The sequence below is a fragment of the Ambystoma mexicanum genome, chromosome 8 (genome assembly GCF_040938575.1).
Source record: "Ambystoma mexicanum isolate Mex_15411 chromosome 8, UKY_AmexF1_1, whole genome shotgun sequence".
In the NCBI taxonomy this organism is placed as follows: Eukaryota; Metazoa; Chordata; class Amphibia; order Caudata; family Ambystomatidae; genus Ambystoma; species Ambystoma mexicanum.
The window spans coordinates 947,339,158-947,411,246 of NC_090929.1; positions in this window are offsets into that span (position 1 = coordinate 947,339,158).

The following is a 72,089-nucleotide window of genomic DNA, read 5'->3' on the forward strand; positions in this document are numbered from 1 at the left end:
GGGTGTCTTCTATGTTATGGTATATTTTTATAACTAGGTAGCAAAAAGTGTTCGGGTTCCATGGGAGTTCAAGACGGGGGAGTTGGTCCTCTGATTTGCCTGCCCAGCCTGCTGAGGGAAATTAACAGGATTTGCTCTTGCTAATGGAAATTCCTGATAGGTGTGCAAAGTCGTCTAGTACTTCAAGGTATGTTCCCAGGTTGTCCTCTGGGTACTTTATATACAAGAGTATGTCGTCTGCATAGAGGGATATGATGTGTGTGGTCCCATCTATTTGGAGCCCCGTGTCTGTGAATGTTTCTCTCATGTAAATCGCTAGGGGTTCTAATGCTAAAATGTACAGGGGAGGCAACAGTGGACAGCCCTTTATAGTGACCCTCTGGATCGGAAATGGGTCTGAGGTGTGTTTTCCTGTGCAGACTCTTGCTGATGGTTTTGTGTAGAGCATGTGTATCGACCTCATGAATTTGTGTCCTATTCCATAATGTTCTACGGTGGCAAACAGCCATTCCCAGCGCACAGAGGCAAATGCCTTGATGGCATCTAGAGCTGCTACCACGCAGCCTTCTGGTTTACCATGTGTTCTGTCTATGACTGCCTGGAGTAGTCTCAGGTTTGCTGTTGTGGCCCTACCCGGGACGTATCCTGTCTAGTCTAGATGAACCAGTGTTGTGATTACTCTTTTGAGCTGTTCTGCTAATACCGCTGTGAGGATCTTGGTGTCTTGATTCATCAGTGCGATTGGCCGGTAGGATTCACACAGTCTTTTATCTTTGCCTGGTTTTAGGATTCGTAGCATCAGGGCTTGTTCCATCGAGTCTGGGAAGGTACCTGTTTTGTATGCCTCATGGAGGACTTGTAGCAGTTGTGAGGCTAATAAATCTGTGTACTCAATATAGAATTTGGGTGGGAGCCAGTCGCTGCCCGGTGTTTTCCCGGTGGGTAATGAGATGATGACTCCTTGTATCTCTTCCAAGGTAAGGGGCAGTCCAGCATTTCCTGTTGCTCTATTGTCAGTGTGGGTAGTCCCATGTCTTCCAGGGTTTCTATTATTTCTGCATTTTTTGGAGTGGGATTATCTTCGTATAACTTGCTGTAAAAGTCTCTGAAGGCTTGATTAATCTCTGTTTGCGATCTCCATATGGGTCCGCTTTCATCCGCTATTTCTACTACCTCCTCTCTTGTATCTGAGTCCCGCACTAACCAGGCTAGGAGTCTACCTGGTGTGTCACCCTGCGCATCTATCTTTTCTGTGTATTTTGCAAAGCTGAAGTTGCCTAGCTTTTCCCATTGTTCTTTTTTAAAAAAAAAAAAAACTTTTCTTTATTGGCAAGAAGCAGTAGCTGGCGCATGACACATTACATCAACTTCTCTTAATACATATTTAAGGCAGAGTAACAATGCGAAGACTCAACAAAAGATCACACACATTCATAGGAACAGGTTAACTACGACATGGCCATTCACAAGTCGGCTCGTTTAGCCGCCATCTCAGGAGACGGAGGAGAGGATAGAAGCTCCAAGTCCGCCCTGGCGTTGAGATAGCTACAAAATTCCGTCCATACGTTTTTGGGGCGAGCATTCACAGGCAGCGTGTTGATATAGTCCTCTTCACACATTTGTGTCCAAGTAAGGGCCTTTAACCACATCTCCAGTGAAGGGGGGGAGCGTCTTTTCCAACACTGCAAAATGCATTTCTTAGCCACTATCGCCCCAACATTCAGGAATTTAGCGACACGTCTAGCCTCAGCCCCCTCCCACAGCCCAAACAATAGAGCCAGGGGGTCAGGGTCAATCCTGAACCCCACTATCTCAGAGAGGGCCCCAAGCACCGCCTCCCAAAACGCAGCCAGTGCCCCACAGGACCAGAACATGTGGGCGTGGTCCGCATCACTGGATCTACATCTCTGGCAAGGGTGGGGATGATCACGTGCAAATTTCCCAACCACGTGAGGAGTATAGTACAGGCGATTAAGTAATTTGTATTGCATACATCTAAATCTAGAATTGAGGGAGACCTTGTGTGTGTGTATGCACATTTTAGCCCATATACCATCAGTGATGTCCAACCCCAGCTCCCGGCTCCAAGCATCCCGGAACGCATGGGGAGGGTCTACAGCTCGTGTTATCAACATTTTATACAGAGTGGACACTATGCCCCTTCCCCCAGCGGAATTAGCAATGTAGCAGATCTCGGGGGACTCAGGGGGTTCTTCCAGATACGAAGGCCACATGTCTTGGATTGCCGCTCTGAGTCTAAAATATTGCAGCAACTCCAGTGAGGACTTGGAGTGACCCGGGGTGATGAACTTCCCTTCAGGGAACAAGTCGGAGGATGAGTGATATCCCAGGTCAAGCCAGTGACGCATAAGGAGCTTATCTTTTTCCCATTGTTCTATACATTTTTCTCGTAATGTTGTGTGGGTACCTTCTTTGTTCTCTCCTGGTGAGTCTGTCTTTTCCAGTTCCTCAATTCGTGCTTCCACTTTTGATATTTGGTTTTCTAGGTCTTTTCGGACTCCTCCTGCGGTGGCTATCGCTGCTCCTCGTATGACCGCCTTATAAGCTTCCCATACTGTGCTTGTGTATTCGACACATCCAAATTGTGCTTAAATAACTGTTCTTTTTGGAGTATCAGGTCTTCTCTGAAGTGGTCATCTCGTAAAGAGTCTGCGCGTAGCTTCCATGTGGGAATGGGGGCTGGACAGTCTGCAAGGGCCCAATGTACTATCATGGGCGAGTGGTCAGATAGGGTTCTGCCCTCATAGGTGGCTTCCACTATGCTTCCTATATGTTCTTTTCCTGTGAAAATGTAATCAATTATTGTATAAATCTTATGCACATTTGAGTAGAACGAGAATTCTTGTTCACCTTCAAATAGCCATCGCCATATTTCCTGGAGCTCTAGGTCTATGTAGTGCTTTGGATGAGGGGGGGGGGAGAGAGGTCTTCGCGAGCATTGCGATCTGTCTAGGGCTGGGTCCAGGTTGGGTCCAGTACACAGTTGAAGTCTCCTCTTCAGATCCAGTGGCCACCTCTATACGGAGACAGGATGGAGTACAGCAAACGGTAGAATGTCGCTGCGTTTTGATTAGGTGCATACGTATTAATTATGCAAAACTCTTTTTGGTCTACGTATCCATGTAATAGTGCGATGAGTATTTGTGTAGTATACAGTGTGGCACTCCCGGGGCAATTCATAGGAGTACTCCTCTTGCGTAATTGGAATATGCTGAACCATTTCCTTTACCTCTCCATTTACTGAATATGCGCAGCTGATTGTCGGGTGTCAGGTGGATTTCTTGTAGTAGTGCGATTTGTATGTCTTTACTGCGTGGATAGGACATTATTCTCATTCTCGTGACATAACTGTTCATTCCACATGCCTATTTTCAAATTGTCTGCCATCTGATGTGTGTAGTCTGCATCATGTCTCTATTACTGAATATTGAATTCTTCTCTTTATAGTTCAGTGTTGTGGTATGTTTGCTTGCTCTCATGGTTCTTCTTAGTCCGTCAAGTGTCTCTGGCTGTGGTGCTGCGTTCCTTCTCTTGGATTTGTTCTTTGCTCAGTTGTCTTAGCTCTTTTTCCCAGCGTTTTCCGCACTTGTGACCTTTGGGTCTTTTGGAATTTGTTGGTGGTATGACCGCCATTGCTTGTGACTTTAGTAACCAAACAGTAACATAACGTGTAACTTGGTGCCCACTGGCGTAGTTCTGTTGAGGCGTCTCTACCATCTTCCCCTAGGGTCACGAAGAGTCAGTGGACGAGTACTCAGAAGTACTCTTGGTCCATTTTTGAGATGGGTGTGGTCCTTTGTGCCCTGGTCGTTCTGGAGAGGTAGTTTGGGTGTAGTTTTTGTTCACTACCATTGATTTGGTTGGGGTTGCTTGTCGGTGTTTGATAGTCTTGGGGTGTAGAGATCCTGCTTATAGTTTCCTATTTTCTGTTGTGCTAGTAGTGTCGGGTTCTTGGGGTTTTGCTACCAGTTGTTTCATTTTTTGCGGCTGTTTCTATCTGTTTGTTTCTCCGGGAGCTGGCCTAAATTTTGTTAACCCATCCAGGCGTTTATGTCTTCCGGCGTTTCAAAGAAGAGCGATTTACCTTTGTAGGGTATTTTCAGTTTTGCTGTGTAAAGGAGCATGCATTTGATTCCCTGGTGTCAGAGGCTTTCCTTAGTAGGTAGAAATTGTGCACGCCGTCTTTGAATTTATATTGTGTAATCTGGATGTATTGCCAGATTTGCTGAGTCTCTTTAGATTACTCTGCCTAATCTGGAGAAAGTTAGGATCTTTCTTTGTCGCAATAATTGAGAATTATCGCGATGATTGGCCTCGGAGGGGCTCCCGGGGAAGGATTCTTTGTGAGAGCGCGGTGGGCTCTTTCTAATGTGAACCCTTGTGATAGGTTTCCCGGTCCTATTTCTTGGAGGAGCAGATTTTCAACGTATTCCGTGGGGTCTCTATCTTCTGTGCCTTCAGGCAATCCCAGTATTCTAATGTTGCTTAAGCGCGCCCTTCCTGCTGCATCTTCTGCTCAGTTTTTGTAGTGTTCTGAGTTTGAACGTCAGCTCCTGAACTGTTTCTTTTAGCTCTTTGGATGTAGATGCGGTCTCTTCTAGCTTCCGTTCTGTTTCCCCCACTCTACTGGCTAAATTACGTACGTCATGGCGTAGAATGCCCACATCACATTTTATCTCTCCTATATGGTTTTCCATGGAGGTGCGCTTCGCTGCTATTGCTTCTATGATCTTCTTTTCATTCGTTTTCTGTCGCGTTTCTGAGTTGTTATGCTCCCGTTCTTGTTGAGCGGGTTCTGCTCTGGGTTTGTTCTTCATGTAGGTATCTATTGTTGCTTGTTTAGGCTGTGTTGCCATTGTTGTTTGTTTAAGTTGCGCTGTTGTTTTCCGCCTCCCCCATGGCATTTGGGATGTAGATTGTGTCCTCTGATTCTGGGGGTCGCCTCACATTATCTCTGAGCTTCAGGGAGGGAGTCTGCTCTTTGTCTTTGCTTTTCGGGAGTCGTATTCTCAGTTTTGTGTGGTTCTATGCTAGTAATACACTTCAGTCTCTGGATGGCGAGATTTCTAATCCACTGGTAGCTTAAGGGGTGTTAAGCTTTTAATTCATATATTTTCTTTTTTTTTATAATTCTTTTTAATCTTACTCGTGGTTCCGTTGGCTATAACTCAAGTTTGGGTGCCTTATTTGTTTGATACCTTTTCCATATGGTTGTGTTTTTATGGACTGTGTGTAATTTTGTGTCTATGTGGTGTCTTCACTCTCTCTGCTTTCTGATGTTTCTGTTGGCTTTGTGCGTTTCTTAGAGTCTATGGTGTATTGTGCTCCGCTGTGCTGTTAGTGTGTTCTTTGTTGTCCCTCCAAGGTCTGGGCTGTGTAGTGAGCTGGGGCTTCATGTAGTTGTTTTTGGCCTTGCCCTTGCTTGTCGGTGCCCTTGGGCTCACTGCTTCTTGGTCATCTTGTTAACGGTGTCAGGGCTCCTTGTAGCGTATCAATGTTCTCCTCTAGTGATTGGTGGTATCTGCGCTCACCATGTCTAGGGGCTTGTATACTTTGTGCCCCACATCATCTAATTTCTCCCTCTTTGCGCGCGTGTATGCACTGTCTGTTCGTTTGGTGGGGGCTGGGAGAACTTCCAGCTTGCGGGATTGTCAGCTCTTTGTGCCCTGCGGAGTGGGTCTTCCCAGAGGACGTCCGGTGCTCTGTTTGTCTTCAGGGCGTGTCGCAGCCAATTGCTCGCATAGATTGGACCGCGCCGCTGTAGTCACTGTTGCCGCTTTGATTTTAAGTATATAATGCCACGTGGGGAGCCGGGGTCTGTTGCGAGGGCATCCGCTCGTAGCGGCACCTCGCTGTGCGTAGTGTGTAATCAGCGCACTACGCGGGAGTATCTTATTTCTGCGGTCAGCACTGCTGTGCCCTTACCGTCCCTCTTGTCTCGTGGTGCTGCTCTGGGTCTTCAGTGGCCCTCCCGCTGTTCGGTGAACTGGTCCGCCGGGGGCCGCTGCTGGCATCTGGTGCTCATTCCGTTTTTACAATCCCACGGAGCTCGTCAGTGCCATTTTATGGGCTCCCCCACGCATCCTTCTCACTCGTCTCCACACACTTGTTCTTCCTTCTTCCTCGTCGGAATTGGCACTGTGTTCCCCTTATTTGTATTTTGTATTTTATTGAATTTATATAGCCCTTTAATCCAAAGTGCTGATGCAGCGGATCACCCGCGTATCACTTTTCTTTCTTTTTGTTCGCTCTGCTGCACTCTTTATCAGCGTTTCACGGATCAAGCAGGAGAGCTCTGTAGAGGCATGTCTGCTCTACATGCCGGCTAGCTACGCCCCCCCAATTATATACATTGTAATTTACTTTTTGGTAGGCAACCACCCAAATTGCTACCAACTCTTAGCAATTTTCATGTTTCGTGCATCAAGTGACCAAGTTCCTAAATAAAACAAAATAAGCATGCAATATTCAACACAAAGAAAATGAAAATAAACATTAAAGACAGCATCACAAATAATTCTTGGTGCCCCAACTCGACCAAGGGTCATACTTATCTGTGTTTGGTGTTTGATATAATAAGCAGCAAACTGGCATCAAAAGGTGAAACAAACCCCATAAAGTTATAAGCACGTGTCCCATCAGAACAGAATTGAGCTCACCCAACAACAAAATTGGTAGTGAATCGGTCTTGCAGGGCCTCCAAATCTAGAACACTATTTGGAACAACACTGCAACACCCAAAAGCCAGAGCCCAAAGAACATAACCACCCCCCTCACAAGACACCACAGAAAATTGCTAAAACATAATATTACTCACTCATTCAAGAGTATAGACAAATGCTTACCAGGTGCGTCACAAACAAAAAAATGTTCAACAAGCAGTTACAATAGACCTCAAGAAAACCAGTACTTCATGAAAAGTAAAACATTTGGACTAAAAAGGAAATTTTCCCAATTCCACTTCGAGCCACTACTAAACAAAATTCAGACAAAGTCACCACGTGTACGCTGCAAGCCACTTGCTTCAAACGCACTTAAAATGTAATGTTGATTGTCCTTAAGCTATGTAGGTCAACTCTGAGAAACCTAGGGGTATTCTCCCATTGAAACCCCAAAAGTCCTCTATTCACGTAGCCAGGGGAAGGGCCATCGCTGTTGGATCCCAGAACTCAGGGTGGACGAGAGAGGGAGGATCACTTGGGTAGAGGAACCCAGGTTTGTCTGAAGGGGGAAACCACAGGTGAGACAAGGTATGCTAACGGGGAAATAGGCGAGGAAAAGGAAACCCCGGACACCTTCATGGGCTATGTTGACTCCTACAACCTTTATTGAGGAGTCGTGGCCTGCGATTCCTATCCTGTCACTTGTGACCCAAAGGGGAGAAAAAGAGGAGTCAGTCGCCTAGAAAAGAGGAGGACGACGACCCAAGTGACACAAAGGCAGAGTTCCTGTATGGAGATCACTTCATCCTCTACCTGTCTGAGTCATGAACCTCCCTCCTCAAGGCTCCTGACCCTATAATCACTCCGCAGACAAGATTACAAGATTGTTTTATGAACTAAAACCACTTGCTGGAGGGGTGGCAGGAATGTCATCTCTGCTACTATCCCATTCTACCTCAAATCTCTTTCCCTCAGCTTTCAGGGGACATTTCTAAAACCATTCCAACTCCCCCTCCCTATTTCCAACAAATACTGGGACGAGGAAGTGGCAACTGGGAGTAGTGAAGATTTCCCATAGGAATAACATGGGGGGTATAAGGGAAACCGGCTGTAGAATGAACTTGAGTTGAGCCATTGATACAGTCAGACAGAGTCAGGCATTCACGAATTAACACTCACACCGACTCTGCTTTTCCAACTATTAAAGGTGTGGTCTGCACAACTAAATGAGCGAGCTGGGGACGCTGTTTGGACCAGAGAAGCCAAGAAGCAGAGAGCGCAGGATCGGTGGCCATGGGAAGAGCGGCATGCCGAGGCGCTGGCCTGGTGTTTCCGAGGGGCTGCAGCGTGGCTAGGGAGCTGTGTCTCCAGAGAGCCGGAGAAAAGCATCTTGCAGGCCGCTGTTGGAACATTGCTCGTTCCCTTGGGACCTGTGCCGGCCCCAAGGGTGTCTGAGGGGCAGGTGGTGAGACCCTGACCTCAGCCCCGCGTAACCAGGAGGGACCGCTTGTCACCACGCTGCTACCCGGGTTTGTCTTGTGAAGTAAGAGAGAGAGACTCAGGAGCATGCAACTGACAGGAGCGGAGCGGGCGAAAGGAAAGGCATAAAAGCTGCACTGAGAAAAGAGGAAAGAAAGGGAAACTAGTGAAGAAACAGATTGAAAGAAAAGGGACGATGTGCAGAGAAAGTCGGAAAGCAGAGTGCACAAGGGACACGAAGAAAAAGGACTATACTAAAGAGGGTGCCAGGGACCCGAAACGAGAGAGAAGGGTGCAAGCGGCACAGCAGAGTGGCAAAGGTGCCAGTAGGCAAGAAAAGGTAAAGAAAATGCGAGTGAGCACTGGAAAGCAAGAAGGAAGGTGCCAGTGGGCATGAAAAGGTCAAGTACAAGTATACAGGAGAAGGAAAGAAAGGTACCAGTGGGCACAAGAAAGAGGGCAAGAAAACAGAGTGGAACAAGAATGGGTGCAGAAAGCCCCTGAAGAAGAAAGTTATGAGCAGGAAACAAAAGAGGGGTTAATGCTGGGAGTGGTTGCATTTAGGAGGAGCAAATAACCTGCCCTTTGACAGCCTCTGATGCTAACCCTTTGAAAGAACTGTTCATGAAGAAGGTACATCATGACAAACTGAACTCATGTTTTCTTTTTAGCTTGAAAGAGGCCTGAGCTTGGGGAAGGGAACTCTGAGAGGCCCAAAAAGTGTACTTGAACTTAAGAGGCCTAAGCTTGGGGAAGGGAGCCCTAAGAGGCCTATCCGAGTGGAATCTTGATTATTTTGTCGTATTGAAGGTACTGAAGCTTGGTTAAGGCATTAAATACATTGGCATTGTTGTTTGAACTGTGGAGAGGGTCCTACGAACAGTGATTTTTGACTGGACTCATCCTTTTGTAGCTGATCAACCTACATTTGGTGAGAAGACCACCTGAAACCAATCCTGGTTTCCTGTTTTTGTTGAACCACCACTTTTTGCTTTTTTTTTTATAGATAGACGATAAAATCAGTCAGAACAAATAGTACAATACAGTAAAAATATACAGAACAGCAGAACATTATATATTCATAACTAGCAATACATTTAGTAGAAATTCAGGAAGTCATTCCAAATTTTCCCATATACACTCAATTTCTTTTGCCTCTTAAAAACCATTTTTTCCATGGATGCCAGGGTAGACATTCCCTCAATCCAATCATCAAGAGTTGGAGCATTCTGTGATTTCCAGCCCCTCAAAGCCAGCTTTTTGCCCATACTAGCACCACGGAGTAGAAGCTTCTTCCGTGACATAGAGAGATCCTCCAGCAAAGCCCCACCTCCCAAAATCATGGTCATAAAATCCAAATCCACATCCAGATTCAAAACACGCAGACAGGCAGAACAAACATCATGCCAGAATCCCTTTACACGTACACATTCCCACAGTAGATGTTCCCCTGTCCATTCCCACAACACCAGCAATCATCCGAGTCCATCAATCCCCTCTTAAACATCCGTTCCGGACTCCAAAACACCCTGATGAGGATCTTTATCTGTCTCGATCGTTCCACCAAATCAATAGCACAATGTTTAATATTCGTACACATATCCAACCACATCTCGGGCGAAACCTCACACCCCAATCTCCTCTCCCATTCCTCTCTCAACACAGAATTTTCCTTATAAGCAGACACCATACAATGGTATAACCTGCTAGCGATTGAACAACCACCTGGATCCCTTTCTCTAAGAAAGAGATTTACCATTAAACTTCCTTGCTCCGTCACATCACCGTTACACCTCTTCAATTTTCTGAAGTCATCAGATCTGAAATTATCAATGTGAAATTTCACTCGCAACTCACGCTCTCCAATCCACTCCCCATCCACCAAGACATCACCAATCCAGAGAACTCCACCTAGAAACCAATCCGGCCAAAATAAAGGCTTACTCCCGACGGAAATCAGCGGATTCAACCAAATGGATGCATGGATGGTCTTTGAAGCAACCGATCCCATCAGTTCATGTATCTGCCTCCACGTTTCCCTCAAAAAGACAGTCAAAGGTAATTTCTTACATAACTTGTTAGTTGCCGTGAGAATTGCCCTCGGAGGGAGCGGGCCCAACAAACTTGCCTCAGCAATTACCCATTCATCAGGCTGATCCATCAGAAAGGGCACAATAAAATGACTTGAAAAAGCCAAATGATATGCCTTAAAATTCGGCACCCCCAGCCCTCCTTTTTCCACTGGCAACTGAAGTTTCCATAGTTTTAGCCGTGGCGGCTTATTATCCCACAGAAACGACTGTAACAAGCCATCAATTTTTTTCCAATAATGTTGGCCAATTTTCATCGGAAGCATACCTAGAACGTAATTAACCTTCGGAGCTGCTGTCATTTTTATAGCATTCACCTTGCCCCACAGGGACAAATGAAGCAAAGACCACCTCAAAATGTTCGTTTTCAAATCATTACACACTTCACTCATATTCACCACAACCATCTCATCCACCATTGGGGTTAACCATATACCTAGGTATTTCAATTTCTTCTCACACCACTGAAACCCAATCTCAGTAATCAGATTCTTGTCACAATAACCTGAAATCGGCAACACCTCAGATTTAGACCAATTAACCTTAAATCCAGCCACCGCATAAAATCTATCCAAAACATCCAGTAATGCCGGGAGGGACACTGTTAAATTCCGCAATAACAATAACAAATCATCCGCATATAACCACAACTTCTGTTTCGCAACATGAAAATTCAGACCCTGTATCCCAACGTCACACCTCAAGGCAATCGCCAGCGGTTCCATGGCCAAAACAAATATCAGGGGGGATAAAGGACATCCCTGTCTTGTGCCCCTCTGTAGTACAAACAAGTCTAACAATAGCCCATTAGTTCTGACAGCGGCAGTCGGAGAAGCATATAACAAGGTGATCCATGAAATAAACTCCTCTCCCAAATTCATAGAACGCAATACAGAAAAAAGATAGTTCCAATCAACGCGATCAAACGCTTTTTCGGCATCCAATGAAAACACTGCAACATCATCCTCCATATCCTGAGCATGTGTCATCAATAACAATAAGTTCCTAATATTACTAGATGTCCTCCGGTCGTGAACAAAACCTGACTGATCAGCTTCACAAGAAGGGTCTGTAAACGCAGGGCCAATAATTTCACTAGAATCTTACTATCTGTATTAATCAAACTGATCGGACGATAGTTTGAAGTTAAGCAACCATCTTTACCCTTTTTAAGAAAAACAGATATAATGGCATGACTAGTAGAAGCAGGAAGCATACCCCCCACTCTGGACTCTAGGAACACATCTCGCAGAAGTTCCACCGCCGAATCAGGCAACAATTTATAAAATTCAGCAGGCAGGCCATCCGGACCAGGAGACTTGCCTGAGTTCAATTTCCCAATCGCAGACTTCATTTCATCCACAGTCATAGCTTCACCCAGCATGGCTTTCTCCAAATCATTCACTCTAGGTAGTTCCAATCCTTCCAAAAACGACTCATTTAATCCATTGACACCCAACTCATTCTGATACAGCTTCGTGTAATATTCCTTAAATGTCTCATTAATCAATTTCGGATCACAGGTCACCTGACCATTCTCTTTTTTAATAGAAGTGATAGACCTTTCTGACTGTTGCTGTCTTAATCTACAGGCAAGCCAGCGATCACATTTTTCGCCATATTCAAAATAAGAACATTTCAATCTGAACAAATCCTTTTCAGACCTTGTTTTCAAAATCTCATTCAGCTCCCTCCGCAGTTCCCTAAGTTTTCTTCTTTTCTCCAGATTAACTGCGTCATTTATCAAATCCTTTGAAAGCTCCTTAATATTTTGTTCCAAAACCAAACTTTTCTTCTCCATACATTTCCTCTTGCTACTAGACAAACCCAAGATCAAGCCCCGCTTCGTACATTTGAATGCCTCCCAGACTGTCCCAACACCAATTCCTTCTGTCCTATTTTCCACAACAAAATGATCAGCCTCAGATCTGATTTTTTCCACAATCATTTCATCCTGAAGGATCGAGGTGTTCATTCTCCAACAAAAAGATCTGGGAGCATCAAACTGCAAACCCATATTCATAAACACAGGTGCATGATCAGTGACAGCAATACAACCAATCTCACAACTTGTCAGATTCAAGGTTGCTGAACCAGCAGTGAGAAACATATCTATACGAGAATGCGAGCCATGAGAGTTAGAATAAAACGTATATTCACTCAAATCAGCATGAAGCAGTCTCCAACAATCTTCTAAGGCAAATTCAGAAACAAGTGAGTTAAAAGAACAAAATGTCGGGTCCCGTCTGTAAGCAGCACTGGATCCACTTCGGTCTTTGACATTATCAATAACCAAATTAAAATCCCCCCCCCCCAGAATAACATTCTGGCATGCAAAATCCTGTAATATTTGAGCCACTTTTCCAAAGAAAGAGCCATCATCCACTGAGGGAGCGTAAATATTGCAAAGGACATGTTGAACTCCCTGAACTTCCACCAAGAGTGCAACAACCCTACCCTCCTTATCAGAGCGAGATTTCAAGACCCTGATCGGGGAATCCTTCCGAATCAAGATAGCTACCCCCCTACTCCTGGATGAATAGCACGAGACAAAAAATTCCCCAATCCACCCTTTGCGCAACATGTTCACTTCATCCAACAATAAATGGGTCTCTTGAAGAAATGAAACATACCTGTGCATATCCTTCAAACAATTAAAAATCGTTTGCCTCTTGAGTGGATTGTTCAGACCATTTATATTCCTTGAGGAAACAGACAACTGGTCACTCCTCTCAGATGGCATTGCAGTGAAAAAAAGAAGACAACAAAAGACCAAATAAAAAAAACTGTACTTATAAAGATCAAAAACCCACCCCCGCCCCCACCTACAGAAGTACGGATCCAACGTCAACAAGAACTCACAAACCCCAAGCCACCCCCGATACCCCTCCCAATCATATATAGACATCACCAACCAGAAAACGCCAAAGTTAAAAAACCATGTAGTCCCTAAGGAGCCCAACATCAAAACTTACTCTGAATCATATTTAAAAGCAACACAAACATTAAAGTAATAGGTACAATAGATATACCTACCCCCTCTAAAAGAAAAGAAGAAAAATATACGAGAATAGCAACATAATAAAACAGTAAAATAAATAATAGTGCAGCAAAACATAAAACTCAAAATCATATTATAAATCTGCAGTCCTATCTAAGTCCAGCCTTTTAATGTAGCATTGTAGAAATCCATCCTGCCGCCACAGTTGGAATCATGAACTATCAGTTACAGTACCTGAATAAGTTCCTGGATGCAGTTAGTTAGAATGAAATGAATCTACTTTACGTGGCCATTAACCTTCCCTTTGCCGCCCAAAAAAAGGCTGCCACAATTCCGTAATGTTGCATGGCCCTCAAATCAGCACTCAAGACCATCCAAGCACCACATTGTATGGCAGAGAAAGGGCAAGTGAATTGGGTAGGCCAAACAGAGGCAGATGAAGTAGCCCAGGAGCGCTTGTGTGTGATGAGAACAACTGCAAGATGCCGGGATCAGAGACGGTGTAGTGTGTTGGGGAAGGGCAGGACCAAAACATTAGGCTGGGCGAGACGCAACAGACCTGTGCACCAGCCTCCCGACTGCCTGTAACCTACTCCTTACATCTAAGCAATCACCCCTTAAATGGCAAGGGCTCGATGGACAAACGATCTGGGGCCGGAAGGGTCGCTGGAAATCTGCTGTTGAATGGGGAGCATTTCCAAGTGGATGGGATAGGAAATGGTAGTAGGCTGTGTCAGCTCCCTATCTCTGTATATGATCTTTCAATCCGTCAGTAATCCACAGAACGAGCTGTACCTGTGAGCTACCGGACGCGGTAAAGGTGACAGTGGTGCTCCCAATGCCATGATGTTTGAGTCCCTTTTCCTGACCCACCAAATGGCGTGTTTACAGCATACTGAACCTAACCCCAGCGATGATGCAACACATGGCGTCTTCAGTATCGTGCTTGCATAAAGACAAGCCCCCCTGCAGTCACTGCTCATAGCCGACACGTTAGAATATTTGTTTGTACCGCCGTCACTTTAATAGCCATTTCTCCCATTAATACTGATCCAATACATCAGAGTACCTTAATGTCTTGAATCCGTCCACGCTAGTAGTCAGCCCATCCATCCATAATCAGCCGACTCCAATCCCTGAGTCCGGCGTGTCGAGCCGCCGCACAGCCACTCGCCAAAGGAGGGAGAGCCGGAACTTGAAACGCATCCGCTCCGATGCGTACGCCCTTCCCGACACGTGACATGACGCTCAATGAAGAAGAGTGAAACACGTCACACGGCAGCAACGTGCCAAAAATGCAGGTCCTTTTCTCCTTTTTACTACGGAGCATCGGCACGGGAAAACACAAACAAACAGCATCGAATGTAAGTGAATTTTAAACCCGCAACTGAAACCCTCATCCGGCGCCATCTTTTTACATTCAATCCAATGTTAAAAATATATCCAAAAACACAAAAAAAAAAAAAAAAAAAAGAAATGAGGAGGAAGGCACTAATGTGAATCATAGTGAAATCAATCAGCTACTGTGCCAGATTTATCCCGTAGAGCCTCAAGCCAAGACATGGCTTCTTTTGGGTCATAAGTCATTTTTTCACCCTCCGGCAGCATCAAAGTCAAAGCATTATATCTGTTCAAATAGGACTTCACCTTCATGGATTTAGCTAAGTCTTTCACACCCTTAAAGCTTCTCCTAGCCATCATAACTTCCTTAAGGTAATCTGGAAACACAAAAATAGGTTTTTCCTTGTAAAAGGCAGATCCCTTAGATCTAGCAGCGAGTAGTAGACTCTCCTTCTTCCTGGCCAAAACAAAAACCACCATTATGTGTCTAGGTTTAGACCCTGGTTGTTTAACAATCCTGTAAATATGATCAATATCCTCTTCCTTAATTAACAGCAGTCCAAAGCAATCTTTGAAAATCCCAGTAACTAGTGAAATCAGATCCTCAGCTCCAGGGTCTTCCTCTACTCCAACCAGTCTGACATTTCGCTCCCGCAGTTTGAAGTCCATTTCTAATCTCCGCTCTTTTTCAACATGGAGATCCTTCTTCAAATTGTTATAGGCCCTGTAGCTCCCTGCCATCTCCGAGGTCATTGAGTGTGATTTTCTTTCCAACTCCTCCACTCTGCCATCCAGATGACACACCTTAGAGTTCAGTTCTGCCAAGGTAGTCTTCACCTCAACCATATCCAGGGACACTTGCTTCAGAAGTTTATAGATGTCCTGACTGCTAGGATTTTCATCTTCCATCTCCATCAATTGTTTCTGTTTCTTTGAAGTAGGATTTTCTGGTTCATGAATTTTCTTTTTTGAATTCATTATCAAACATGAAATAGCTTCAGGGAGGGGATCAGGAGCTGCAGGTTCAAGCTGCTGTCACCTTGGCCAACATTCCAGAATCCCCCACTTTTTGCTTTTTAAAGAGTGAGGGCAAGCATAGATTTAGACACAGATGGATTTTGACTTCCACGGCCCTTAGAAACATCAGTTAAGGGAACCCCTTTGTGTTAGGACAAGTTAGGAATGTTATTAAATACATTTTTTGAAAATGTATCCTTGGGTTGTGTCTCTCTTGATACCAGGCTGCCTGTCTCACCACCCATGTATGGGCCGCAGTGACTCTTCAATGTTCCCCTCCCTCCCACCCTGGTCCGAATGTCCCTGAAACTCACTCGCCCCATTGCAAGAAGCTCAATGCTTCCCGTCAAATCTGACACCTTCTCTATTGTACGTTCTTTAGTGATCAAAAGAGCACTGTTCTTCCCTGTATGGAAATAAAATAATAACAAAAAATAATATTCAAAATAAAATGCTGACCTTTACTGACTCACTAAACAGACATTAATTCAACGTCATTTTAGGGTCGACAATGGGCCACTTTTAGGGCCCAGCAACCCCATCCCAGAAAGGGAAAAGGACAGTGGCCAAGGAAGGGTGTAGGCAGAAAGTTAGAAAGGAATGAGGAGGGTTTCTATAACACCTACAAACTGGGGCTTTGAACATATACTTCAATTGTTATCACAAAGGAGAATCTCTGTAAAATGTAACACATTATGACAAATTACCAATGAAAAACTAATATGATGTGCTATAATAGAGCGTTGCTCTCAGGTCTCCCAGATGGGTGCCAGACAAGTAGCTGCACTAGCCACTCAACTACATCTAAACCGCCAAAGATTCTAAGCTATAACAGACCAATTTGTCTGAACCAGAAAGAATACGAAAGAAGGGAAGCCATCATTCAAATGCACTATCACATCCTTACTAAAGAACGCTAGAGGTTCACTAAAAGGATGCTGCATGGTGCAAGTGCCACATAAGAAGCCCAAACGCATTCTAGCTTTTACTTAATATAACAGCATAATATAAGTATTAGGATTGAAATGCTGACTGAACAAGCATGAAAATAGAAGCACACCAAGCAATCGGAAACCACCCATCAATCTTCCACATCATCAGTGATGAATGAAAACCCCCCATTTCATGGTCTTTAGTCATAGCCAATGCATTTGTGGCGCAACCCCAACGGGCTATCTCTTCCCCCATTTAGCATACCATTAACAAAGAGAAATTATTAAAACAAAAAACATACCCAATGATTGCGTCCACTGCTGAAATGTGTGCTATACAGTCACCACATCCGACAGACCTGATCACTTGCAACAAAGATTCTACCATTGTTGTGTAATCCTGTATCATTCTAAATGTTGGATAAGATTGTTATTGAACCTCGTCCAACACATTTGTTTATTCATATATGACATTTCTACACGGTTGCTAGCAGGTTTTGAATATTGCAGTTCTTGATACATTGGGTTTCTAATTCCTGTATCTTTTTAAGAATTTCTGCACATGGGTGCTTTTAGAAACACCCTTGTTGATAGTAGGCATGCAGTGCAACAAGTGTGCATTTATGTACATCTTCAGCATGTCCAATAGTTTTGCCCATGATGATTTGTTGTTTCACTGTACCAGACACCCCACATTTCTGGAATACATGATCCCTCATTAAAAGAGCAAATAGCTCAGGGCCCTTATGTGTCCTCCTGGGTCCTGGCCTCCCACACTTTATCACCTTAAGCCTCTGCCCGCTCCCAGCACTTTCCTCTGTACCCACTGGCCTATGCCACCACATGCCTGCACTTATTTAATGGCAGCTGGCCATTTACCAGCTGCTAACTCACTAGCACTTCCCTCCTGCACACCTAGCACTTTCACCCACTCCCTCATCCCTTCTCTCCCTCTGCACTTGCACGTTCTGAATGCTCACAATGCCTAGTAGGTCTGCCTCCATCTTTCATTGTTTACTTGCTTTCATTCTTGTGTTCCCTCTCTGCTGCCCTGTCGGCGTTTTGAAACACAATTAACTTGATGTATAAGTGCCTTACAAACGCACCATAAATTAAATAAATGTGAGTTTAAGACAAATTGATCATGAAGACACCGTTCAGAAATTATTAGTTGCTGCACAGCATGGTAGAGATCCAAATCTAACATCACAAAAGATTTTGAACCGGTTTCACAGTTTTGTGTATTTTTTTCTTTAATGTCCAGATTTGTCAAGAAAGTCACCTGAATCGAACAATCTGTTGGGGGAAGCAGGTATGGTTGGCACAACATCTTCTGCACTCTCATTAATGTTTGCACTGAATAAAGTCACACCCATAGCACATGCCCAACCTGGGTCAGCTCCCTCTAGCACTTCTCCCTCTCCACCCTCCCCATCCCAACCTTTCGCCCTGATCTCACCCTCCCCCTGCACTTCTTGTTACTGCACTTGCATGATCCTAATGTTACAAGGCCTAGTAGGACCGTTATTGTTGATTTTCTCTCCGAAAAGCTTTGAGCCATTGTAGATGAAGTCTGTTGTGCAGCAAAGTAGTTTATGTAGCAAATGATTCAGCATGCTTGCATCATACAATGTTATGGACAGTGATTAATCTTTGTCATGACATTCATAATATTAAGTAATCACAGTTGCAAGAAGGTTTGCCTTTCGATCAGGTGTGTTCTTAAGGAAGTGCAGCACGGTACATACATGTTCTTTTCAAAAGGTTCAGTGGAACATACTCTTTCTTTTTTTAATTTTTTTTATTGGTTTTTACAACAAACAATCAACTTTTAACACAAAAAAAACAGCAGTACTTATGTAATACATTAACGTCATGTGCACATCAATATGTATCTACCGCTTACCCTTACCCTCACCCCAACTCGAGCCTACTCCATTTCGCATGCTGCTTATCTTCCCTCTGAGGGAACTTCTCCTCCTGTATTCTCAGAAGTTTCATGCTTGCTTGAGCAGTCCTGGGTGGACCCATACAATGTGGCCGCTAAGTGTTTCCAGGCCGTCAGGATTTCTGCTTCCTCCTCCCCTCCCCTTTTGACTGCTTCATGCCATGCTGCTGTTTCGGCTTCGGTCCATTTCTGGAGATCACTCCACCAAACTTCCACCTTCGGTCTGTTGCATGCTTTCCACCCCATGGCAATCCTGCGCTTGGCAGGTATGTATGCCAAGTCTTTGAGCTTGCTGACATGTTTTAGTTGGGCAGGTCTAGGGAACCCCCTACCACACATGCCCACACTGATTCAACATCCAGCATAATCACTTTTTCATTTAATCGGTGGGCTACTTCTCCCCAGAACTTCCCAATTTCCGGACACTCCCAAAACATGCGAGTCATCCCTGCATTTTCTTCCCCACATTTGGGGCACGTTTGTCGTCCAGCATTCTTAAAGCGTGCTATCCTCTGGGGTGTCATGTATGCCCTATGGGTTACATATAGCTGTATTTATTGTAGCCTTGCGTTCCTAGACACTTATTTATGGTACTCTTGAACCCGTTCCCATAGCCTATCATTGATAAATTCCCCGGGTTTCCTCTTCCCAGTCTTGTTTTAATAGGGCCACTTCCTTTCCCACCCTAGACATCAGCAACTCATAGATTCGGGAAACTTCATGACCTCCCTCAGCTATGTCATATATCGTTCTATAGCCGTATCAGGTTGATCTTCCAGTATTATTTCAGACCACGTCTTTCTGATTTTCCGGACCAATCTAGTAAAGGTGATATACTCCCCTACATGCAAACCCGTTTCCAGTGCTTACAAATGGTCCTCCTTAGTCTCTCGTCTCGTCCACTCTATGCCAATAGCGCCACCTGCGGAGAGCACGGGGTCGGATTCTCCATGACCTGGCAAGCTTTGCGCCACATCCTCCATCCCAGCTCCAACATCCCCGGGTGCCCTATTATCTCAGGTTGGGACAGCCATATCACTTCTTTCAGAAAAAACGGGGCACACTCTACTCTCAACAATCTGGACTCCGATGTCGAGTCTTCCGTTAGCCATTTGGCCACGTATTGCAGTTGGCTGGCCAAGTGATGGATCTCAAAGTTAGGCAGTTTTATACCCCCTTTTCATACGTGTTTTGTAATTTCCATAGGGCAAAATCTGTTCCTAATTCCATTCCAAAGGAAGCCTCTACGTATGCTCTGGAGTTTGACAAAAAAGCGCTTGGGTATCATATATGGTATGTTCCCAAAGAATGTAATAGTCTAGGCAATACGACCATCATCAACAACGCCCCCCTCCCCATCATGGCCAAGGGGAGCATAGTCCAGAAACTCATGCTGCTTTCTATAGTCACGCCTGCTTTCTCAGTATTGTATTTGTATTCTGCTTCTACGGTGTGATAAATGTCAATCCCCAGGTATCTGAACGTGCTGGTCACCCACGGTATTTGCAAGACTGGCAGTTGCTCCCGCGGAACCCCTATGTACCTCTCCAGGTGAAATATGCACAATTTCTTGGGATTAGCTGCAATGCCAGAGAGCACTACAAATCGCTCCATTGCTTCCAGAATATGTTCGAGATTCTCTTCAGGGTACCTCAAGTATAACAACCTGTCATCTGCGTATAATGAAATTGTGTCATCCCCCTTTTGTGTAAATCCCAACTTCCTCATATTGTTGCCTCAGGTATTTCGCCAGGGGTTCCAACGCTAGGATGTACAGCATCGGGGACCAAGGGCATCCCTGTCTGGTGCCCCTACTGAGTTGCCACGTCTCCGAGATGATCTCTCCCGTCTTAACTCTGGCTAGCGGTGAACTGTATAGTAATTTCACCCACTTAAGGTACCCGGGCCCCATCCCATATTCTCTGAGAGATGCCATCAGCCAAGGCCACCAGAGAGAGTCAAAGGCTTTCACTGCATCCAGTGATATAATTGCAATCTCACTCGAGTCTCCGGCTGTGTGTTCTATGACTCGGTGAAGTCGTCTGAGGTTATCTGATATGTTTCTGCACGGGACATATCTAGACTGATCTGAGTGTATTAATCTGCTTATAACCCGTCTCCTTCTATTTGCAAACACAGCTGTGAGTATCTTGCTGTCCTGGTTCAGCATCGTCAACGGTCTATATGATACGCAGTTCATGCTCGGCTTGTTATGTTTGGGGAGTGGGATAATGATCGCCTCTCTCAGGGATTCTGGTAATATCTCTGTTTCGAATGCTTCATTTAACATTGCAAGCAGCGGGGGGAGCACTTCTTTCTTATACATTTTGTAAAACTCACTGGGGAGTCCATCTGCCCCTGGAGTTTTGCTGGTGTGTAGCTGCTCCAGCACCACTTCCAATTCTTCTAATGTGATTGGGGCGTCTAGGTCCTCTTGCTCTTCAGCACTTATTTCTGGCAGCCCAATATCCTCTGTTTCCCTTATTTTGCAACTTTCGCACCCCAAAACATCCCGTACAATTGTTTATAAAATTCAAGGAACTCTCCGTTCAGGCCCTCTTGTGTATCCAATATTTGCCAACTCTTCCCCCATTACTGCTCTATTCGTTGGTCTGGGGGTCTCACTTTTATATAGCCATGCTAGCAATCTTCCCGGCTTGTCTCCCCCTGCGTGTTGCACCTCTCTATATTTCTTATAGTTTAAATTACACAATCTCCACCAGAGCCCAGTGCATTCCTGCTGCAATTGGTTTATGGTTTCAGCATCCTCCCGGGAGTCACTTCCTTTACCTAGCACTGACTCCAGTTCCGCCTCTGCTTTCTGTAATTCCCTTAGTATGCCTCCTTGCAGCCCTTTGGATTTGGCAATGGCTGTACCTCTCAACACCACCTTAAAAGCTTCCCATAAAGTGCCGGCCGATTCAACACTCCCAGTGTTCTTTTCAAAGTATTCTATAATTTCTTCTCTCAGGTCCTCCCTGAACACTATATCTTTCAGTGCTTGAGCTCTGAGTCGCCACGTTGGGATCCTAGCTCTTGGGGACAAATATTGCCATGTTAGGACCAGAGGCGAGTACTCCGATCTCACTATTTCAGCCGCAATCTCTTGTGTCTATTTGGGATGTGTTTACGTGGCAACCACAGAACGTCGCGTACTTTCAGAGGGTGGGCATCCATGTCCTCCAGATAAGACCAATAGGTGCCCATCCCCTCCTTCATATGCTCCAACAAGACCCTTAGCTGGGCGACCCGGTGGTAGAGAAGGAAGTCTGGCAGCCCGAAACCACCCTCCTCCATAGGTAACGTTAGAATGGCCTTCCCTATCCTCGGGTTCCGCCCTTGCCATACAAACTCTCGGACTGCCCTCTGTAGGTCTCGAAACATCTGGTCGGGGACCCCGTTGGGAGTGCCATGAAAAGATACAGCAGTCTCGGGAGGATGTTCATCTTCACCGCCATCATACGCCCATACCAGGATAGGATCATGCCTCCCCACCTCCTCAGATCTGATTTAATCTCCGCCATAATGGGCCCATAATTCGCCAAGGCCAATTTTGAGAGTTCTCTCGTGAGGAGCACACCCAAATACCTAATGGAGTCCCTCCCCACCACAATCCCCGCACACCTATCCCAGTGGTCCAGCCCCGGGTCCTGAACCTCATAGGGAGTAACACTGATTTGGATGCGTTTATTTTTAGCCCCGAGAATTGCTCGAAGATCGTCATCAGGGACAGGAGGGGGGGGGGAAGCGAGGAGCTGGGTTCCACCAGGTATGCTAGAATATCGTCAGCAAACAGGGAGAGCTTGAACTCCACCTCTCCTCTTTTAATCCCTTTAATGTTGGGGTGGGCTTGGACCGCTATGGCCAGGGGCTCCATCGTCAGGACATATATTAAAGGGGAGAGGGGGCATCCCTGCTGCGTCCCCCGCGTGAGAGGGAATGAGTCGGAAAGTTCTCCATTCACCTGTACTCTCGCCGTTGGGGCCCCGTATAGGGCGGAAACCCAGTTCCTGATGTGAGCCCCGAAGCCCATTCGACAGAGGAGGAGTTGCATGTACCTCCACTCTACCCTGTCAAAAGCTTTCTCGGAGACCAGGGAAAGCAGACTTGCTTCGAGGTCTGATTCTTGGGCATGGTGGATTAGGTCTATCGTCTTTCTGATGTTATCAGAGACTTGCCTGCCCCCCTATGAACCCCACTCGATCCCCGTGAACCAGCTTGGGCATTATCCCCCCCCCCATCCGTTTACCTATCACCTTGGCCAGGATCTCAACATCTATATTGAGAAGGGAAATCGGGCGATATGAGGAGCATTCAGTGGGGTCTTTGCCCTCTTTGGGCAGAACCACGATTATGGCCCTCATCATGGTATCCGGCAGAGAGCCCCCCTCTAACACCACGTTAAACACCCTCAACAGGTGTGGGGGTAGGATAGCCCGAAACCTCTTATAGAAGTATACGGAGAAGCTGTCTTCCCCCGGGGACATTCCCACCTTCATCCCACTGATCGCGTGCTCCACCTCCTCTTCCGTCACCCGGCCCTCTAGACCCTCCGCCATTTCGCCTGTCAAGGACGGGATCTGGATGGAGTCCAGGAAATCCTCAATCTGAGTGTCATCCCCGTCATATTCTGACGAGTATAACTTTTCATAATAATGGCGAAAGGCTGCTCCAATGTTTGGGGTGACGTGATCTAATGATCCCCGATCATTCTTCACTGCCTTCACCGTTCTGTTCCTCTGAATCTCTCTACATTTCCAGGCCAGGATTTTGTTAGCTCTGTCCCACTTCTCATAATACTTTTGTTTCACTAGTAGGAGGCTCCGCTCAGTCTTATGTAACAGGAGGTCTTTCAACTGGAGTTTATAGTTTTCTAGGGAGGCAATCTGATCCCTTTCCAGGGGTGCCTCCGGGAGGTCACCCGGCTGAAGTTGGCCTATCTTTTCCCTCAGGGACTTTTCCTGGGCCTCCCTCTCCCTCTTTTTCTGGGCTCCCATTCTAATGAGGACACCACGTAAGGTCACCTTGAAGGCATCCCACAGCAACTCGCCATTGTCGTTCAACTCGAAATACTCTGAGATGGCGTCCTGCACTTCCTGTGCCAGAACTTCGTCCTTCAACAGGGAGTCATTACATTTCCATCGCCCTCTACTGCCACTCCGCCATCCCCCTACTATGGTGGTACGGACCAAGTCGTGGTCGGACCAAGGGATCGGGTCAACCCTGTGGCCAGAGACATGTGGAAGAAGGGTTTTGTCTACCAGGATGTAGTCTATACGGGAGTATGATGTGTGGATTGCTGAGTAGTATGTGAAGAAGGGGAGCGCTGTCCTGGGAGTCGGAATGGTATCCACCAGGCCCAGCTTTGCGTTGACCCTCTGGAAGGTACGGGCAATGGTTTAATCTGAAGCCCTAGTGGGCTGGGGCTCCAAGCGTTTTCTATCCGCGGTTGGGTCTAGGACCATATTAAAATTCCCCCCCCCACCACCAACATCCCGTGAACAAACAATTTCAATCTGTCCTTCACTCCCTCCCAGAATTGCGCCTGGCCTTCATTGGGTCCGTACACAACTGCCAGAGTCAGAGGGGAGCCCCGCAAAGAGCCCCTTGCCAACAGATATCGGCCCTCTGGGTCCTTCACCGTGGCTTCCACTTCAAAGCCAACATCCCTTGCTAGCAGTATGGCTACCCCCCTTTTCTTGGTTCTGTGGGATGCGCTGAGGACCTCCCCGATCCTGCTTCCTCGAAGTTTCGGTTCCTTCCCCCGAGCCCAGTGTGTTTCCTGAAGAAAGAGCAGATCAAGCTTTGCCCTCCTGAATTCCCTGCAGACTAAGGATCTCTTGGTTGGGGTGTTCAACCCCCGCACATTAAGGGAACCCACGCCCAGGGCAGGCAGATCCTCAGCCATTGTCTAGGATCAACATCTTACTGGATAGCTGACTCATGGCACTTTTCCTTTCCAGCTCCTTTTGTGTTATGTCCTGATCTCCCTTGCCCCCTCCCCCTGCCCACTGCCCCCCAGGTGGGCCTTAAACCTGTCCCCAACTGACCCCTGGTTCCCCCTCCGAACTGAACAACCCCAACTATTCCTTCAACCCCCCCCCCCATCCCGGCATCCAGCCAAATAGTTCCACCATTGCTGGTAATTGGCCGGACCACCAGCCTACCGCCTCCGGCTGGGCTAATGTCGGAAATCACTCTTCCTTGAGCCCCCCCTTTCCTCCCCCATCCCCCCCCAAACCCCCCTCCCCCAGTTAGCCGACATACTTGCTGTTCTGGGAGGCCCCTTAACGTCCTTGGACCCCATGGTCCTGGAAGTCAACTCGTCTTTGAGCCAGGCCTGACGTTGTGATCGTGAACTGGGTTCTTTGCCCGGCTTTCCCGTACCCTTTTTCACTTCCAGATTGGTGTTTCAGCTACCAGACTACCCCAGGCCTGACCGGCCCGCTCCTCCGGGGTCGGCGTCCTCCCTGTCTGTCGTCAGGGACGGCGGATTCAGTTTCTTAAATTTCCGTGGACCTGTCTTCTTTCTCCTCTCTCCTTGTGGCCTGCGTTCCCTGGCTCCTTCCGCTGCGAATCCCGTGGGTTCTCTCTGCGGGGTCGGGTCCGACACATACTCTTGGATGGCTCCCCTTATGTCCTCCTCTGTAATCAGGGTCGACCGTTGACCCTCGTACTCGAACATGAGGGAGAAGGGCTACCCCCATCTATAGCGCACCCCCTTCTCTTTTAGCATTTGTGTAAGAGGGCAGCACATCCTGCGTTTGGCCAACGTGTATGAAGAGAGGTCCTGGAAAATGGACACGTGCATTATTATAGATTATCTCCTGTGTCTTCCTGGCCTCCTCCAGAACCTTCGCTTTCTCGGTGTAGTAATGAACACGGACCAGAATTGACCGGGGGCCCCCAGCTCTGCCCCCCGCTCTGTGGACCCGATCAAACGTTGGTTCGGTCGTCATCTCGTGCGAGAAAAGGAGGGTGATGATGTCCCTCACCACCCGGTTCAATTCTCTTTCCGTTTCTCCCTCCGACTCCCCAAAGATTCTGAGGTTGTTCCTCCGTTCCCCATTTTCGAAATCATCCTTTGCCTGGCCCTTTCCCCATCTCTCTTTTCTAGAGCAGCTATTCTCAGGGACATATCCATCTCTTGGGTCGCTGGTGAGGACTGGTTGGTCTCCAGCTGCAACAGTCTGTCCTCGACCTTGTCCACCCTACAGTCCATGTTCTCCATTTTCTGGGCAATGTCCGCACGCATGTCTCTGATCTCCTGCAGGACCGAGGCAAAGCCCTTTTCCATTGTAAGGGTGGGCGGGGGCGAGGTCTCGGGCTGGGACATTCTGGTCGTCCATTCCGGGCCGCTATTCTCCCTTCTGGCGTCCTGGTAACGGTACTCCTGGAGGGTGTGGCACCAACTCATCTGATCTCCATTCCTCTCCCTCCGGCCGGCGGTCCTCGGGGGCCAAGAGCGATGACCCTGCTGGGAGACTGCCCTCTCTCCTTCAGGCAAAACCGTTCCGTGGGGAGCTATCTTTGAGCGGGCACACGCCCCACCGGCCTCTGGTGGGGGCCTCACACTCTTTACACGCCCTTTTCCCACTGCTTGTGGTAGTCTGTCCCTGTGGTGGGGAGGTGGCGACGATGTGTGTCAAATTGTGATCGGATGAGGGTCCAGGCTAGGCCCCCGGGGAAGGGGAGCGCAGCGCCCACGGCGTGCTGATTAGGTTCTATCGGCCATGTTTTCTTCAGAGTTCGTCTCCAGGCGGGCACTCGCCCTGGGAAGGAGCCCAGGGGCCATCACCTGTGTAAGTCTCCTCCCGCCTGGGCCTCTCACCTTCCTCACCAGCCGTGTCCCGCTGTTGTCTGCTGTCCACTGCTCTGAAGGCCCTCACCAGGGTCCGTTGGACAGGGCCTCGGCGCCCCTGTTGCTCGACTCCCTATTCGGGAGCTCAGGTCAGGCGGGCTGCCTCTCCTTTGGAGGGTCCGGATCTGCGACTCGAGTCGCCGCCGCCTGGGGCTTCTGCTCCGCGCTGGTACCGTCCTCCTGTGCCGCGGGGCCCTGACGGTGGAGTCCCCGCCGGTGCGCCGCGTGCTCTGTGATTGGGGTGGGGTGGAGAGGTCAGGCGCGCTTGCAGGCCTCAACGGCTACCGCGCACCACGACTCCCCACGCAGCTCCGGAGGTGGGCGGGGCCTCTCGCGGATCCTCTCGTTGGGCTGCAAGGCCCCGTTCTTGGGCACCCGAGGGTCTTTCGGCGTCGCTCTTTCGCCCGGGGTGGTCCCTCAGGGTTCACCGCCACTGAGAACCGCAGATGTTCCGTGGAGGGGTTGCGGGGGGGGCTCAATCCCTCAACATGGCCCAGTTTCGGCGGGAGCAGCGTCTTCAGGCAGCCATCGCCTGTGCGCCCCCGGTGGCCTCCTTTTTGTAACATTTACCCTGTCTTTGGCTTTCAAAAAACATTGCCAATTAGGCCTTTTTTGAGTAAACTAGGTACAAACCCAATTGTATGGGTGTTCTGTTCACAGAACAAAGTTATCAAAACTGCGACCTTTTGCACAAGTACGAGTGGTGTGTTGTATGAATGGGGATGAAAGAGAATGTGAGAAATGATAAGTGAGATGTGAGGGGCGTGGCTAGGACGGGCATGTAAAGGGACGTGCTCCGGAGGAGCTCCTTTGATCCTGTATTGATCCTGGGGAAAAAGTGCACGCACGGATGCCTGCCAGCGCTGTGAATTAACATGCGTGACTATGAAGGTGGGGGCCGTACTCGTTCAACTTTTGGTGCACATGGGATGCACGAACACAAAGCTATACCTATTTGTATAACTGCGGGCCCCGACTCGAAAAATTGAAACAAAATGGCCGCGGAAACAAAGGGATCATCGAGGGTCATGGGCGCTCTGCAGCGATAGCTGATGGAAGGATCAGACGGTACCAGTAATGGATTTCAGGATCCTGTTTTAAGCAATGGACCCGAAGGGGCCGTGGTGTGGAGAAGCGGAGGAAAGAAGGCGGACTGCCCGGGCCGCGCTTATGCTTCGTGAGCCGAGAGACAAGATCGAGACAGCAAGACGCCCGAAGAGGCGTGCGCCCGGAGCCCGAATGCGCATAGATGGTAACTGACGAGACCTGGGCCCGCAGTGAAGCCAGACTGAACTTGGAAGGTGCCCCTGGAGAAAGGCAGAGACCGGGGTCACGACACCGAGAGTGCGCAAGTACGTGGGTGGACACAGCCCACTCTAAGGGTGAGGCTAGCAACCAAGACACACAAGGGCATAGCCGCTACGGCCCTATACTGCCAAGAGTGGCCTGGTCACGGGAAGGTGCAGCTGGCTTACGCCCGGACAACACGGCAGGATGTCTAATAACGTTGTCAGACCCAGGACCAAACAGCCCACGATAGAGGCCTACACTAAGACGCCCCCAGATGCGGAGGGAGGCAAAGGCAAGGAGACCCCCACGACAGAGGCGGAGGCCCCAGGCACGATCCAGGAGGTGCTAGCAGCAATTGCAGACTTGAAAGTGGCCTGGGAGACTAAACTGGGCCATGCAATGAACAAACTGAAGGTGGGCCTGGACCTCAAGATTGGTGCGGTCCAAGAGGAAGTGAACCTGCCGAGACTGGACGTGCGGACGATCGCGGAGCGCACCGGGAACTTGGAGAAGGAGATGGCCCCGAATACTGCGGCGTGCGCCGCACATGGATCGGAGCTACATGCCCTCGTGCAGCGGGTGGGCAACCTGGAGGACAGAGCGGAGGAGGCGGAAGGGCAGGCCAGACGTAACAACATACAAATTGTCGGTTTGCCGGAAGGAATGGAGGGGCCCAACCCAACAATATGTGGAAACCATGCTTCTGCAAGAGATAACTGGCGGGGCGCTGACCCAGGGGTTCGCGGTTGAAAGGGCGCACAGGGCCTTGACAAGAAGACCGCCCCCGGGTGCCCCCCTGTGACTGCTGATAGCGAAAATTCGGAACTATCGAGACCGGGAGAAGATACTCACATTTTTTCGGAAGGGAGGAACGATCGAAAGGGGGTCGGCAAAAATCATGGTATATCTGTAACGCTCACCTGATTCTCGCAGAGGCGCCGGTCTTGACTGGGCGACTACCGTATCTTCAAAGGTGATGTGTAGCACCCGGTTGGCTCTTTGGGCTGGACCTCTGTGCACTGTATGCCTGACGTGTAGAGTAAGATGTCTGCAGATAGAAAATATGGGGTTAATGAACTGGGGTTATTGGGGTGTCCCTATCTCTTTCCTCTTCTCCTCTCCTGTAGACCCCCAAAGGTTAACGCTGTCACCTTAGGTAAGTGAATGCCGAGCTCTCCATCTGCCTCGGGGCAGGGTGCTGTAACCAGTTTCTTCACTGGATAGGTAGCGCAGGCCTCTTGACTTCAGAGGACTGCTGTCCGTCGTTTACTGCACGAACGGTAAGTTTCGAGTCATTCAAATGTCTTTAAAGTCTTTAGTAATGATGTCTCTTGTTTTGCAGGGTTCCGGCGATGGCGGATGACGGGCTGAAGTGAGTTGAAGATGGAGCCCGTGTGATGAATAGAAGCGCCTGGAAGCACGTAAGTAAGCGCTTGTTGCCTGCTTCACTATGCCCTCTAACTGTCTATTTATTTTGCAGGTACGAGTTCGGAGCGGCTGCAGGGTGCCGGAATACCCACTGGATTAGATGTGGAAAGGAGTAATGGCACGTGAGTATTAAAGTTCCCCAATGTCTTTAAACGCACCTTGTTTTGTCTTTCAGATGCGGGATGCAGCGCCGAAGGCCTCCGGAGCGTGCAAAGAGTTGGTAAACTTTTGTCTTTCAGATGCCGGAATGCAGTGTGAAGACCTCCGGAGCGCACGAAGAGTAGGTAAGCCTTTGCCTTTCAGATGCCGGAATGCTAACCTGTTCTTTCTTGTCTTTATAGGTGTTGCTGAAGACTGGATTCAGGATGGTAAGCCTTTTTCCTTAGGCCCAGGACCGGATGCAGAAGACACGATGAGCGTTCTACTGCAGAGGTTGCAGAATAACGCAAAGCAAGATTCATCCACCGGGTGTGGTTTAAATAGCCTCCTGTAGTGCTTAGGTCCTCCTTCCACAGCCACGCCTAAGTAAGAAAAGAGTTCCTGGTAAGAAAAGAGTTCCTGCCTTCCAGAAGAGTTCCAGTGTTCTGAATCTAGGGAGTGGCTCCAGCCCCACCCAACAGGAAAAGTAGTTCCAAACAGAAGAGGATCAGAGGCTCAACTGGCAGGCAAGTAAGCAGCATGGTCTGCTGAAGGTAAGTCCACCCAAGCATTATGAGCCCGGCGCTTCCAGCGCTGGGACTGGGCATATTTATGAGCCTGGTGCCACTGGCGCCAGGACTGGGTCCAAAAGGTCCCAATTGGGACTGGTTGGCACTCGGAACCTGGGTTATGGATCTGCTTCCAAGGGAGTTGGGAAAACCCTGACCTTTTGGAAGCAGAGATCATGACAATATCCGGACTATACACTGCATGTACAGCGAAGCAGGATGAACTTTGGGTCGGTGAAAAGAAGATTAAAAGAAGCAGGCCATTGTTACATGTTGCTTTACCCAGCCAAGTTGAAAGTGTTTTACAAGAACAAATCCCTGTTCTTTGAGACGCCGAAGGATGTGATGGAATGGCTGGATATGCATGGCCGCCCTCAGGAACCGGATATCCAGATGGGGGCTGCAGGAGATAAGTAGCACGCAGCTGTGTCCTCCTCTGGGACATGGCTAGGACATTGGGACTTGAATATAGAGTTCAATTAAGCTTGTGGGGAGTGCGCGGCAAGATAAGCTGGCGGGATCCGCTGGGCGCAACAACCCTAAACAGATTAGTAGTATACCTAGTTAGGTCATTGTTAGATCGGTGACACCCTGCCGGGTCCTAGCCCTCGGATGCCAGATAGGACCAGACGCCAGTGGGCCTGAGATCCAGGGATGGAGCTGGGCATTTGTTGGGGTAGGGTAGGGTGGGGGGAGGGGTTGGGTTGTGTGCAGTGGGGTGGAGTTGGGGTACAGGGGAGGGGGGAATTGTTGAGGCTGGGAAGGGTAAGAGTCGGTAAACGGGCCATCATGGGAAGCATCGGAGGGAGGAGTGGACTGGGAGCACACAGATTAGATGGCATCGGGTAATCTTAGAGTGGTGACCTGGAATGAGCGGGGCCTAAACAGTTACTTAAAACGCAACAAAGTGATGCTGTATCTAAAAAGGATGCGTATTGATATAGCCTTGCTACAAGAGACCCACCTCACTAAGGAGAAGCTGGAGGTGGTCAGGAGAAAATGGAGGGGTAGTGTCATGGGGGCCACGTATTCGACATATGCAAGAGGGGTGGTCACATGGGTGGCACCGCACATGCAGTTCCAGGTGCTCAGTTCGACAATAGACCCAGAGGGCAGAATGGTGGTGGTAACGGGACTCCTGGAGAACAGAGAGGTGCACATCATCAATTTGTACGCCCCTAACCATGATACGGCGGCTTACTTTAGGTCCCTATACAGTAAGATTAGCCCCCTGGCGCGTGGCGCGATAGTGTGGGGAGGGGACTTTAATTGTGCCCTGAATCCTAGAATAGACAGGTCAGATGACAAATCAGGGAAGCCAACACCAGCGGCTGAAGCGCTGGGGACAATGTTGGAAGACCTAGGCCTAGTGGATGTCTGGAGGAAGCTGCATCCATTGGATAGACAATACTCGCACTACACAGCACCACATGACTTGCACACGAGGCTAGACTGTGTTTGCAGGGTCCGAGATATTGGGAGAAATAATGGGAGCGGAATATAAGGCTCGGGTATTATCCGATCACTCGCCTCTGGTCGTAGAGTGGCGATATCAACCCCCCAGGGCACGCATCCCGACATGGAGATTCAGAACTGAGGCGTTACAAGACGCGGGGTTTCAAGAGGACCTGAGGGAGGCCATCGAGGAATATTTTGAAACTAACACGGGCAGTGTACGCTCTGTGGGTACAGTATGGGAGGCGTTTAAGGTGGTGGTGCGGGGGGTTGCTATATCGAAATCTAAAGGGCTCCAAGGGGGCATTGAACGGGAACTTCAGGAATCAGAAAGAGAGCTGGAGGGTCTCATGCAAAATGAGGAGACAACCCGGGAGAACAGTGCCAAGATAAAAGACTTACAGTTAACCTGCAGTGGACTCTGGGATAGATTATGCAAATTAAATTACAAGAAATACACAGAGAGACTACATGCAGGGGGGGATAAGCCGGGTAGATTGCTGGCCTGGCTGTATAAGAGCAAGACCCCCCGCTCAGTGATTAGAGAGATCAGGGATGTGGAAGGCCGAACCCGTAACACCCAGGAGGGGGTAAATGAGGAGTTCCTCAAGTATTATAGACTACTATATGAGGACACAGGGGAGGATATGAACCAAGACATACTGGGAACAATAGAGGATATAAGGCTGCCCACCCTGGATGACCTAGAACGTGCAGATCTGGATGCCCCTGTTACCTCGGACGAGCTGGAAGTGGTGATCCAACATCTGCCCACATGTAGGGCGCCTGGGTCAGATGGGTTGCCTAGCGAGTTTTATAAGACATACAAGCAGGAGCTACTCCAGGCGATGCTTGACATGTTTAACGAAGCCTACGAGCAGGGGGAATTGCCACTGTCCCTCCGCGAGGCAGTGATCATCCCACTTCTGAAACCAGGCAAGCCGGCCATGGAGTGCGGGTTCTATAGACCCTTGTCCATGCTCAATCAGGACAGTATTAGCCAATAGGCTAAAGAGGTTGATTGGTAAGTTGATACACCCAGATCAGACGTGCTATGTCCCTGGTAGGAATATCACAGACAACCACAGGAGGCTGCACCATATCATTGATTACACCGGGGAAGACACGGGTGAGTTGGCTATCGTGTCGCTAGACGCGGTCAAAGCCTTTGACTCGGTGTGGTGGCCATGGTTGAAAGCGACCCTGAAAGGTTACAGAATGGGCCCTGGATACATCAGGTGGGTCCAGATGTTATATAGCACCCCGGTAGCGAGAGTTAAAACAGGATCCACAATTTCAGACAAATGGCAACTCAGCAGAGGGACCAGACAGGGATGCCCCTGGTCACCCATGTTACACATACTGGCACTAGAGCCGCTGGCAATATGCCTGCGACAACAATACGGGGAGGTGGGGATTCGTACGATAAGTGGCATGCACCTGATATCGCTGTATGCAGATGACATTCTCCTCTATTTGTGCTACCCGGAGGAAAACCTGCAATATGTACTGGAGTTGATGGATCGTTATGCCACCCTCTCGGGCATATCGGTGAACCCCGGGAAGTCTAGTTTGTTCCCCTTGGGATGGTATAAGAGTGTCCCATTGGAGAGGCTGCCTATCCTGCAAATACCCTGGCAACCTGAGACATTTAGGTATCTGGGAGTAAACATTTACCACAGGACGGAAACAGAGCACGAATATAATACAGAGGAAGCGATTGAGGGTGTTAAGAATAGTATGGTGTTCTGGTCTAGATTACCCTATGATGGGGAGAGCAGCTCTGCTCAAAATGGTGGTCTTGCCCAGACTCTTACATTTTTTTGTAAATGTCCCGTATCTGATTCCCAGAAGTTTTTTCAAGAGACTTCATGGTATGGTCAGGAGCTTCATATGGGGCAACTCCAGGAACAGAGTAGCCCTGTGGAAAATACAGAACTCGTGTGAAAGGGGAGGCATAAACTTACTGAACTTTGAGCTTTATTATCTGGCGGGGCAGCTGTTGTTTGTGGCCAGGTGGTTGTCGTCAGAGGACTCGGCAGAAGCTAGACTCTTGCAGGGCGACTCGGCTCCATACTTTCTGAGAGAGACGGTGTGGCTACAAAAGAGTAAACTGTTGGGAAGAGGGTGTCTATTGGAGCTGGGTTGGGAGGTCTGGCGCAGGACGCGGAGAACGGTGGGTGATTTGGATCCGCTCTCCCAGCAGGTTCCTCTGGTGCCGCTGTGTGGAAACGACTCCCAATTGCTTGAAGTAGTCCGTAGATACTTGGAACCGATGGGTTTGGCCACCCTCGGGGATATATGGCAGGAGGGGGTGGTATTGGAATTCCAGAGTTTGCAGGAGGAGACAGTGGTGCATAGAGGCCAATATATAACTTACACCAGACTCACTAAACGGGTGAGGGCGAGGTGGCCTGAGACGGTGTTGGCGGAAGAACCTGATGCCGCCCTGGAGGAAACGATGTACGATGTTTCAGAGGGCGGGCATGAAATCTCCAGGGTATACGAGCTCCTGAGAGCTAAGGCTGGGAAGGAACTGCTTCAACTGAGGCAGGACTGGGAGGAGGAGGTAGGAGGACCCATGACAGAGGGGCAATGGGAGAGAGCTCAAAGGTACCATAAAAAGGTGTCCCGAAATGCGAGACTCCAACAGATCCAGTTGTATGTCACCCATAGGGCTTATCTGACCCCCGGGAAAATAGCCAGGTTTGGAGGCTCGGCCACGCAGAAATGCCCCAGGTGTGGGGAGGTGGAGGCGGGGTTGCTACACATGTTCTGGGCCTGTCCTGAGGTGCACAGATTCTGGGACGAAATAAAGACTAAGATGGCCGGTGGGGGAGTGGTGCTGGATGTGGGGTCGGCTTGGGCATGCATGCTCTGGATTTTTCCCAGGACACGCAATCTAAAGCACATAAGCAAGATGAAGGACCTGGCTTACATCCTGGCCAAGCGCAGGATCGCAATGGGCTGGAAGGCGGCCCACAGACCCAGGGTGGGGACATGGTGGGCAGACCTCCTGAGATGGGCGGAAGCAGAATCAGTAGTATGGTTTGAAGCCGTTACCAGGGGGGTCAGGAGGAAGTGGGCCCCCTGATAGCCTGGCGACAATTAGTGACCTCTATGGTAAACCCCAACCAGGTTAACCATGGGATAGAAGACTCAGACGAGTCTACAAGCACTGTGATTCCCGAAAACGCTCCTGTAGGTGACACGGATGAGCCGGCTCAAGTTTGTGGGGTCAGGGGGAGAGGACGGAGAATAACACTTATAAAGTGACGGTTTGATATTGATTATGTACGTCCTGAAAAGCTGTATTGTTTGTTAGTTTTGTTTGTTTAAAATAATAAAAATAAATTTTTTTAAAAAAGTGAGATGTGAGTTCTTTTGTTGGTGTGACATGTGTTTTTGAATTATTGACTTGTTTATGATAACTTTTTTATAGATGTGATATTAATGTGTTTTATGCGATTTTTTGCAAATGTTTTTTATGACTATTTTTGACTAATGAATTAGATAAATGAATTCCTACACACACGCTTTTTCTGTCTAGAACTTATACCGTCTAAGTAGGGTTGTTTGTTGGAAGGGATTATGTTGCGCTCTCGCGTATGAACTTTCATTAATGATTGGAGGGTGTTGCATCTATCCATGGGTATTTGCAGCCTTTGTATGGCAATCTCTTGTGAGGCAAACACATAATCTAACCGTGTATACAGGTTTTGTGGGGCAGAGTAATGTGAATACTGTCTTTCGTGTGGGTGGTGCAACCTCCACATATCTTCTAGCTGGAGGTCTCCCAACAGGGTCTTTAAGGTTTTGGCAGCAGGGGTGGGTTTGTCTGTTTTCCTGTCTGACCTGTCTATGCTCGGGTCTAATGTGCAATTAAAGTCAACCCCCCCATATCACCGCAGCCCCCGGGTATGGGCTCATTTCATTATATAGGGTCTTAAAGTAAGCTACTGTGCCTTGATTCGGGGCATATGTATTAATAATGCATATTTCCCTGTTTTCTATCAGTCCCCTTATTGCCACCATCCTCCCATCTTCCTCTACTGTGGTCTGTATTAGTTGAAAGGGGACATGTGGTGCTACCCAAGTGATCACCCCTCTACCATAGGCCAAGTACATTGCACCTATAGTGGTCCCTTTCCATTTCCTCCGTATCACCTCTAGTTTCTTTTTCATGAGGTGTGTTTCCTGTATTAAGGCTATATCTATTTTCTGTCTCCTTAAGTACATCATAATCTTGTTTCTCTTCAGGTAACTGTTAAGCCCCGTGACATTCCAAGTAACTATCTTAAGGTCCCCCATGTTTCTGCCCTACCTGGTCCCCTTCATTTTCTCACCTGGTTAATCGCTCTAGGCTCAGACGTGCATGTATGTAAGCTCTTTCCCCTAACTAATAACACTACCAAACCCCCAACTCCCCTCCTTCCCGCCGTTAACGCCCCTTCAAATACCCCAACTCCCCTCTTTCACACCCTCCCTCCCATCCCTAACTGGTGCCCAGCTCCATACCTGGCTCTCAGGCTATCCCGCATCTAGTCCTACCAGTAGAACCAAGCAGGGGGTGGGTCCAACCTATTGGTGTCCTGACTCAACTAACTACTGGGGGTAGGAACGCACTGTCTCCGTTTCTCCCGCATTGATGGCAATTTACTACTCACATTTTCCTGACACCCACTTATGGACTACATTTATCAATTCTAGTATTAAGGCTACTCCATGGTCGCACCCACTGTCAATATCTACCACCTCATGTACATGCCCAGTAGGCTCCGCTAGGCGTCCACACACCATATGACCAAGTCATCATTTTGTCCGCTAGCCTAGCCCTCAGTCACATTTAGCCACCCATGGGCGGCTGATTCACTTATCTTGTCTGTTCTGGTCACGATCTCCTGCATCCGCCGGACAACCCTGTGCATCTAGCCAATTCGCTGCCTCTTCGGGTGATTCGAAGAAGAACGCCTTTCCTCTATGCAAGACGTTTAGGTTCGCCAGGTACAGCAGCATGTATTTAAATCCAAATTCCTGCAGTCGCTTCTTGACCGCCACATAGTGTAGTCGCTGCCTTTGTACCTGCATGGTGTAGTCTGGATACGCCGTGATGGTCGCTGATGCTCTGCTTATCGTTCCGCCCTTACAGAAATATTCCAGGATCTTTTCTCTGTCATAGTTCAGAATCTTGGCAATATTGCTTGAGCAGGGGCTCCTGGTTAGGGCCTTCTGAGCAGACCCCTGTGCGCTCTCTCTACCGTGAACCCTTGGGTGAGCGCTCCTGCTCCAATCTCCTCTATCAACATGTTTTCCACGTAGTTGGTAGGGTCCATGCCTTCCTCTCCCTCGGCAGGCCCACCACTCGTATGTTGTTGCGACACGCTCTCCCTTCTGCTTCCTCTGCTCGGCTTTCCAGGTTGCGCACCTGTTGCTGTAATATGTGCACCTCCTTGGCATTGGCTGTGCTGACATCCGCGTTGGTTTTCACTTTACTTTCCAGGCCACTTGTACGTTCCGCCAATGTCCTTGCATCTTGTCTTAGGAGGTTCACATCCACACTGACCGCATACATTTTGATTTCCAGTGCAGATTTCAGCTCTGCCATGGCCGTGTCGATCTTGCTTCCCAATGAGGTCTTCAATTCTGCTATGGCCTCTAGGATATGATGGTCATCATGTGGCAGGGCAATCTTATCTTGAGTGACTCCTTTTACGGGTGCGGTCGCCTCCGGTGACTGTGACTGTTTGGTAAAGATGTCCATTGTAGGTCGTTTCCCTTTGGCTTTGTTGTTTTTGGACGCCATGTTTTCTGCCCCCACACTGGCCTTCCCAGCGTTATGTTATGGTATCTCTTCTCCAGTTCTCAAAAACTGCCTGGTTGGGGCCTTTTAGCCAAACAATGTATCTGCCTGACAATCAGAAATGTATTTCTACTTCCCCACTACCACCCGAAGGGTGGAAGGTGGGCCTGGTGTTCTCCTCTCGCAGTGTCTCTATGCTTTGGCCACTTGCATTAGCCCATGCCGCTAAAGTAATGTGGGGAGCCACTGCAGTGGTTATTCACTCTAGTTGAGCACCAGTCATGTGCACAAGACTCTCCGATGGCTGTTGTAGTCATATCACCCAGTTCCTAGCTTCTGCACATCACTCATAAATAGCTCCGGGTACTTTCACTCCCTGGCGTAACTTGGTCAGCCGCACCCTGGGTACAAGATGTCAGGGTCAGATTCCCCCTTCTCACGGCTGCTTGTCCATGTACTGCATCAGTATATTGCAGTGTTCTTGTGGTTTTATTTATGCAACTTGCGTCCTGGCCCCCCGGGCCCGCACTGGGTTTTTATTCTTGCTTCAGCATGTGGGTTGGTAGGACTACTGCAGCTCAGCAGCTATGGGCCCGGTGTGGGGCTCTGTTAGTGTCTATAAACAATGGTGCAGGCCGTTTGCACTGTCTTCTGTGTGGGCTCTTCCCCACTTTGCACTTTATCACCTGGGGGTTGCCGTCTGCCTACCAGGCTCCAGGCAGTTCCTTGTCCTTGATGCTATGTGCCACGGAGCTCCCCGCGAGCATAAACTGCCCATTCCCCGGTCCGGGACACATCTGTCTAGATGTGCCCGGTCCACGGCTCTTTTCCGTACTAGTTCGGGGCCCCGGTTAATGTATCCCGCCGCCCGTGCCACTGTTCTTTGGGGTGCGCGTGACCTTTACAGCATTAGGTGCACGCAATACCCTGCTGCTCAGAGGGCCTGGTTGTGGTCTTTCACCTTCCAGTCCTGCAGTTGTAGATGAACATGGGCCGTGTAATGACTAGGGGCTTCATGCACGCTCCGCGGCTCTGCTGACACAATGTATCTGAAAACTTCCAGAGGTCTGTTATCTCTCTGCCTCAGCAGCTCACTGCAGTCTAGTGTCCCGTGCATTTGCAGGGGACACGCGTCAAGGAGAGGCACCGCGCTCCTGTTTCCTAAAGTGGTACCGTCTTACTTCAGTGCGAGCCGAGACGCCGGCCACGTCTTGGCATTGTCCTTTGTTTGGTCTCATCCGCCATCTTGGCAGCTGGTCTGCGGGCCAGGTCTCTCGCTGCAATCCTTGCTCCCGTAGTCGTACACATGCAATATACTGCTAGTCTTGCATATCTCGAGCTCCCCACCTTCCGACAGCCGCAACTCCGTTTATATTCCCATTTGGAGTAGTTTGCAGTTCGTTGGTGCCAGGATCAATTTCGGATCCGCGGCAGCACCCGAGAAGAGCAGCCTATTCCATGGCTGCCAAGCCACGCCCCCCAGAACATACTTTTTCATGCAGTACAGAGCATCATTAGCTAAAGTGGTCTCAAGCTTGAGAACTTTACTATAGCCAATCAAAGAACCCAAGCCATTCATAAGGTGCACCAAGAGTATGCTGCAAATTCTGGAATATAGTGTTAGGCTAAAAGCAACTTGAGGTGGAAGTTCAGATGTGTGTCTTAACTTTACTGAAGTTAAGGCACCATATGAGGCCCGTCTTTCTGTTAGGCAATCATACAATCTATTAGGCAATCACCTGTGCAGCACCAGAGGTAAAGGACAGCAGCTCCCAAAGAAGCATCTCCAAACAGTGTTGGCCGTGTTAACCTGTGGTACCTGCAGCCGTCAACCAGCAGCGACTGACAAGGTAGGAGACCAACACTTGATGCTCCTCTGTAATTGTCCAAATTCTTGAAAGCATTGTAACTCCACCTGTTGATTCATACCACAGTTAGATTCCACCCCGAGCCTAATAGTGCCATTACGTAGTTTGGCAGCAATAGCCACATTCTACATCTATTTTAGCCTGTACCTCTTAGCCATATATTGCTCTAAGAAAGACTATCCAAACCAGAGCAATATTGTTCTCAGATAGTCCTAAGCCAAACATTGGTTTCAGTGGATTGTACCCCAGCAACATGCGCCAGATAGCAGCCCCTCACATCTAGCCTGACTGTCCTAGACAACCTGACTGAGGCAGACGGCCGTCTATCAGAATTGGCCCGACTGTGCCAACTAGCACTATTCAGGAATCTAAAACGGAGTCTCTCTGATTACTACTTGCCTTTGCGTTACTCTTCCTACTGCTATTGCATTTACTGCTGTCCCTCTATAAAGGTGTCTCAAATCTAGGTGTTTTAATTACTGCCTGCCATTCGGTGAAACCTAGGCCTTTCTCCCGTTATCTATGTGTGTTATTCACTGCCTGCCACTCTGTGAAACCTAGGCCTTTATCTAGGTGTCTCAAATCTAGGTGCTTAATTACTGCCTGCCTTCTGTGAGGCTTGGGCCTTTCTCCCATTGTCTAAGTGTCCTGGGTCTAGGTGTTTGATTGCTGTCTGCCATTCTGTGAAACCTGGGCCTTTCTCCCGTTGTCTGGGTGTCTCGAGTCTAGGTCTTTTGATTACTGCCTGCCATTCTGTGGAACCTAGGCCTTTCTCACGTTGTCTAGGCATCCCAAATCTAGGTGTATAATTACTGCCTGCCTTCTGTGAGGCTTGGGCCTTTCTCCCATTGTCTAAGTGTCCTGGGTCTATGTGTTTGATTGCTGCCTGCCACTCTGTGGAGCCTTGGCCATCCTTTCACCTGGGAGTCAGGAATCGAAGTGTCCGATTATCACTTGGCATTTGCCGAAACCCAGATCTTTCTCTCACCCTCTGATATCCTAAATCCACGAGTACTATCTCTGAGTCCTAAGCCTCCTCCCCACCCCAACACCCAAGAACACCTAGCAGCCACTAAAGTTAGTAATTACAACCAAATCACTACCCTAGTTAACCTGCACCCCATAGTCTCCCCATAACCAACCCGCCACACGTCCAATGCCTAGTACTCCATCACTCCCCTGGACAGTCCTCCCATAGAAAGAGGAACACCCAAAACTAACCGACTGAGCAGACAGTCACCCTCGGAGAGCATCTAGGAATCGCAACATAAGAGGAGAAAACTCAACATTATCCTAGCACAAGGCACGACAGGTGGGCAACTGCCCCTGTAAACTCAATACCCAGACCAACTCCTACCACGAGGACCCAAAATGCCCCGACGCAGAATTGGACGCCGACAAAGAGCAGGAAAATGGAACAACTAATACGGATACAGAAACTCAACCGCGTCCAGTAGAAGCCTAGAAGCCGTCTTGAATACAGAACAAACCCTGCCAAATAAAAAAAATCAACAGAACAAACATCATAAGAGAGAAATTCTTATACATTACACTGTACCTCGCAACAACCGCAGAACCTCGATACTTCAACAACACTGACATTCCCAGACGGGCAAAGAATTCCCCCGAACAAAGGAAAAAAGACAGGAGAACCCAAGAAGAGAATGGGATGATACCAATCCCCTCACTTCATATATCACAAGAACAGAAGGGCACTACCGATATCCACATCAAACCACAGGAGATGATGAAGCAGTAGAAGTCAACGACCCCAACTATCAATCTAACAAACCGATTTAACGACGAAGCAGCCTCCACGGAACCTCAACCAACTGGCGTCAACACATAAGCACCCCAATTGAACACCACTACTCAGCGCAATGAAAAGGAAAAATCAAAAATTTGAACTAGAATGAATGATCAAATACGACTGAAAATTTCATACAAAAAGGAAATACAAAAAGGAAATACGACAAAAGAATCTTCAAAGCACCAAACAGCCAAAAAGAACTCTTGGCTGCAACAATACTCCAATACCATCGAAGAAACTATGCAATGATCTTGAAGACCATTTCCAAAACAAAATGATGACCATCCAAAGTAGCATACAAAGTTGACCATGCGACCACAATATGCAACCCACCCACCCCTATGAGGAACGCCCGAAAAAACTCTGAAGCTTCCCCCAAATATCAGTGGAGACATTCATCAAACTGGTAAACAATAGCAACAAAACAGGTTCCCCCACAGATCCCTGCCCCCCAAGACATATATAAATCAATCCTCTCACAAGGAACACCCATGGACTACTACAGAAACTCCTTCAACCAATTAATCTCAACAGGGAAAGTGCTGCAATCCTTCAAATCAGCATACATCAAGCCACTCAAGGACACAGCAGGAAACGTGGATGACCTCTCTAATTACAGACCTTTCTCCAACATCCCGTATCCAGCTAAACTGCTGGGAAACATACATATATAGAACAACCCAAGAATTCATAGAAGAGCACTGCTTATTGGACCAGGCACAAGTAGGCTTTAGACCAATGAGAGGAATGGAAACAGCACTTCTCTCACTCTGGGATGATCTAAAAGCAAACGCAGACTCAGACAATAGTGCCACCTTGATACTTCAAGACCCCTCAGCGGCATTCGACACAGTTAACCACGACATCCTCATCATGAGATTGGAAGAAATTTTGGACTCTACAACCGCACCTTACTATGGATCAAATCCTTCCTAACAAACAGAACAGAAACCATATGAATCAAACCTTTCAAATCCAACCCAAGAGAATCCTCATGCGGAGTACCACAAGGATCACCCTTCTCCCCGCTATTATTCAACATCTACCTGTCTCAACTAATCAAGATTATTAAAATACACAGCCTCAGCTGTTACAACTACGCTGACGACACACAGTCTACAAAATACAAGACACACAAGAAGAAAACACATTAGAGAGCTGCCTTTGTGAAATCTACAACTGGATGAGTTCAAACTACCTCAAACTCAACCCAGGCAAAACAGAAATAATCATCATCACAAAAAACTGAGGAGACAACCATTACAACCCTTGGCCAACAGAACTTGGCACAACACCAACCCCATCATCGATTGTAAAAGACTTGGGAGTCTTGATGGACAACGAACTTACTCTAGAGCCACAAGTAAATGCACTAATCAAGAAATGCTTCTTTCTCCTGCGAGCAGTAAAAAGGGTCCTACCATTCCTGTCATTCGCTAACAAAACTCTCACCGCCATCTCTCTCGTCATGTCCAGTGTAGACTATGCTAATAGCCTATATCTGGGCATGCCAGAACGACTTCTAAAAAAACCTCCAATGCATACAAAACGCAGCGGCCAGACTGCTCCTCAAACTACCTCGAAGAGAACACATCACCCCAGCGCTGAAAACGCTACTTTGGTTACCAATAAAACAGCGAATCAACTTCAAATCAATGTGCATAACGGACAGAGCAAACCACGGCCAAGGCGCAGAGTTCCTAAGAGAAAAAATAAACATACACAGCCCAACAAGGCCACTCAAATCCAGTAGCGACATCTGCATGGAACCAAAACCATACAACAAAAGAATATTCAGAGGATGCTCTTTCCCTCACTTCGCCCCAAATACCTGGAACAAACTACCAAAGAACATACACAACACAAGAGATCATCTCCTATTCATAAAACTCCTCAAATCCTGGCTCTTCACCCAGTAACTAGAAAGAATGCCTATGGGGGCGTGCACACAGCTGAAACAATGCTGTGAAAGGAAACCAATCCTCCCCATCTTCCTAAACTACTGCCCCATCCACTGAAGCAAGGGAAGAACAATCTATGGCATATCAACCCACCAATTGAAAGATAGAATCATACCAAAGAACGATCACGAAGAGATTGGGATGGAACGGTAAGGAGGATATGTCAATTATACCTTGGCCTACTAAGTCAACACAGGCAGCAATGGATCACTGACAGGAAAAAGATAGGAAGGGAGCGGGTGAATGTGAAAATACAACACCAATACAAGAGTGGGGACAATGCACACATCAACCTGGTACACCAAGTCGAAAATTACACAGCTGGGAACTTTCCACGCCATCTCTCCTAACATTTAGACGGACAGTAAAGGAAAAGAGAAAGAATATGCCTACTCCATGGAACAACTGGATACATAGAACAAGAATGATAAGGACTAAGAGACACATAACCCACTAACCCAAAAGCCCACATTTCTGCATACTTAACTCACAAAAATCCACAACACCACCTTCTTGCACAGCAAACCACACACACTTCACCACACCGCAACAACAAACAACCAACACATAGGTTGCACCAACAGCACACGAGGACTCGCATAAATCCAATATTCACACCCAAGCGCAGGGCACGGTGAAAACCGAATTGAAGCTGCCAACAGGTCATCACCTTGCTCTCTTTCCTATTCCCTCTTCACCCTACTAAACCCACCCCGCCTTCTTGTTTGCAGATCCGCCTGAGTGCCTCGGGACCAATTCCGTTGTTGACGGTGCGCGGTATAAATACCTTTAACATTTAACATGCATAAGAGTTTGACAATGCAACAGACTTCTGGTACAAATCTGTATTTTCAATCTCCAAGCTAACATTCTTCTCCCACTAATACACCATTTGAAAAGGGATATAATGTTCTGTGCCATTGCTTTGGTAATTTTGTGCTGCGAGATATAATCTGCACATTTCTGCCAGGATGGTTTTCTGTTGTAATTTAGCAGCCTGATATATAGCCTTTAAATTGAAGTTATGTTGGAACTGGCTTCTTACATTCCAAAAGGACCTCTAATATATAGTTTATTAATTTGACCTGATCTGCACATTCTGTGGTGTTTAAGGAGGTTTTGTACCTGTACTTTGCATGACATTGTATACATTTTCTCATAGAATTCTTTGTGATCTCCCAATTCATACGCATGAAAATCTGGTGGATTAATGCACCCATTCAGCATTAGTTTTCATTTACTATTTCCACTCAACTGAACAGCATTATACATCTTCTAACATGCATCTTCAGTGCAAATACAGTTTAATGGATACGTCCTAGCTTTAGGTCTTTCACAAAAGAACTGATTGCACGCAGGTACTTTGTAATCTTGTAACTGGAAGCTTCTTCCTGTTAACTAAGTGCTCACCAGCATATTTGTGTTGTTTTGTATCTCGTCTATAAGTCCACCTTTAAGTGTGTACTTAAGGTAAACAGACAAATGACATTATTTCTTCCATAGTTGTATTTACAAAGTGTTCCGCAGGTTGTTTAGAATCACTGTATCCGCACTCAAGTCATTTTTCAGTAGATGAGATTTAAACTAAAACCTTGTTATGTTGGCGTTTGCAAAATGAACACATACCAATGTCTATACAACTTGAGCACTTCAGAATGTGATGGTTGATTATACCTTCTATATCCTTAAGTCAAAGGGCTTCAGCTGAAACAGCAAATAAAAATAATTGAAAAATATGAACATATAATAAGTGCTATAATAAAGATTTTCCATTATAACTTACTAGAAATTCTTGATTCTATTAAAGACAAGGAGGCGAGCATCTGCTTCTCTTTCTTTTAATCATTTATACAAAGAAAGCTCAGCAGCAAGGTATTTTATGCACTTACATATAACAAAACTCGTTCTGAAGTGCGTTGATAAAATACATAACACAAAACTATTAAAAATACATTAAAAGTTCATAACTGTCATGATGCCTACCTCTAAGGAGCCAGGCCGGGCCCAGCAACCCCAGAGGCAGACATCATTTTCCCCAGGGAAGTCTCAGCGGGCCCAAGTCGGGGCCCTTTGGACTCAGTCCTGGCGCCTTAGGCGCCAGGCTCATAGCGGACCCCAGTCCTGGCGCCTTAGGCGCCAGGCTCATAGAAGAGGATATGTGTTTAAGTGCTTGGGTGCACACTTACCTGATGCAGACCTTGCTGCTTCATCCAGGCCCTCTTGAGGCCTGAATGGGACTACTTAACCTGTAGGACTACTTCACCACCCGGGTGTGGTCGGGGAAGGATACATACCTGATTGGTGGAAGGATACATACCAGGAACTTCTTCCAGGGCTATTTAAACCCCACCCGAACAGCCACACATGCTTCGCGTTGTTCTGCACCTAGCAGCTGGACGCTCACCGTGTCAGCTCCTGCATCCTGACTTCAGCCACGCCTGCCAGCACCCTGGAACACCTGCAAGGGGAGAAAGGAAGAGAATAGGAGAAGAAAAGCCCTTACCTGCTAAATCTGCATCCCGGAGTCATTTCTCCAACGGCCCTGAAAAGGAAGACATAATTTTAAAGGCATTTCGTTTCGATCGCTGCAGCGCTGCATTTTACTCACCTTTGCAAGGCGCTTCCATCTTCAGCAGCGATCTTCCAGATTCAGCTACGCCCCGGCGCCTAGAGGAAAAAAGACAAGAACAAAGGTGAGAGGGAGAAAAGGAATAAGGAAAGCTCAGTTTCCTTTTAAGTCTTACCTGTTGGATCATTCCCACTGCATTTCGGGTCCTGCCGCTTCCTGGCATCTCCAGACCCCGGCCCCTATGGGGAAAAAAGACAAAGACATTGAATGAGCGAATGCAAAGACATTACCTGAGCGCTCATCCAGAACTGTTTCACTTCGGGTCGGCGCCATATCTCCGGCACTCCGAACCCCGGCCCCTAAGGGGAAAAAGACATAAGCATTAGCGCTTGCTGCAATTAGACAACGAACATTATTATTAAGCTTGAACTTTAGAACAGAACTTTTACAGCGCCTTACCTGAACAGTCAAGCTTACCTGAACTCCCAGCAATCCTCAATCCAGTGAAGTAACTGGGTTTCAACGTGCCCCTGCATCAGAAGCAGGATGGAGAGCTCATCCTTCCAAACCCTAAGGTGAGGCTTCACGGGGAATCGTGGAGGAGGTATCGTGGAGGGTTGGAAGGGAGTGGGAGGCTTGAGCATTGTTCCACAGTTGGTAATACTCCCTTTTCACGCACAGGAGGGTATCCAACGAGCCAGGGAAGCCAGAATAGAGGGGCCCTTCCTGTCCATCTTCAGAGTTCTGCGCCTTCGACGCCGCGCCTCCGTGGGAACCAGGTGAGCGTTACAATAACATTGTTATTTATTTATTCAGATTTGTAGAGCGCGCACGTCAGCCCGTGGGCATCGTGGCGCTTGTTACAGACAATGTCTTAGTTACGTAGGATGCAATATTTATATACAATTACAATAGACATGCACATTAGCAGAGCAGTGTATTTACAAGGATTCCTGTAAGTTTCCTATTATTTTGCAAGGAATGAGGTTTTCAGTTTCCTGCGAAAAACAGAGAGTGAGTTTTCCACTCTAATGTCTGCAGGAAGAGCGTTCCAGGTCTTGGCTGCGATGTAGGGGAAGCTTAGACCTCCGGCTTTGGCTTTTTTGATGCGTGGGGTGCAGAGTAGGTTGGAGTATTGCGTCCTGGTGGGACGGGAGGAGGATGGTTTGAAGATGGTTTCTGATAGATAGGACGGGGCGGAGAGAGAGAGGCATTTGTGTGTAAGTGTGAGGATTTTGAGAGTGATCCGCTCTTTGACCGGGAGCCATTGGGCTGAGTGCCTGGCATGGGTGATATGTTCTCTTCTTGGGATACTGAAAGCGGCCCGGAGAGCATTGTTTTGCGTGACTTGTAATCTGTTTAGGTTTTTGGCTGATGTGCCTGCTAGGAGTGCATTACAGTAGTCCAGTTTGGCTCCAAGGGTTGCTCTCGCTATAGAGAGGCAGTTGGGTTTGGAGAGGTAGGGCTTGATGGCGTTTATGAGTTTGTTGGTGTGCGCAGATGAGGAAGTGATTGTGCTCATTTGTCTAGTCATAGATAGTGAGGAGTCAAGGTATACTCCGAGTCTTTACGGTAGTGGATACGGGGATGATGGAGTTGTCAATGGAGAAGTTAGCGTACAGTTTGTCAAGTTTGTCTAGGCTGTTCTGTTGACCTAATATCATGATTTCAGTCTTGTCTCCATTGAGGCAGAGGCCATTAACTGCCATCCATGCCTTGATAGTGGAGTAGATTGTGTGGAGAGCCGTAGCGTCTTCGTTGTATGATCCTGATAGAGGTAGAAGTACTTGTGTGTCGTCTGCGTAATTTGTGTATGTGATGCCGTAAGAGTCGAGTTTGTCAAAGAAGGGCTTGGTGAATAAGTTGTAGAGTGTGGGTGCAGTGCATGATCCTTGAGGGACCCCGCAGTGGATTGTCGTAGGGGTGGCGTTGGCGATATCCGAGAAGACTTTCATGGCTCTTCCCTCTAGGAAGGAGGTGATCCAGAGAGCTGACTCTTTAGAGAAGTTGGCTGAGTTTGTGAGGTGTGAAGTGAGAGTCTTGTGATCAACCAGATCGAAAGCGGCTGAGAGATCTAGAAGGAGCAGAAGAGCAGGCTTGCCTGTGTCCATAATTTGGGTGATCTGGCTCTTCAGATCCACCAGGGCTGTTTCTGTGCCATGTCCTTTTCGGAAGCCTGATTGCCTAGTCCCGAGGATGGAGTGGGTTTCCAGGAATTGTTGGATTTGGCAATGTGCGGCTTTGTCCAGTATTTTCAGGAGGAATGGCACTGTGGTTATAGGTCTGTAGTTGTTTGGTTGTAAGGGGTCGAGAGTAGGTTTTTCTAGGAGAGGCCGGACCCAGGCCTCTTTGAGGTTAGCTGGGATGATGCCGGTTTTAAAGGACGCATTGATGAATATCGTGAAGAGCGGCGCAAAGCAGTCTGCCTAGTCTTTGACGAGTTTAGGTGGACAAATATCGCCTTTACATGGGGAAGGTTTGAGATTTTTCAATAGGTTGACGACTTCCGATACAGTGACGTCTCTGAAGGAGAAGTCGGGTATGGTGGGCTTGGGCGAGGTTGGTGGGTTTGGTTTCTGTCTGTTGAGGAAGTGCTTTGCAGTGGTCTTTGATTTTTTTTTTTTTGGAGGAGGTCAATTTTATGTAGCATGGCAGCTTGAATGCTGGTACACCGGGCTTCATCTTTGATTATTTCGTCTGGTGTATTGGGGGGGGGGAGATAAGCTCATTAAAAATGGCGAAAATCTCTTTAGAGTGTGATTTGGCATTAGAGATTCGGGTGTTGAAAGCGTTGGCTTTGGCCTTGGCGATAGCTATCTTGTATTGGTGGGAGATTAGATTGAAATTGTTTTTGGTGCTAGTGCAGGGGTCAGATTGCCAGTTTTTTAGTGCTGTTCTTTTGTCGGATCGCATAGATTGCAGATCTTCAGTAAACCAAGAGTTGGCGTGTAGAGATTTATTTTCTTTTTTCCATTCGAGTGGTGCTATTTCGTTGATAGCTTTGGTGATGACATCTTTGTAGATGTCTGCTAGAACATTGGGATCATTAGCGAATGGGGGAGCTAGCTCGGGGGTATTGAGGTAAGGACGCAGGTTATCCTCTGAGTTTTTTTGAGCTTCTGACTTGTGCAGCGCTAGCAGGGGTCAGAGTTTTGTGGTTTTTGGTGTTGGGAATAGTGAACTCGATGCAGTTGTGGTCAGTCCAGGGCAATGAGAAGTTAGAGATGATAGTGGAGAGGATAACGGGGAAAAAACGTCAAATCCCATGATGCTCCAAAGGTCATCAGTGTCCATGGTCACGTGGTCCTGTCCCTCCAATGAGTGTACAGATGCTCCCATAAATAGTCCTGAATAAGAAATAGCTTCCTCTTTCGAGGCTGCAAACTTAGAATTCAAAACCTTGTTCAACCAGATGAAAGATCCGTTGACGCGCAAATCAGGTGGACTTGTCTGTAGAGGCTGCCAAGGAAGAAAAGAAATATATTAACTCTTACGTATAACAACCCTAGTTCCCTTAAATGGGTGGGAGAAAAAAGCATCTTATTATTGTTACACAATATATGAGGTTAGATCAGCAGATTGAAACAATGCTAGAGTCATTCTTAAGCAGTACACAACATGCTTTTCTTCGATGGGTGGGATAATGCTTGCCTCCGTGTCTTTAATAGAATCAAGAATTTCTAGAAAGTTATTATGGAAAATCTTTATTCTATGTCAAGACCGGAGGCTCACATTATGCTTGTTCAAAGCTTACTTACCACTATCGAAGCAGGTTGTTCTACTGGTGTTAAGTAGAATTCTTTAAAGATCGATTTGCCTTCCCAATCAGCCATCCTCATGATATCCTCCAGACGGACGCCAATCTGAAAGGCTTTTGAGGCCATGCCTCCTCTGACTGAATGAGCTCCGAACTGGAGTGTATCAATCCCCGCTTGGGTTAGCGTCCAGCGCACCCAGCGGGCTAAGGTAGGGGCTGAGACTGCCTTATGGGGCTTGCGAATAGCTGAGAAGTTGACCGTTCGGAGTAGATCTGAGCAGAGCTGCTACTTCTTCATAGGCTTTTAAACACTGACCACGCATAACTTGGGTTGTTCTCTAAAAGCCAGGTAAGAGATCACTCTTGAATCACATTTAGTTCTTCTTACGTGAAAGACGATACCATCCGGGGAAAAAGACCTACCCTCTAGATCTAGAGCTCTAATATCCGATACTCTCCTGCAAGAAACCAGACAAAGCAAGGTAGTAAGCTTGCCGGAGAGTGCCGTACGCGATAACTCTTCGTTAACTGGCCATGAAAGGAAAAGATTGAGCACTTTATTAACGTCCCAAAGTTTGATGTAACGGGACGGAGGTGGTACTGTAAGGTGGATACCTTTTAACAATCTGCAAACTAGGTGATGTTCTCCAGCTGGGGCCCCTTGTATGAAATTGTGGCCTGCAGAGATCGCCGATCGATATGAGTTTACTGTTCTGTAAGCAAGGCCTCTTTCTACTAAAGAGCCTAAAAAATTGAGAATTTCTTCTAAAAACTGGATGCAAGCTCCGGTCCTGGCACCATATCCTCCATGTATTCCAGGAATTGGAATACTGTTTGCGGGTAGCAGGGGCCCAGCTTTCTTCAATGAGATGAATTGCCTTGCTGGACATGGCTGGAGTTCTCCATCTTGCCCTGAAATCCTCCAAGCTGCTAGAGTCAGTGACCCGGAAATTAGCAGGGGGTGAGCCTGACCCCACGGATCTAATAGGGGATCCCGAGACCGGGGTAGAAGGATTGGAGAATCCGTGGAAAGTTCCAGAATAACTGGATACCAAGTCTGAGAAGGCCAAACTGGGGCTATGAGGAACAGCTCTGCTTTTCCTGACAGGCCTTCGCCAGGGTCCTCGCTATCATGGAGAAGGGGCGAAACGCGTAGAGAAGCCCCCGTGTCCAAGGCTGCAGGAATGAATCTGTCACTGAGGCCGCTGGGTCGGGTCTCCAGCTGTAAAACGCAGGGAGCTGAATGTTGAGCCGAGACGCAAAAAGGTCTGTGGACAGCGGACCCCGGTACTGCTGTAAGCGGAGGAATATGTTCTTGTCTAGACTCCAGTCACTGGAATCGGTGTAATGGCGGGAGTGCCAATCCGCTATTACATTCTTGAGAGCCGGCAGGTATTCTGCTGTGACTGAAATCTGATGATCCAAGCAGAAATGCCAAAAGTCTTTGGCGAGTTCTGCTAATGGACAAGACCTGGTACCACCCAGATGATTGATGTATCTTGCGGCAGATACGTTGTCCATCTTTAGTAGAATGCAACAGCTCACTTTGTCTCTGGCGAAGGAGCGTACTGCGAAAGATCCTGCGAGGAGCTCTAGACAATTGATGTGCATATCTAGCTCCTGCGGAGACCAAGTCCCTCCAGTGGCTGCTGTGCCCCATCTTGCTCCCCATCCGGAATGGCTGGCATCTGATTCTATGATGATATCTGGAGTGGAACCGAAGATGGCTCTGCCGTGCCAGGCCTCCATGTGTGAAAGCCACCAATTTAGCTCTGTCCTTGCTTCAGGTGATAGTGTCAATCTTTGAGAATAAGAGAGACTGCGTCTCAGGTGTTGGCCTTTCAGTCTTTGCAATTCGCGGTAATGTAGGGGACCCGGAAAAATGTCTTGAATGGACGAGGATAGAAGGCCTATCACTCTTGCTAGCGCCTGCAGTGAGATCAAGTCCCTCTGTAGGAGCCTGCGAATTTCCCTTTTGGTTAATTGTATTTGGGCAGCCGGAAGACAGAGCTGCGAATTCTGGGTGTCTACAATGAACCCAAGAAATTCTAGATTCCTGGCAGGACAAAGAACCAACTTCTCCCAGTTGATGAGGAAGCCAAGACTGTGGAGCAAGTTTATGGTTAGCTTGGTTTGTTCCTGCACTAGCTCTCGAGATTGAACCATGAGAATAATGTCATCCAGGTAAATTATCAGGCGGACACCTTGCTCTCTTAACCCTTTAAGTGCCATGGGTATTTCTCCCGAGTGCCAGAGCCTTTTTTGGTGATTTTGGTATGTGGCCATTCAATGGCTTGTAACTTTTTCGTTACATGAGATATCTCGGCCAAATTTGGCTCCTTTTTTCCCCACATGTAGGCGGTCGTAACGCCACCCAGGAATCCCAGGTTGCTGTAGGGGGGTGAGAGAAAATAAGGAAAATGTGCAAAAATGTTGGGTTTTTTCAAAAAATGCCAATAAAATGATGTACAAAGAAGCCTGTTTCCTTGTAAGAGCTAGGAACAAATGGTTTGCTGTGCTGAGTTCCCCAATGTGTTGGCTTTCAGGAACAGGTTGAGTGGAAATGGAAAAAAAATATTTTGATGGGGTTATCAACCGTTTGGTGAGAGGTAGGCGATTTTTGCCATTTTTGCCAATTGGACATGCATGGACGGAATGGAAGAAAAGGGCAGGAAAGCCAAATTGGAGGACAGAAAGGCATATATTTCTGAAAAGTAGACAAAATTCCAAGTTTAGGAAGGGGTGATTTGCATAGGTCAGCCAACAACTAGGTAGGGGAAACTGCCATCGAATGGGGGAAAAGCGGGAAAATGACTGAAAAAAAAGGTATGTGTTGGACATGGTTGGCTTGGTACGGCAATGGCTTCTATGAATTTTGAGAAAAGCAATGCTCCGCTACATTCCCCCGACTCTTGCAGTTAGGAGAGCATACCATTTTTGTAGTGTTTGTACAAAACAAGCAATACCACAAGCCAAACACTGAGCCATGGTACACAGGAGTTTTACGCTCACGGCCTGACCAGACGCACTTAGCATGTGTAAATTGGGAAAACCAATGTGGTGAGGAACGGCAGCCATACATTTTTTGAAAGAGCACAGGCAGACCTTTTCAAGGGTAGGTGACTTGTGCAGGTTACAAAAGTGTATGGTGGCTAAAGCAGCGACTAAATGTAGGTCACATTTGGGAAAAGAAAGGGTTGTGAGACAAAGGGCTCCAGCAAATGGGTCAAAACGTTATGAAAACCACACAAACACAACACATGGCCTACCGTCCTGCGTTCCCACAGGTGTCCCGATGAAAACGGTACCTCACATGTGTGGGTGCACCTACCTGGCCGCCAAGGGGAAAGCCTAAAACACAAGTAACCCCAAGTCTGTTTTCACACCGGAAATGTCACACTCTCACATCATACAGATATGGGCCTCGGGTGTCCAAGCCACCAAGGAAAACAGGGAACCCCATGCATTTCCGGAAAGAGGACACCCGTGGGAATCCGCAGAGGTATGATATGCCCAAATCGCCCCAGAATGTATTACCCAGACACCCCCGCAAAGTCCGAAATGTGGGAAAAAATACGCATTTTCCTCACATTTCGCTCGACTCACCCATCGAAACACGCCCCCAACAACACATGGCCTACCGTCCCGCGTTCCCACAGGTGTCCCGATGAAAACGGTACCTCACATGTGTGGGTGCACCTACCTGGCCGCCAAGGGGAAAGCCTAAAACACAAGTAACCCCAAGTCTGTTTTCAGAGGGAAATCTCAGACATTCTGCCGACCGGCACAATGTACAGATATGGGACTCGGGTGTCCAAGCCACCGAGGAAAACAGGAAACCCCATGCATTTCCAAAAAGAGGACACCCGTGGGAATCCTCAGAGGTATGATATTGTAATGCTTACCTGGACTCTGCGGGGACACTCACGATGGAACTACGTAACACAGCTTTTCTCAATTAGTGTGCCTCCAAATCTCCCTTCAACATACCATGAAAGGTTCCTAGAACAAACACAAGAGAATTCTAAGAATTTTGACTAGCGCTTCAATGAAGTTAAACTAATCCAAAACACTAATGACATTCTTCAGCTTTTCTCATTACCTTGGGAATTTGTGTTGTTAGCTCTCCATCCTGCATCGGTGCAGGGGCGCTAGTTCTGAAGAAGGGATATGGCGCTAATTATAGTGGCAAGGAAGGACGTTATTACTAAAGTTCAAATGAACTGGGAAGGTACTTCGAACAGATGTTCACACGGCTTGATAAAGAGTGTGAACCCTAGACGACTGTGCCTAAACTGAAGTAGCTGAAACTATTGGTCAATCCAAGGGACCCCCACAGGTGAATAGGGCTGGGAAAGATTGCTGAGTGGAGTACTTGGATGTGAGGAAAATTTCTACACACACGCTTTCGTGGAACCACCACAGGAAACGAATTTACCTCAGGAAAACGCTCACAACCACTGAACGTGCTTTTGAAAATAGTAAAATGCGTCATCAAAAGCTTGTTGCAAACAATGTGTGAAGAACACATACCAACTAAAACCAAAAGCTAAGAAAGCTCAATAACTAATGAAGCGTAAAACCGGCTCCATTACATTGCGCGCAACATGGGTTTAGATAAATATTACAACGTAACACAGAACTTTACAATGCCATGAAAAACCATGACACTTCAGGGAAAATAAAAGATACTTGCGAAATATCCTGACTGAAACCCTTGAACCATGGAAGCCGCTCTGTGTCTGGAAAGTGACGGGGCTAACTGAGTGACAGGGAAGAATTCCGTGACTAGAGTTCCAAGACCCTACTGTGGAAAATTCTGTGACTGGAATTGTAGGAATTACAGGGAACTCCGGGGAAACAAATAACGGGAGCAGAGGGAACCAAAATGACAGAAAAGGAAGGGTGACTAGTGGCGCTGAACGTGACAGGACCTAAAGCTGGACAGCGGTAAGCGTTGACTGGATTCTTTCCGAACGCGAAGCAGGGAATGCTCGAGGGGAGGGGCTTAAATAGGAGGAGAGAGAAAACAACAAGACCTACACTGCGCACGCTACCAGCATAACCCAGGCAGCCCTGTTGAGTGTCAAGATGTACTACCCATGCCTAACACTTCCCTGAGTTGTCTTTTCCTAACATCCACGAATGGTAGCTTGAACACCAATTCTTTTTGGAAGCAATTTTAGGAACCTTTGCCGTGATCATGACAGATATGCCCAAATTGCCCCAGAATGTATTACCCAGACACCCCTGCAAAGTCCGAAATGTGGGGAAAAAAAACGCTTTTTCCGCACATTTTGCTCGACGCACCCATCGAAACACGCCCCCAACAACACATGGCCTACCGTCACGCGTTCCCACAGGTGTCCCGATGAAAACGGTACCTCACATGTGTGGGTGCACCTACCTGGCCGCCAAGGGGAAAGCCTAAAACACAAGTAACCCCAAGTCTGTTTTCACACCGGAAATGTCACACTCTCACATCATACAGATATGGGCCTCGGGTGTCCAAGCCACCAAGGAAAACAGGGAACCCCATGCATTTCCGGAAAGAGGACACCCGTGGGAATCCGCAGAGGTATGATATGCCCAAATCGCCCCAGAATTTATTACCCAGACACCCCCGCAAAGTCCGAAATGTGGGAAAAAATACGCATTTTCCTCACATTTCGCTCGACTCACCCATCGAAACACGCCCCCAACAACACATGGCCTACTGTCCCGCATTCCCACAGGTATCCCGATGAAAACGGTACCTCACATGTGTGGGTGCACCTACCTGGCCGCCAAGGGGAAAGCCTAAAACACAAGTAACCCCAAGTCTGTTTTCAGAGGGAAATCTCAGACATTCTGCCGACCGGCACAATGTACAGATATGGGCCTCGGGTGTCCAAGCCACCGAGGAAAACAGGGAACCCCATGCATTTCCGGAAAGAGGACACCTGTGGGAATCCGCAGAGGTATGATATGCCCAAATTGCCCCAGAATTTATTACCCAGACACCCCCGCAAAGTCCAAAATGTGGGAAAAAATACGCATTTTCCTCACATTTCGCTCGACTCACCCATCGAAACACGCCCCCAACAACACATGGCCTACCGTCCCGTGTTCCCACAGGTGTCCCGATGAAAACGGTACCTCACATGTGTGGGTGCACCTACCTGGCCGCCAAGGGGAAAGCCTAAAACACAAGTAACCCCAAGTCTGTTTTCACACCGGAAATGTCACACTCTCACATCATACAGATATGGGCCTCGGGTGTCCAAGCCACCAAGGAAAACAGGGAGCCCCATGCATTTCCGAAAAGAGGACACCCGTGGGAATCCGCAGAGGTGTGATTTGCGCACATCGCCCCAGATTTATTTACCCAGACACCCCTGCAAAGTCCGAAATGTGGGGGAAAAAACGCTTTTTCCGCACATTTCGCTCGACGCACCCATCGAAACACGCCCCCAACAACACATGGCCTACCGTCCCGCGTTCCCACAGGTGTCCCGATGAAAACGGTACCTCACATGCGTGGGTGCACCTACCTGGCCGGCAAGGGGCAAGCCGAAAACGCAAGCAACCCCCAGTCTGTTTGCAGAGGGGAATCTCAGCCATTCTGCCGACCGGCACAACATACAGATATGGGCCTCGGGTGTCCAAGCCACCAAGGAAAACAGGGAGCCCCATGCATTTCCGAAAAGAGGACACCCGTGGGAATCCTCAGAGGTGTGATTTGCGCACATCGCCCCAGATTTTTTTACCCAGACACCCCTGCAAAGTCCGAAATGTGGGGGAAAAAACGCTTTTTCCGCACATTTCGCTCGACGTACCCATCGAAACACGCCCCCAACAACACATGGCCTACCGTCCCGCGTTCCCACAGGTGTCCCGATGAAAACGGTACCTCACATGCGTGGGTGCACCTACCTACCTGGCCGGCAAGGGGCAAGCCGAAAACGCAAGCAACCCCCAGTCTGTTTGCAGAGGGGAATCTCAGCCATTCTGCCGACCGGCACAACATACAGATATGGGCCTCGGGTGTCCAAGCCACCAAGGAAAACAGGGAGCCCCATGCATTTCCGAAAAGAGGACACCCGTGGGAATCCGCAGAGGTGTGATTTGCGCACATCGCCCCAGATTTTTTTACCCAGACACCCCTGCAAAGTCCGAAATGTGGGGGAAAAAACGCTTTTTCCGCACATTTCGCTCAACGCACCCATCGAAACACGCCCCCAACAACACATGGCCTACCGTCCCGCGTTCCCACAGGTGTCCCGATGAAAACGGTACCTCACATGCGTGGGTGCACCTACCTGGCCGGCAAGGGGCAAGCCGAAAACGCAAGCAACCCCCAGTCTGTTTGCAGAGGGGAATCTCAGCCATTCTGCCGACCGGCACAACATACAGATATGGGCCTCGGGTGTCCAAGCCACCAAGGAAAACAGGGAGCCCCATGCATTTCCGAAAAGAGGACACCCGTGGGAATCCGCAGAGGTGTGATTTGCGCACATCGCCCCAGATTTTTTTACCCAGACACCCCTGCAAAGTCCGAAATGTGGGGGAAAAAACGCTTTTTCCGCACATTTCGCTCGACGCACCCATCGAAACACGCCCCCAACAACACATGGCCTACCGTCCCGCGTTCCCACAGGTGTCCCGATGAAAACGGTACCTCACATGCGTGGGTGCACCTACCTGGCCGGCAAGGGGCAAGCCGAAAACGCAAGCAACCACCAGTCTGTTTGCAGAGGGGAATCTCAGCCATTCTGCCGACCGGCACAACATACAGATATGGGCCTCGGGTGTCCAAGCCACCAAGGAAAACAGGGAGCCCCATGCATTTCCGAAAAGAGGACACCCGTGGGAATCCGCAGAGGTGTGATTTGCGCACATCGCCCCAGATTTTTTTACCCAGACACCCCTGCAAAGTCCGAAATGTGCCCCGGACTTTGCGGGGGTGTCTGGGTAATAAATTCTGGGGCGATGTGTGCAAATCACACCTCTGCGGATTCCCACGGGTGTCCTCTTTTCGGAAATGCATGGGGCTCCCTGTTTTCCTTGGTGGCTTGGACACCCGAGGCCCATATCTGCATGTTGTGCCGGTCGGCAGAATGGCTGAGATTCCCCTCTGCAAACAGACTGGGGGTTGCTTGCGTTTTCGGCTTGCCCCTTGCCGGCCAGGTAGGTGCACCCATGCATGTGAGGTACCGTTTTCATCGGGACACCTGTGGGAACACGAGAAGGTATGACATCTGCTGTTGGCGATGTCTTTCGGTGAGTGGACACAGGGAAATGTCTCTGAAATTGGCCGGAAATGAAGACAATTCTCAGACATTTCGCTCTGGCCACCCACCGAAACACACCGCCAACAACACGTGGCCTACCTTTCCGTGTCCCCACACGTGTCCCGATGAAAACGGTACCTCACATGTGTGGGTGCACCTACCGGGGGCGCAAAAGGAAAAAGGTAACCGACTGGGAACCCCAAGCCATTCGCCACTGCCCATTTTGTTCATGTGGGCAACCTACAGATTTGGGCCTAAGGTGTCGCAGCCAGCAAGGGAAACAGGGAATCCCATGCCTTTCCCAAAAGAGGACACCCGTGGGAATCCACAGAGGTCTGCCTTGCGCAAATTGCCCCAGTTTTTATTAGCCACAATCCCCGACAAAGTGTGATATTTGGTGGGGAAAAAACACAATGTTCACTTTGTCTGGGGTTCTGGGTAATAAATTCTGGCCCGCTTCGCCCAAATCAGACCTCTGTGCTTTCCCACGGGTGTCCTCTTTTGGGAAATGCATGGGGTTCCCCGTTTTCCTTGCTGGCTTGGACACCCTAGGCCCAAATCTGTAGGTTGCCCACATGAACAAATTGTGCTGTGGCGAAAGGCTTGGGGTTACCAGCGGGTTACCCTTTTCCTTTTGCGCCCCCGGTAGGTGCACCCACACATCCGAGGTACCTTTTTCGTCGGGACACCTGTGGGAACACAAGAAGGTATGACATCTGCTGTTGGCGACGTGTTTCGGTGAGTGGACACAGGGAAATGTCTCTGAAATTGGCCGGAAATGAAGACAATTCTCAGACATTTCCCTCTGGCCACCCACCGAAACACACCGCCAACAACACGTGGCCTACCTTCCCGTGTCCGCACACGTGTCCCGATGAAAACGGTACCTCACATGTGTGGGTGCACCTACCGGGGGCGCAAAAGGAAAAGGGTAACCGACTGGGAACCCCAAGCCATTCGCCACTGCCCATTTTGTTCATGTGGGCAACCTACAGATTTGGGCCTAGGGTGTCGCAGCCAGCAAGGGAAACAGGGAACCCCATGCATTTCCCAAAAGAGGACACCCGTGGGAATCCACAGAGGTCTGACTTACGCAAATCGGCCCAGAATGTAATACCCAGAACCACCAGCAAAGACCCACATGGGAGAAGGGTGCCCAAGGCCAGGGATATAACCGCCGACTTTGCTGGAGCCCTGGCTGCCCTGCGTTACAGCTTCTCCCCACCAAGGAGTCTCGGCAGTGTGCCAATACCTCCCCGAAGGGAAAAGCTGTAATGCAGCCCAGCCGCAACTCCAGGACAGTTGGAGGTGATCTGCCCAGACGGGCCATTCCCACCCACACCACCAACAATCCAGCCCCAGTCTCACCCACCCCACTGACAGTGGGCCCTAACCATAGAATAATAAAAAACAGTACTCAGATAACGTTGCAGCTGCTCGGGTAGAAAAAGCTGTAAACAAAACAAAGAACATGTGTTACCTACGGTCACACCAGCAAAATGTAGCCCTCCCCGGGGGCAGATAGGGGGAGGGGGTTTGTCCTGCACTCCTCCCTGGGCTCAGGCGTCCGTTCCTAGGAGCAGATATCTGGTCCCAGGAAGGGCTGCATGACTTGGCACCCACTCCATTGCGGGTGGGGGGAGGGCGTCAACGCCCCATCCCATTAGAAAATTCCCTGACCCTTTGGGGTGCCCCACCGCCCCCCCTAAAAAGCGTTCCACCATTTTCATTTTTTTCCTTTGGTAACCCAACTCCCCTTGGTGCAGAGGGTCACATTGGTGTGCCAATCTGGCGCCGGGGTGCCCAAACCTTACTGCCCCACCCACTGGGGGGGCCTGTCCCACCATTTTTGGGGGCCCTCTCCCCCTCACCCCAAATGGCTGGGGGACACACCTCATGCAGGCCTCCCTGGGCCTCCTCCAAACGGCTGCGTGAGGTACATCCCACCTCCATTTGGGGTGAGGGGGGAGAGGGCCACCCCAAAAGGTGGGGCAGGACCCCCAATAGATGGGGCAGTAGGGTTTGGGCACCCTGGGGGCAGATAGCCACACTAATGTGGCCATCTGCACCAAGCAAAGTTGGGTAAACAAAAAGCAAATTCACAGGCTGCTTTTTAGGGGGTGCTGAGGGCCACCCTAAATTGGCAGCGCATGATGTACCGCAACGGGGGGTGGCCCTCAATCCCACCCCACCCCAAATGGAGGGCCCCACCTCATGCAATCCTCCCTGGAGGCAGATATCTGCTCCTAGGAAGGGGCATCTGACCCCATGGAGGGATGCATGAGGTGAGGCCCCCCCTATCTGCGCCCAGGGAGGGTTGCATGAGGTGGGACCCTCCATTTGGGGTGGGGGGGGTTGAGGGCCACCCCCCGTTGCGGTACATCATGCGCTGCCAATTTAGGGTGGCCCTCAGCCCCCCCTAAAAAGCAGCCTGTGGTTTTGTATATTTTTTTTTGTTTACCCAACTTTGCTTGGTGCAGATGGGCCCATTAGTGTGGCTATCTGCCCCCAGGGTGCCCAAACCCTACTGCCCCATCTATTGGGGGTCCTGCCGCACCTTTTGGGGTGCCCCCCCACCCCAATGGCTGGGGGACACACCTCATGCAGGCCTCCCTGGGCCTCCTCCAAACGGCTGCGTGAGGTACACCCCACCTCCATTTGGGGTGAGGGGGGAGAGGGCCACCCTAAAAGGTGGGGCAGGATCCCCAATAGATGGGGCAGTAGGGTTTGGGCACCCTGGGGGCAGATAGCCACACTAATGTGGCCATCTGCACCGAGCAAAGTTGGGTAAACAAAAAAAAATATACAAAACCACAGGCTGCTTTTTAGGGGGGGCTGAGGGCCACCCTAAATTGGCAGCGCATGATGTACCGCAACGGGGGGTGGCCCTCAACCCCACCCACCCCAAATGGAGGGCCCCACCTCATGCAACCCTCCCTGGGGGCAGATAGGGGGGGCCCACCTCATGCATCCCTCCCTGGGGTCAGATGCCCCTTCCTAGGAGCAGATATCTGCCCCCAGGGAGGGTTGCATGAGGTGGGGCCCTCCATTTGGGGTGGGGGGGGTTGAGGGCCACCCCCCGTTGCGGTACATCATGCGCTGCCAATTTAGGGTGGCCCTCAGCCCCCCCTAAAAAGCAGCCTGTGATTTTGTATATTTTTTTTTTTTTACCCAACTTGGCTTGGTGCAGATGGGCCCATTAGTGTGGCTATCTGCCCCCAGGGTGCCCAAACCCTACTGCCCCGTCTATTGGGGGTCCTGCCCCACCTTTTGGGGTGCCCCCCAACCCCACCCCCAATGGCTGGGGGACACACCTCAAGCAGGCCTCCCTGGGCCTCCTCCAAACGGCTGCGTGAGGTACACCCCACCTCCATTTGGGTTAAGGGGGGAGAGGGCCACCCCAAAAGGTGGGGCAGGACCCCCAATAGATGGGGCAGTAGGGTTTGGGCACCCTGGGGGCAGATAGCCACACTAATGTGGCCATCTGCACCAAGCAAAGTTGGGTAAACAAAAAAAAATATACAAAATCACAGGCTGCTTTTTAGGGGGGGCTGAGGGCCACCCTAAATTGGCAGCGCATGATGTACCGCAACGGGGGGTGGCCCTCAACCCCCCCACCCCAAATGGAGGGCCCCACCTCATGCAACCCTCCCTGGGGGCAGATATATGCTCCTAGGAAGGGGCATCTGACCCCCAGGGAGGGATGCATGAGGTGAGCCCCCCCTATCTGCCCCCAGGGAGGGTTGCATGAGGTGGGGCCCTCCATTTGGGGTGGGGGGGTTGAGGGCCACCCCCCGTTGCGGTACATCATGCGCTGCCAATTTAGGGTGGCCCTCAGCCCCCCCTTAAAAGCAGCCTGTGGTTTTGTATATTTTTTTTTGTTTACCCAACTTGGCTTGGTGCAGATGGGCCCATTAGTGTGGCTATCTGCCCCCAGGGTGCCCAAACCCTACTGCCCCATCTATTGGGGGTCCTGCCCCAGCTTTTGGGGTGCCCCCCCCACCCCACCCCCAATGGCTGGGGGACACACCTCATGCAGGCCTCCCTGGGCCTCCTCCAAACGGCTGCGTGAGGTACACCCCACCTCCATTTGGGGTGAGGGGGGAGAGGGCCACCCCAAAAGGTGAGGCGGGACCCCCAATAGATGGGGCAGTAGGGTTTGGGCACCCTGGGGGCAGATAACCACACTAATGTGGCCATCTGCAGCAAGCAAAGTTGGGTAAACAAAAAAAAATATACAAAACCACAGGCTGCTTTTTAGGGGGGGCTGAGGGCCACCCTAAATTGGCAGCGCATGATGTACCGCAACGGGTGGTGGCCCTCAACCCCCCCCCCACCTCAAATGGAGGGCCCCACCTCATGCAACCCTCCCTGGGCGCAGATAGGGGGGGCCTCACCTCATGCATCCCTCCCTGGGGTCAGATGCCCCTTCCTAGGAGCATATATCTGCCCCCAGGGAGTGTTGCATGAGGTGGGGCCCTCCATTTGGGGTGGGGGGGGTTGAGGGCCACCCCCCGTTGCGGTACATCATGCGCTGCCAATTTAGGGTGGCCCTCAGCCCCCCCCTAAAAAGCAGCCTGTGGTTTTGTATATTTTTTTTTGTTTACCCAACTTGGCTTGGTGCAGATGGCCACATTAGTGTGGCTATCTGCCCCCAGGGTGCCCAAACCCTACTGCCCCATCTATTGGGGGTCCCGCCCCACCTTTTGGGGTGGCCCTCTCCCCCCTCACCCCAAATGGAGGTGGGGTGTACCTCACGCAGCCGTTTGGAGGAGGCCCAGGGAGGCCTGCATGAGGTGTCCCCCCCCAGCCATTGGGGGTGGGGTGGGTGGGCACCCCAAAAGCTGGGGCAGGACCCCCAATAGATGGGGCAGTAGGGTTTGGGCACCCTGGGGGCAGATAGCCACACTAATGGGCCCATCTGCACCAAGCCAAGTTGGGTAAACAAAAAAAAATATACAAAACCACAGGCTGCTTTTTAGGGGGGGCTGAGGGCCACCCTAAATTGGCAGCGCATGATGTACCGCAACGGGTGGTGGCCCTCAACCCCCCCCCACCTCAAATGGAGGGCCCCACCTCATGCAACCCTCCCTGGGCGCAGATAGGGGGGGCCTCACCTCATGCATCCCTCCCTGGGGTCAGATGCCCCTTCCTAGGAGCATATATCTGCCCCCAGGGAGTGTTGCATGAGGTGGGGCCCTCCATTTGGGGTGGGGGGGGGTTGAGGGCCACCCCCCGTTGCGGTACATCATGCGCTGCCAATTTAGGGTGGCCCTCAGCCCCCCCTAAAAAGCAGCCTGTGGTTTTGTATATTTTTTTTTGTTTACCCAACTTTGCTTGGTGCAGATGGCCACATTAGTGTGGCTATCTGCCCCCAGGGTGCCCAAACCCTACTGCCCCATCTATTGGGGGTCCCGCCCCACCTTTTGGGGTGGCCCTCTCCCCCCTCACCCCAAATGGAGGTGGGGTGTACCTCACGCAGCCGTTTGGAGGAGGCCCAGGGAGGCCTGCATGAGGTGTCCCCCCCCAGCCATTGGGGGTGGGGTGGGTGGGCACCCCAAAAGCTGGGGCAGGACCCCCAATAGATGGGGCAGTAGGGTTTGGGCACCCTGGGGGCAGATAGCCACACTAATGGGCCCATCTGCACCAAGCCAAGTTGGGTAAACAAAAAAAAATATACAAAACCACAGGCTGCTTTTTAGGGGGGGGCTGAGGGCCACCCTAAATTGGCAGCGCATGATGTACTGCAACGGGGGTGGCCCTCAACCCCCCCCATACCCCAAACGGAGGGCCCCACCTCATGCAATCCTCCCTGGGGGTAGATAGGGTGGGCCCCACCTCATGCATCCCTCCCGGGGGTCAGATGCCCCTTCCTAGGAACAGATATCTGCCCCCAGGGAGGGTTACAAGGGGTGCCTCCTTTCTACTTCGGTTGGGGGGACACCCCCCCCCCTTTCATTCAGTAAAAAATCCATGGTGGCTAGTGGCCCCCACCCCTTCCCCCAACCCTGTTTCCCATCATTTCATTTTTATTTTTTATTTTACATTCCCTTGGGGCAGATGGTCAGCCATCTGCCCCAGGGTTCACATGCACGTGCCCCCATGCTTTGGGGTCGGGAGGGGGGAGAGGGCTGCTTACTTGAAGCAGCCCCCTCCTCCCCACCTCACAAAGAGATCCATGGTGGTCTAGTGGGTTGCTGGTCACGGATCGAGCGCTCTGCGCCGATCCGTGACCAGCAATGCCTCATATGTGGTGTCCTTGGAAAGGGGAGAAAGTCCCCTTTCCAGGGACACCACTTTCTGCTCAATCCCTGGTGGCCTAGTGGGCCCCAGGACCCCAAACCCCCTCCCACCTCCCCCCATCCCTCGGATTATTATTATTTTTTCTTTTATATATTTCCCTGGGGGCAGATGGTCAGCCATCTGCCCCCAGGGTTCATTTTCATGTGTCCCCATGCTTTGGGGGCCGGGGGGGGGAGAGGGCTGCTTACCTGAAGCAGCCCCCTCCCCCCCAACTCACAAACAGATCCATGGTGGTTCAGTGGGTTGCTGGTCACGGATCAGCGCTCTGCGCTGATCCGTGACCAGCAATGCGGCATATGAGTGGTGTCCCTGGAAAGGGGAGAAAGTCCCCTTTCCAGGGACACCACTTTTAGGTCAATCCCTGGTGGCCCAGTGGGCCCCAGGGCCCAAAACCCCCTCCCACCTCCCTCCTTCCCTCGACATTTTTTTTTTTTGTTTTTCCCCCACCCCTGGGGGCAGTGATCATCTGCCCCCAGGGGTCCCTGGCGCTGTGGCCCCATGCTTTGGGGCCACGGGGGAATGGGGGCCGCTTACCTAGTAAGCAGCCCCCCCTCCCCCACGCGTCACAAAAGGATCTTCGTTTGATCCGTGACGTTGCTGCCCGCGGATCGAGGCGCCCTGCGCCCGATCCGCAGGCAGCAAAGCCACACAATGGGTATCGTTGGAAAGGGGAAGATCTCCCCTTTCCAACGATACCCGCCTCGATCTCCGGCTTGAAATACAGCCGGAGATCGAGGCGGAACAAGAAGGGCACTCACCTTCTCTCTCCAACGCAGCAGCCGAAAATGGCTGCTGCGGTGGAATTACTTTCCGTTTCACGCCGACGTGCGTCACGCACGTCGGCATGAAACTGAAGGAAATCCAACCCCCGGGCAGTGAGGGGGGACCTCCCCCTCACATAGCCCGGGGGTTGGATTACAGTTTTGAGCGATCCCTGCTTTGCAGGGATCGCTCAAAACAAGGTGCCGAAAAGGACGAGCTATCTCGTCCTTGGCACTGCGTGTGCACTTCCAAGGACGAGATACCTCGTCCTTGGCACTTAAAGGGTTAAATGAGCCACTACGGGTCTCAATAGTTTGGTAAATGCCCAGGGAGCTGAAGAGAGACCGAAGGGTAAACTCGTAAATTCCCAATCTTTGCGATCCCAAGAAAATCTTAGATACTCTACGTGTTTCGGATGGATCTGCACCGCGAGGTAAGCGTCTTTGAGACCTAGACGCACGAGCCAATCGCTCGGCCTGAGAAGGTCCCTGAGCATGTGGATGCCTTCCTTCTTGAAATGGCGATATACTATGAATTCGTTGAGTGCTTTCAGATTTATTACAGGCCTTACCTTCTCCTTTCTGCGCTCTAGAAAAATTGGACTGGAAGACCCACCCAGGGTCGAGCAGGGCCGAATCGCTCCCTTCTGAAATAGACTCTGAATTTCGCTGTCTAACACTCTCTGATCTAGTTCTGACAATTATTGGGGCACCGGGACTGGACTGAAAAGGTTGCGCGAAGAACTCCAGTCGCAGTCCGCGCACTGTATCCCTGACCCAGGCGTCTCCTGACAAAGCGTGCCAGGCTTCTGAAAAGAATATTAGCCTCCCCCCAATGGGCGTGAGCGGCGCTGGCGTGGTTATCATTAGACTGACCTGAGGGTTGTTGAATTCCGTTCCTCAGTCCTCTCCTCCAGTAGCGTCCTCTGCCACGTCCTCTGGAGGGAAAGAAAGTATAGGCACGGTCTTGCCAGGTGTTCTGATGTTGGTATTGAGGTCTTCTGTCGAAGGCATAACGTCTGGAAGAGTGACCTCGACCGGCCCTGGTGAAAACCTTAGATGAGAAGACCTTCTTGATAGAGGCCTGGGCCTTGTCGAGAGCGGTAAATGTACCTACGAATTTGGACATCTTCATAAAAGGATCACCAAAGAGTAGCCCTTGCGCGGCAGCGCTGGACTCAGTGTTCGCCAATTCAGACAGTTTTGAGTCAATTTTGAACAGTATGCCCTTTCTGCGCTCGGTAGAAATAGCGCAGCTCGCATTTCCCAGCAAGCAGATGGCTCTCTGAGCCCACCCGGAGAGAATGACCGGATCGATTGAAGTTGAGGAGGTGGAGGCCCCTTCTGCCAGATCTAATATTTTTGCGAGAGGACCCGCAACGTCCAATAGTTTATCCTGGCATGACTTCCACGCTCTGTCTATCCCCTTTCTAGGGTCTTTCACATGTTTCGCCATGAATGTGATCATCTTAGAATCTAATTCTGGTGTCATAGCTACCTTATGAGGTATCTCAGGGCGTGGATATTCTGCCCTGAGTCTTGCTCTGATTTCTTTTTCCAGAGGCTTACGTAGCCTGCTAAACATGCATTCAGTTGTCCTGACTGATGGTTCCCAGTCGGTGGACCTAGGATGTATTAAATCCTCAGGGTCGAACAGTCCCTCGGTAGGATGTTGTTCCCTGGTGTTTCCCTTGGGGATGGGGAGTGCCGCACTCCCCGAGGTTGAGGGTTTTGAATCCCAAATCTCGATATGTTCTTCTGAAGAAGTGTGTGATGATTCGTCATCATACATTCTTGACTTTACTTCATCTTCTATGCCCTGTTTCTCTCCCTCTGAGCTTGAGGGTCCAACACCCCCGTTTCCTTCCTCGGGGGTAGAGGGTCTTTCAAAGGAAGGGGTTACCTTCCTGGTCATGAAGGCTTGTTTCAGCCTGGAGAAGGCGTCAGATAGGGCAGCGGTGGCAGGAATCAACTGGTTCGGGGGGGGGGTGGGGGTCAGAGAACTTTTGCTCTTACGAGCCGGACCACTTTCCCCCCTTAGGTAAGGTGTTTTCTTTTCTGGGTCTTCTTTCCTCTCTTGGAGAAGTCCCTCGGATGCGCTCTTCCATATCTTCCAGGCGCTGCTGTATTGGTAGAATCATACCAGTTACATTCTTTTGTACGCTGTTTTCAACAGCGGATCCTAGGACCTTTTGTAGACTCCTTTCCATTGCCACTTCATCTATGTAACAACAGTCCTCTCCTTCTGACCATTCCTGGCTTGATTGAGGGGTATATTGTGCTTCCATGTTAAAATCACCTTACCCTTCTTTTTTTATATGCTGGGCTTGATCACCTTCTCTCACTGGCCCAGATCTTTTATTATGCCAGATCTTTTTGATATTTAACTAATCCTTGTGATGATTGTGTGAGTATCACCGCCAATATTGTCTGGCCAATGGGATGCTGAGCAGACCAAGCTGTGTGCTTTGGATGCTGCTAGCTATCCCTCTTTCCTTTAGATGCAGTAAGTGAAATTGACAAAGATTCCTGCACCGGTGCTCGTACTCGCATTAGCCGTTATCTCTCCAGAACGGAAATGCTCGTACGAGCGCAGGAGCTTGAAAAAAGGACCAGGGAGAGCGGGAGCTCCCCCTGGTGTTACAGTGGCACGTATCGCTCTGCTGAAGGCCGCGTAGTTCTCCCCGGAGACTGCGCATGTAACACCGGGCCATGCAGGTAAACAAAAGATACGGCAGGCGCCGCGGCGGTCACAATTGGGGCCGCATTGTTAAACTAACAAAAAAAGAAACATTACGCGAACGAACGTTCGTTCCATATTCATTGACACCGACGTCAGCAGGAAGCAGCTGGTGTCGCTGAATGAGGAACAAAAAAACAAGACAAAACGCTGTCACAATTACAACAAGCGAATCTACATATATTTTCATAAAGAAAAGCTCATAAATGTGATCAGAGAAACAAATTTTAAGATATAAACAGTTCTGAATAAGAAATGACTTATCTCTTGCTGTGAGCAGCAAAGAAAGAGGAAGCTATTTCTTATTCAGGACTATTTATGGGAGCACCTGTACACTCATTAGAGGGACAGTACCACGTGACCACGGACCTTGATGACCTTTGGTGCATCATGGGATTTGAAGTTTTTTCCTGTTATCCTATCAATGTTATGAACTTTTTATGTATTTTTAATAGTTTTGGGTTATGTATTTTATCAACCCACCTCAGAACGAGTTTTGTTATATGTAAGTGCATAAAATACCTTGCTGCTGAGCTTTCTTTGTATAAATGATTAAAAGAAAGAAGCATAATGTGAGCCTCCGGTCTTGGCATAGAATTGCAAATCTGTACTATAAAATGGGCCTTTGAGACATAATGCACTTCAGAGCAAATGTTGTTAGGACCACTGTTTTAGGCCTAATATCTTGGACTTAAGAAACTGAAATCTGTCTATAAATAAATGATATAAAAAAATTGTAATTACTTTTTGTCAACCATCTTGAAGAAGCCATCAATACAATACGCCCCAATCATAGAGTGATGTCATGGACATTATTCATCTATGGCTAGTTTCCGAGGAGATCAAAATAGCACTAGACGGAATCAGTCAACACAACCAACTGAGTGCTTGGGAGTCGTCATTGCCATGACCACATTTAGAAAATCGGTGTATTGTCGTGGCTCAACGGCTCTCGAGCACCACCTTTATTATCTAGGGGCCGTCCCTTTTCTCAAATTATCTACTGCAAAGACACAAAATCAGCCTCACCATATAAAAGAAATGTCCTCACACAAGGTCCTCTATTAAACCTTTGTACCTGCTCTGTTCCATTCTCCCCAGTTTTACCATTTGTTCAGGCTCACACCCAGAGTCTGGTGATATCCTCCCTGCTCTTCACTCAAGATTATGGCTACCTCCTTCCCTTTGTTGTCACCAATTACTTCTGTCTCACTCTTCTTTTTACAGACTACCTTCTCTGATGTTATTGCCTCCTTCCACTCTAGGTTTTACATACTCCATCCTGGACTCTGATGTTACTGCTTCCTTCCTTCTGTGTACACCATCAGCTCTCAGTACCACCTGCTCTCCTATGCTGCAACTGCTTCAGCCTCCTCAGCTCCTACCATGTCATGGTCATCTACTTGAAGTCTCCAGCCTTCATCATAACTAAACGTTCTGTAGCAGCAACCCTCATCGCCAGGATAGCCTATGTGGCTTCGGCATCCTAACCCTTTCCCTGGGCTCAGACTTTCTGTGTATTGCTTCTCTGCGTTCCCGACTCCCAACTGAGGAGTTTCTCTGGCTTTCGCGGCCCCCCAGCTGCTGTCGGCCTCTTCTGTAAGCATCTGCACTTCGGACGGTGTCCCAGTCACTGCAGCCCTCTGGAAGCACGACTTGCTTCCTCGCACTCCAGGTTCTGCAAGCTTCTCCAATGTGCGTTGCTCGCCAGGCTGCCCTCTCTCACCTCATAGCTGTCTGGATCTGAACTCCTGCGCCACCGCCGGTGCCTTGCTCTGCTCTGAGCTGGAGAAATCCATTCTCCTATTCCCGGCATGGTCTGGAACCATGTCGTGCCAATGGTCTTTCCCAAATGACTAGACCGTTGTTCATGATTCTTGTGGGGTGTGATCATCATCGCTCCTCGCCTCCTCATCACTGTTGTTTTACTGTTTTGGATGCGATGTTGAGAAGGGCGACATTGAACTTCATTGGGTGTAATCATCACTGCTCCCAGCTTCTTCGTCATCTCAGTTGTTAATAACCTAATTTTTAAGGGGCATTGTGGAATACTGGAAGCAGACTCAACTAGAGGTTCATGGAGAGTGCCACAATATGCCATCAATACATGAGGAAGACGTTCTGTCTGGTCCTCCCTCATATAGCCACACCCAGGGTCAGGATCAGGTAGCAGCTGCCGCCCCCTGGCCTCATGAGAAGAGGCTACTTGGGGAAAAGGAGTGATGACATCAACAGATTCATCACATACCCTTCCTGTAATGCGGTTTGCTCTTTCGACCTCTATTGGGAAAATGGAAAGGAAGTCTACGTTCCCCTGATCTCTTCCTTTTCTGTGTTCTACCGTGAAACAATAGGGTTCATGTCTAAGAAATAGCGCATGACTTGTGCATTGGTGTCTTTATGTAGGCTCATCCAAGTCAATGGAGAATGATCAATGACCAATCTATATTTTCTGCCCTTAATATAGTATTTGAGATACCAGACTGCACACTTTATGACTAGCGAATCCAGCTCAATTGGCATGTTTCTTTCTTTGGGATGTAGTTTTTGACTAATGGATGCTCTATGCCATCGTGATCTTCGGGCGGAATAACTCTTAGCCCAACATGTGAGGCGTCGGTCTGTAAAATGAATTCCCCATTAATGTCGGCTGCTTTTAACACTGGCTCACTACATACGATTTTGTAAAGTTTGTCAAAACAGGTTTGGTCTTCGGGACTCCATTTTATCTTTTCAGGGTCTATATTCTTAAGTTTATCTGTTAGGTGGGAGGTATTAGTGGAGTAACTTGGAATTAATGGTTTATAATACCACACCATCCCCAGGAAGGACGTCAAGTCTTTCCTTGGACTTCTGTATTGGGGTTTCTTGCACAGCTCTCACCTTTTCACTTTGGGGTTGGACAAGTCCATTTCCCACAAAGAAAACAAGACACTTGGTTGCCGACTATGCCAAGTGACATTTTGTTGGGTTGTGGGCAAGGCTGGCTTTCCCTAAGGCCCTAATGACTAAATAAAGATGGTGTATATGTTCTTCCCAAGACTTGCTGTGAACAATTATGTCATCAATATAAACCCGACAAAAAGAGGAGTATAGCCAAAGGATTTGGCCCATTAACCTTTGAAATGTGGCTCGTGCCCCATGAAGGCCAAATGGGAACACTTTAAATTGGAAGAGCACAACAGGGGTGGAGAGGGCTGTTGTCTCCTTGTCATCTGGATTGACGGGTACTTGCAGTAACCTTTAGTCAGATCAATCATGGAGAGGAAAATGGCAGCTCCCAATTGATCAATTAGATAGTCTGTCCTGGGCATAGCATAATTACACTGCATTTACCTTTCTAAAATCGATACAGATACTCCACGACCGATCAGAGAGGACCAAGGACTCTGGGATGGATCAATTATATCCAATTAGGATTTTGAATGAACAACCTTCCCTGGTGGTGTGCGGATGTAGTGAAAGACCCATTTTAGTCTCCCAGGTTCATTCTTAAAGACATCATGAAACTGCTGGAATAAGTCTTGTAGATCTTGTTTTTGGGTTGGTGTTAAATGGGAAGGAATCAAAGTATCTGTGTCTGACTCTTCTGCCAAGAGACTAGTCAGTACCATGGTTGTGTTTTCTACCGGATCCTCTCTCCAATCCTTAAGAAGGTTTATGTGATTTATGTGGGGCTTATTTCGCCTGTCTGGTTGAGATACTCGATAGTTGTAGGGGCCAGTTTGCTCGATCACCTCATAAGGTCCATGCCACTTGGACATCTTGTTTTCGGATGTTGGTAGGAGAACAAGAACTTTTTGTCCAATCAAAAAGACCTAACTAGAACGGTTTTATCGTGGGAAGCCTTTTGATGTTCCTGATCTTCAGTTGGGTGGATTTGAATTATTTCTCTCACAGTGGCCATGTGTTCTTTCAGTCTTTTGGCCATTTGTGAGATTGGTAGAAGGGCTTCCTCTCTCTCCTCCCAGGTTTCCCTTAACATGTCAAGGACATTCCGTAGTTCTCTGCCATACAGTAATTCAAAAGGTGACAACCCTGTGGAGGATTGTGGTGTCCTGGATGGCAAAAAGGGCCTAGGGTTTCCATTTCCATTTTTGCCGTCATCCGCAACTAGTTTCTGCATAACATTTGTAAGAGTCTTATTGAAACGTTCCACCAATCTGTCAGTTTGTGGGTAGTAGATGCAGGTCCACAGTTTTAATGTGTAGTATCTCTTTTACTTCTGTCATCAACTGACTCATGAAGGTTAGGATCTCTTTGGGGAAACCAACTTGTGAAAAAAAATGGGATGAGGTGTTCCAAAATCTTTTGGGCTGTGTTATTACATAAGGGGAAATCCTCTGGGTATCACGTGGCATAATCTATACTAAGATGTACCGATTTCCCAACCTAGATGTCTCGAGGGGCCCCAATATGTCCAAGCTTATGCGAGAAAAGGGCACATCAATAATAGGCAAAGGTTGGAGTGGAGCTGGGAGAGGTATTTGGGAGCTAGTCTTTTGACACAGAGCACAGGTGAGTATGAAGATCTTCACATCAGCGTAGATACCTGGCCAGTAAAATGGGCTTCCGATTTGTCCCTGGGTCTTGGCTGTTCCTAAGTGACTACTGATTAAATGTGAGTGAGCAATCTCCAGTACCAACCTCTAATGACTTTTAGGTACCATAACCTGGGAGTTCTATTGGAACTGCGATCACCTCAAAAAGAACATCCCCTTTTAATATCCCCCATCTTCAGATACTGTGTGTAAAAAGGGCTCTGCTAGCAAAGGTTCATTCCTTTCAGAAAAGGCCAAGTCGGGAAGAAGGATTTCCTTGCTTCCACAGCACTGCCAGCGGACGTGTGCTCTTGCTGTGTTGCCCTCGCTTCCTGGAGGAGGCGGAGCCCGACCAGGCCACGTGACTGATCATGTGACACTCTTTCCACATTTAGTGAGGGACCAGCCACCCTTGCGGCGCTAAGCCCGCAGTGGGGACAAGGGCGCAGCATTGATAGCACTGTTTGTCTGCTG